At 35.9% G+C, this 72,089-nt stretch overlaps 2 protein-coding genes and 2 pseudogenes across 4 annotated transcripts; 2 read left to right on the forward strand and 2 right to left on the reverse strand.

Moving 5' to 3' along the window:
• Window positions 1-8,685: 8,685 nt before the first annotated feature.
• On the reverse strand, window positions 8,686-14,741 carry LOC142629891 (T-complex protein 1 subunit epsilon). The gene is made up of 9 exons (XM_075803942.1): window positions 14,394-14,741; window positions 12,872-13,190; window positions 11,575-11,923; window positions 11,089-11,221; window positions 10,902-10,954; window positions 10,047-10,149; window positions 9,406-9,572; window positions 9,217-9,330; window positions 8,686-9,095 (listed from the first exon to the last, which is right to left on the reverse strand). Exons 1-9 carry the CDS (start codon window positions 14,590-14,592, stop codon window positions 8,925-8,927), a joined length of 1,608 nt encoding a protein of 535 aa, XP_075660057.1. The 5' UTR covers window positions 14,593-14,741; the 3' UTR covers window positions 8,686-8,924.
• A 2,376-nt stretch (window positions 14,742-17,117) lies between these two features.
• Window positions 17,118-18,136, forward strand: LOC142627940 (L10-interacting MYB domain-containing protein-like; annotated as a pseudogene).
• Window positions 18,137-34,210: 16,074 nt separating this feature from the next.
• On the forward strand, window positions 34,211-35,891 carry LOC142627014 (putative pectate lyase 16; annotated as a pseudogene).
• Window positions 35,892-44,952: 9,061 nt separating this feature from the next.
• On the reverse strand, window positions 44,953-51,609 carry LOC142627339 (uncharacterized). Of its 3 annotated transcripts, none has more exons than XR_012842812.1 (2): window positions 48,348-51,163; window positions 44,953-45,814 (listed from the first exon to the last, which is right to left on the reverse strand). XR_012842812.1 is itself a non-coding variant. In XM_075801182.1 (2 exons), coding segments are annotated over exons 1-2 (1,968 nt in total). In that variant the 5' UTR covers window positions 51,445-51,609; the 3' UTR covers window positions 47,945-48,509. The 3 variants fall into 3 exon arrangements, 2 of the variants coding, with proteins under 2 accessions (XP_075657297.1, XP_075657296.1); XM_075801182.1 differs by lacking the exon at window positions 44,953-45,814 and adding an exon at window positions 51,444-51,609 and having other exon boundaries at window positions 47,945-50,476; XM_075801181.1 differs by lacking the exon at window positions 44,953-45,814 and adding an exon at window positions 51,444-51,587 and having other exon boundaries at window positions 47,945-50,996.
• Window positions 51,610-72,089: the final 20,480 nt, after the last annotated feature.

Here is a 72,089-nt window from a genome sequence, read left to right on the forward strand (position 1 = left end):
TCATTAAAGTGAATGACATCAACAACATTTGGTGTTTTAGCTTTCTTTTTACAAAACGATCTCATTTCAATTGCTTGCTTTGCTTTCTTTTCTAATGCCGCTTCAACATTCCCCCTCAAGTCCTAAACCTCAGGTTTTGGGACTTGAACTAATGAACAAGTCTTTGAAAGTTTTGGAATGAAGATATCTATCAAGCCAAATTCTCCAGAAAGTCTAGTAAAAGTTGAAATTCCCAGAGCCTTAGTGAATATATCTATCAATATTTTTTGTTCTTTCATGGAAAACATGGTTGGCTCAATATGTAATGCAGTCTGGTTATCATAAAACAACATATCAAGTTTGGGATGTTGTATCTTCAAATCTTTGAGCAACTGCAACACCCAAGTAATTTCACAACTACCCATGGCCTTGTATTCAACTTCCATTGATAGCCTGGATACAACACCCTACTTCTTTGATCTCTAAGAAACCAAAATTTCTCCCAAAAATACACCATAACCTGTTAAAGACCTCCTAGTGTCTAGACAATCAGTCTAGTCAGCATCACAGAAGGGCTTTATGTGCAAATCTAAATTAGTAGGAAAGAAAATTCGTTTTTCCAAGTGAAGTCTTGATATATTGAAGGACCCTATTAACAGCTAACATGTGAGACTCTCTTGGTTCTGATAGGAATTGGCTAAGACTATGTTCTGCATATGTAATATCTGGTCTAGTCAAGGCTAGATACAAAAGTCTCTCAATCAACCTTTTGTATGAGTAAGATCAGCAAGAATTTTCCCTCATGCTTTGACAACCTCAAGTTCTGGTCCATGGGAATCTTAACAGGCTTGGGTCCCAGAAATCACGTATCATTTAAAATTTTGAAGGCATACTTCCATTGATTTAAACCAATGTCTTCATCATTCCTTGCCACTTTAACACCTAAGAAGTAGATCCAAGGTCCTTCAAACCAAACATTTTATCAAGAAGCCTCTTCATACTGTTAACACAAGCAACATTGTTTCCAGTCAACAAGATATCATCCACATATACCAAAAGAATAGTGATGGAAGGTCCTTGTGTGTGAGTAAAGGGTGAATAATCAAATTTTTATTATATAAAACCCATCTCAAAAATGGTAGTGGAAAACTTTTCAAACCATTTCTTAGATGCTTGTTTTAGACCATACAAGCTTTTGAACACAGATTTGGCCACTTCATTTTGTGTATAACCTTTGGCTACAAGTCTAGCCTTATACCTCTCTATTGTCCCATCTGAATTATACTTAATTCGATAATACCCATTTGCAGCCTATGGGAAATTTACCAGTAGGTAAAGAAGTACTGTTCAACTATTGTTTAACTCCAAAGCAATTATCTCTTTATCCATGGTTGCCCTCCAATCAAAACATTTAACTGCTTGATGAAAGAAAGTAGATTCTAATGGAGTAGCAGTGACAACCATAACAAAGGAATGGAAAGTAGTCCCTAGATGAGAATAGCTCAAACCATCTGATATGTCATAAGGGAGACCAGAAGTAGGTTTAGTACTAATTGACTTATAAGAATATTCTATTAGATAGGTTGGAGAGTGATGAGGTCTAGAAGATTTTATTAGGATAGGAAGAGTAAAAGGAAGAGGTGGTGAAGAAATAGGAATAGCTGGAGAAGGAATAGAGATAATAGAAGAGCTAGTTTCTACATTACAATCTAATTTTGCAGTAGAATCTAATTATGCAGTGGAAGTGGAAATTATAGGATCTGGTAAAGAAGAATCAGGTGAGCAAATGGTAGGTGAATCAGAAGTAGGAAAAGAATCAGGTATGTCAAAAACACAACGTAGGAAAACAAACGTGTCAAGAGATATAGAGGGAGAAATCTTAGGAACATAGGGATGAGAAGATTTAACAAAAGAAAAGATATGCTCATAAAAGATTATATCTCTAGATACATGAATAGAGTTGGATTCAAGGTCTAAAACCTTATAATCTTTTATTCCATAAGGATAGCCTAGAAATGCACATTCCTAGCCCTTGGTTCAAACTTGTGTCTATTATGTGATAAGGTTGAAATGAAACATAAACAACCAAAACACCTTAAATGTGAATAAGATGGTAAATGATTGAAAATAAGTTCATATGGACTCTTATTACCTAAAGACTTAGAGGGAGTCCTATTGATGAGATACACAGTAGTGAGAATACAATCACCCCATAAGGATAAAGGTACTTGAGATTGAAATTTTAAAGCATTGGCGACATCGAGGCTGTGTTGATACTTTCTCTCAACAATAGGATTTTATTAAGGAGTATCAACATATGACAACTAATGTAAAATATCAGTAGCTTTAAAAAAAAATCTTTTAATAAAAATTATGTACCATTATCACTTCTTAGGCATTTAACTTTCATGTCAAATTGGGTTTCAACCATGCAAGTAAATTGTGGAATCAAATCTTGAGTTTCAGATTTATGTTTAAGCAAGTATACCCAAGTACACTTAGAGTAATCATCCACAAGAGTTAAAAAATATTTGGAACCTTCAATAATAGCTATAGAAAAGGGGCCCCAAAGGTCACAATGTACAAGTTCAAAAGGAGCCTTTGAAACACAAGTACTAGAAGAAGGAAAAAAAAGTCTTTTCTACTTTGAAAAATGACATACATCATAGCAATGTGATTTACTTGAAAGAGCATAAGGTACAATTTTAGTGAGTGAAACTAACTTGGAATAAGAAGGGTGACCTAAACAACAATGCCACAATTTCGAAGATGATGAGTGATCAGATTGAGTAGCTAAAGCAATGAAGGAAGATGAATCTTGCAACAGGTAAAGACCTTTGCATTCTTTACCCAGACCAATCTTGCTTCAATGATCAAGGTCCTAGATTAAAAAAAAATACCAAGGAATATGAGGCAACAAAAATAAGATTTGGTAAGTTAACTAATAGAGATGGGGCTAAAGCTAAAAGACGAAACACATAAAACACCAGTCAAGGTTAAACTTGAAGATATTTGAATAGTGCCTATGTGTGTCACTATAACTTGTTCCCCACTTGGCAAATACACACAAGAATGAACAACAAAAGTGATGGTTGAGCCACTGAATGAATCATATGATTAATAGCCCCAATGTCAATGATTTGATCCTCAAATTAATAAGCATACCTATCAACAACATGTGCAAAAAAAAAAAATTTGAATGAGACAAATTTGGTGGAATCCAATAAGGATTACCTAAAAAATTAGTAGGGAATTGATATGGAATAGCTGAATTGGATGCTTGTTGAAGGAAAGAAGTAGAAGTCATCACAAAAGTAGCTTGATGAGTAGGTTGTGTAACAGTACCTGAACCTGAAATCTCCTTAAGAAGAGAGGAATGAAAGCAATTGCTCACATTGAACTTGTGAGATGGGACATTGGGGCATAACAAGGGTAATAAAGGAAAGGAATTCTATGGTGAAAAGTTCATAGCTTCAAATTGAGAATCGTCATTTGAGATAGAAGTCAAATTCTAAGTAGAAAAATCCAAATTTCCCAAATTTCCTGATGGTAAGCCAAATGAGACTTGATTAGTTGTAGCCGTAATTCCTCTTCTTAGCTTGCAACCTAGGGAATTCCATGCAATTTATAGCATTCATCTGCTATATGGACTGATTCCACAATAAGTGCAAATTGACCTCTCCTTTTTAGAGTTTCCACCTTTCCCACCATGCTAACCTTGACCCTGACCTTGGTAGCCTTATCCTTGACCTTGATATCCCTTAGCATTGTAACCAATGTTAGCATCTGATGAGGGTGATTTTATAATTAGCTCCCAACACCTTAAGAAGTCGACGGGATTAACGAGCACGTCAGCTATGGTCATTGAACCACCTTCCTTCGACGTCCGCGACTCTGCTTCACATCTGACGGCATTAGGCTAAAAGGAGAAAGTTGACGAGATTAAGCTGAAGACTCTTAGCTGACGAGATTAAGCTGAAGACTCTTAGCTGACGACCTTTCCGAGAACAGCTCCGTAAGCTGACGACCTTAGGAAGGAGAAGCTGACGGAGGGAAAAGCTGAAGGGGATAAGCAAACCTTCGTCCACAACCTTGCTTGCCCCTCACGTGTGCATGTATAAGGAAAGTTCTTGCACCACACGTTTGACCTTAATTAAGAAGATTCCTATAAGGAAAAGAACTCTAGGTGATACGTAAAGTCCCCGAATTATTCTCCTAGAAGGAAAATACTTCCTCACCAAGGCGCTTATTTCGGCCCTACACTACTATATATACCCCAAAGCCCTCATAAACCAAGGTACACATAATTCACTTCAGCTCTAGCACTTTAGGGTTGCGAATAAGAAAGAAGCTCTAACTTGACCTTTGGAGGGTTTTTGGCTGGCACCACACCGATGCCCTTTTGTTTGGTCTTTTCTTTTGTTGTGCAGGTGTTGTTTCGAGTCAAGTGAGGGCCACGCGACAACTGGTGGATTTTTCTTCATCATCAGCATCCATAGCAGTAGCTTCAACTGGATAGATCACATTTACCCCATGACCTATACTTCTTCTCTTTTCTTCTTGCAGAATCAAAGAACATACCTTGTTAATAAGAGGAAGTGGCTTAGTCAACAAGATTTGACTAGTCACATTTCCATAGCTATCATTCAATCCCATAAGAAAGAACAAGCAGTAAAAGGCTAATAGTTGGTAAATTCATCCCAAAAAGTCTTGAATTTAGTGAAATAAGAACTCATAGAGAGTGATCCTTCTAAAAGATGAGAAATTTATTTCTGAAGTTCATACAATCTTGGAGAATTTTCTTAAGAAAACCTATCTCGAAGATCATTCCTAACAGTGTTTATGCACATCACACTTGCACCGATTTCTTTGTTGAGAGAATTGACCAACCATGACAAAACATGGTATTGCATCTACACCAAGAATTATACAAAGGTGAAGATAGGTCTGGTATGGGAATTGAACCATTCACAAACCTAAATTTTTTTCCTAGCACTCAAAGCCAAGAACGGAAATTTGGCCCAACTTGGTTAATTTTTTGTACCAATCAATGGTTGTGACGCAAGTATAATCCTTGGATTTTCAGCTATAGGAAGAAAACATGGATTATTTGCAAACTCATCTGTCATTGATGTGCTAGAAGAAAGTATAGTTTATGAAGGAGTAACAAAAGGCACAGTGAATGGATTGGTTGTATAGGTTACAAAATTGGAAGCCATAATTAATTTATTGAAACTCTGATACCATATTAAAATGCAAAACTCTCTAAATAGAAAGATATTTCTTATTAAAGTTCTTAGAGCAACCGCATAAGATGGTGTAAAATTTGTCTATTTTGCAAAAAAAAAAAACTTTTTTTTTCTATTTTACATATCAACTTTTATAAAACACCCATGTCAGTTTATCTATTTTAAACATTTATTTAATAAAATATTCATTCTTTTACATTTTTTTTTATTATTTCCTTTAATGATGCAAAAGAGAGAATGAGGCGAAGGAGAGAGAAACAAATAGTAAAATATTAAATGCAAAACTACAATAACTGTGCATATATGCACGGTTACTATATATATGCACAATTTTACAAGCACTGATATAGGAAGTTTTTTGGTTAAAATGCGTAAAATCAACCACTTTTTTCATTTTACACAATTTTGCAACCACATCAGTGGTTGCTCTTTACCATATTAAAATGCAAAACTCTCTAAATAAAAAGATATTTTCTTATTGAATCAAAATGAAAATGAGAGAGCGTGCCAAATAAATATCTACTGTGGTGTTTATTTACTACAACAGAGCAGTTACAAAACCAAAGAAAGAAACTAACAAAAAGAATTAACTAACTCCATTAACAATCCTGATTAACTCCACTAATTAAACATTTTAAGGCTTGTCTAATAGGAAACTGATAGCTGTCCTTCTTTGTAACAGATTTTGGTTTACAACTTCGCACATGTTGGTTTCGTGTCTTCATTAAACAAAACGCAGCCATTTCTTTTACTTCATCATTTCTTTTGGCAAAGCAATCCAGTGTCATTTTCATCTTCTTGTTACTGCTTTCATTAAAATGAATTACACCATTTGATGTTTTAGCTTTCTTCTTACAAAATTATCCGGTTTTAGCTGCTTGCTTTGCTTTCTTTTCTTTTCTAATATAGCTACAACAGTGCTTTGCTTTCTTTTCTTTTCTAATATAACTTCAACCGTGCATAATGAAAGTGATATTAATAGTAAACCCAAATAAAAGTTATGTTAATTCAATTACAACATACCACATCAACAATTATGAAAAAGCTTATAAAAATTTTATATCCGTAACCATAACATTACTCATTGATAAGAATGTCCTCTAATTCCTTATGTGGTCATTAATAAAAGAGAAATGCTTTGTTCACAGTATTTTCACAACAAATCTCAAGTGGTAAATTGTTAGTGGTTGTTACTGATGAACCAAATAGCAATTTCAATAGTAGGTTCAAATTATAACCAGCAACAACTTATCACCTATAATTTGTTGTGAAAATATTGTGGACAAAGCAGATATATTAATAAAACCATATATTTATATTAAATCACATGACTTATTAAATTATTTAAACAAATCACATGATTAAAAATGTCATATGACTGAAAGTACATATGAATAGATTTTTAAATCGCTAAGTAATGAGTTTGAGAAATTTCCTACAAACTAATTTGAAAGTAAAATTTATCCCACTCAATTGAATATCCACTTATACTTTTAGTCACTCTAACCTACTTAATAGTTAATAGTAGTGTGATATTTTTAAATGATTTAATAAATCAGGGTATGATTTTTGAATGGTTAAGTGGCATTAGCGTGTGTGTGTGAGACTAGAGCATCCTTTCCATGATATAAAAGGATACAAACATGTGAAAAGGCAGAGTATATTGAACATTCAATCCCACTATTCCAGTATGATTTTTTTTTTGGGTAGAATCCAATCCCAGAATATGGTTTAATACCCATGGATATACAGAGGAAAAAAGAAAAATACACCTAAAGTGTCGTATTTACCGTCAGGAATGGAATGAATAATTGCATTAAAATAGATTCTTCTTGGGAGGAAAACTTTGTCCATTTGGCTTTTTTTTCAACTATCACATATAGCATATGTACCTAACATTTAAAAAGCTTGTCTCCGACAACTACAGTCGCCATAAATGACAGTGCAAATCATCATAAACGCCAATGCCCCAACCGTACACCACTCCGTCCATAAATAGCAAATCTAGGGTCGGCAGGAAAAAAGACGAAGGAAAATACAATGACAGGAACGTTCTCATGGTACTGTCACTACTCACCAGCTCTCCATTTTTTTAATCAATCTTGCATTTGTCTTTGAAATCTGTAACACTATAAAGAAATCATGTACAAATATTTATATGCTTACGACCTTCGTATCCTTATGGCGTCCGGTCTATCATAGTATCATGATTGAACTTTACCAATTAAATAAACCTGAACACAAAATTTATAATCCTTGATCAGCATGTATGGGTTGTGGTGTGTTTTGGACGTCTTCGTGTAAAGTATATATGTTTTTAAAACACACTTGTAGCATATTGGCTTTCAAAAGATATTCCCTCTAGGGAGAGAGAATCCATGTAATGATTTTCTTACATTAAAATGTCTTATGTTTGTGAGATTCAAGTAACATAAGACAAAAATTACATGTTCATTACATCATATCTTTTTTTTCTCCCAGAATAAGGAGTATATGTCTCATACTTTATAGTCTCTGATTGAAAACTTTGAAAAACACGATAGAAACCCAAAAAAAAAAAGACTTTTGAGATTCAAGCCATATAAGAGAAACCTTACCATGTCCATTACACCATATCTTTTTTTCTCCCAGAATGATGAGGCATGTAATAACACACTTCAAGTAACATCTGTCTCATCCATAGGGTACTCTTTGATCACGGGCTCTCTAGTCTAGTTATTAAATGGCTTACCTACCTACATTGCTCCCTCTCCCTCCTCAAGTACTTCAAATCGTACTAAACAAGATACTGCAATAATGCCTTTCATCAAAGAAATGACTGGAACCAATTTCATATCCTAATTCTTGATCATATGAGCTACGATCCCCGTGACCGAAAAAACCAAATTCCAAGATCCATCCAAAATACAATACAGCTCAACCTCCCAACATTTGATGCAACGTTTACAGGGAAACCGGAGATAACATCAGAAGATGATCACCAAGTGAGAAATGGAAGGGCCCAACAATAATAATCATGATAAGAAATGAACCAGGAAGAGCAAAAGACAAACACTAGGTCTCAGCAAGCAATTGGAGCCTTGTCTCTCTCTCAGTAGACATGCTTAGTTATTAACAGTGAGGACCCATAAATAACAGGTTCCTCATTCCCAATGTGTCCCCCAATCTTTTAGAGCAAATGGGTCACTGATGGCCTTTGATGTGAAGGACGTGGGGCTCCTTGGATGATCACTGAACTCTCTCCACATGTAAGCCAAGAAAAGAACGCAAAATTTGTGGCTAGAACTAGGGCAGGAAATAATAGTAGTAAGTACTACATTATTGATGGACGAGCCGAACAATCACTTCTTTCAAGCAGCATTTCCACGTGAGTTTGAATTCATCAGATGCGTGGGCACAACAGAGATGTGGGTGAAGATACGTGGGCATGTTTGCAACTAAAAAAGTTTACCAAGCATTTTAAGTTACCCTAAAATCACAGGGTAAATAGCCATCATTTTCATTTCAAAGGATAACAACAAAATCAACAACATATTAAACACGAGAAATCATACTACAATATCAATCAAAGGCACTCCAAAATTTATAAGCCACAGTGCTCATATGGTCTCCGGAGTCACTCAATACACAAAATCAAGCTAACAAGATACTATGAGCCCAAGTGAAGCAGAACTACAGATCTCAGTCACGGACATATCAATATTCAGAAGGTGAGATGACATCGTCAATTTTCAATATCATCTTGACAACTTGAGTTGCCAGCAGGAGCTGCTGCTGCTTCCCAATCAGAGTCTCAAACACATTTTGCTCACGCATGTCGTTAGTGCCAACATCATTGCAATCTATCCCACAGTAGGGATTGTTCTCCTGCATATTAAATCCCGAACAATGATTAGAAATCAATTCCATTTTGCACTAGTGCACAAGATAAGAGAGCAAATTAGAACCATCAGGCCAGAATGAAAAATAATAAACGTGTCATGTATACCTTGATTTGCTGCGACTTCACAGCAGATAGCGTTTCAATGGGTTGGAGGCCACTATTCTCTGCAAGTGCCATGGGTACAGCATCCAAAGCATCCGCAAATGCTCTGATGGCATACTGCAGGTGAAAGAACAATATGTTCAGCAGTCTACAAATTAATTGCAAGGATAAGCATCAAAGAAACAGTCCTACCTGCTCAACTCCTGGGTATCTATCTGCAGCTGCCTCAACAGCAATTGAGCAAGAAATCTCAGCTGAGCCACCACCATACACAATTCTATTGTTGCGAATGAGATTCCTAGCAACACACAAGGCATCATGGATACTGCGCTTTGTCTCCTCTATCATCATTTTGTTACCTATTGCATCATCAAACACCAGAATTTGATATGAGATCATCAAATGCCTTGAAGTACATTCCTTTACAGTTTCCCTCAGCATTATATTTCCAAAATATTCTCAAATAATTAATTCAGAAATATCCTAACAAGTTGAATGGCACCAATGAGCCTTGGCTAAAATAGCTCTTCCTCCTCTCACAAGTGTAGGTGGAGGGTGAGGTATTGGGTTTAAAACCCATAAGGTGCATGGGCAAATTACCCATAAAAAGATTTTTTTTTTAAAAGGTAGCAAGCTTCAATCAAGATATTGCTCATAATTCAGATCTACACACAAGTTCACATCTAATGCTGCCAAAAACTGATAATAAACTGATCGCAGCTATATTTTAGAGCGTTTATCTTTATATGGATAGAATCAGAGCACAATCAATTAAGAAAACATAATAAGTAAAACAACTGATTGCAAAAGTCGTAACAGAAATATTGACATACCCCCACGAATAAATATGGTTACAGCCCTTGAGTTTGCACAATGTTCAATGTATAGCATCCGATCTTTTGTTGTACCAAACGCTTTTTCTCGAACCAAACCAGCCTTTAAATGCAAAACAAAGTTTCTTTTGTTATATAGTGACACTAAGTACAAAGATTAACTTACATAAAAGCAAGCAAAATGTAAGTGATATAAATTGCAAGTCGTGTTTGATAAGAAACACGCTTTTCTGACAAGAGTTACAATTTAGGAATAGTAGTGTTCAATATACAGCATTCAATCTTTTGTTGTGCCAAACAATTTTTCTCAAACCAAACCAGCCATCTAAAAAATGCAAACCAAATTTTCTTGTATTATGGAGATGCAAAGTAAGAAGATTAACTTACATAAAGCATGAAAAATGTAAGAAACATAAATTGCAAGTAGTTTTTTAATAAGAAACACACTATAATTTAAGAATAATTTTAGTTGTGCTCTAAATTTATTTAGGACAAAACTTAAGTACAATTTCTTAGGTTGTAGTACATTGGGTTCGCCATTTAAATTTTCACACATGGTTGCATTAACCAATACAGCACAAACAGTGTTACCTTTTCTTTTTTGATAGGTAAATTCAATGCAGCTATGTGTCCGAGTTTAATTGGGAACCTAATGTATTGCACCTAAGAAACTATACCTTAAGTTTCACCCATTTATTTATACTGAATCATCTCTCCAGAATTGTCACCATCTAACCTTAACTTTGTCTATGAACTTAGACTACGACATAAGTAAAACAAAAAACTATCTGGCTGTACATTATATTATCAGAGTAAGAGCAGTAGTAGCAACACCAATAAAGAAGCAACAAATACCTTTCCTAACTTTTCAGGAGTCAACTCTTGGAACCTTGGCACAATTCTTCCACCTACAAAAACATACCATCACTCCACTGAGACAGGCAGAAGGAAAAACAGCACAACTTCCGTAAAAAAATTCAAGTAATCAATCAAAAAAAAAAACACACGAAATCAAGACATGAAAAGCTAAAACAAGACAAACCCGTGGCTATTGCTATCAGTTCTAACTCCACACCACCAACCCATCTGACAGCAGGCAAGTTCCTGTGCATCAATAAATGATTCGCTTCATCATCAAAACCCCATTGGCAGATAACCAAGGTAGCACCAACATCCTGCAACTCAATAAATCACTCTTCCGTTAAATCTAGAAGGCATGGTGTCAAAAGAGAAAGAAGCAACACTTTGATTTGTATATTATTAAACCTAAGTAAGCTCAGAAGTCAGCCTAAGGAATATAACAGAGTTTTCAACAAAATGAAAGACGTTGCTAGAAAGCAGCCATAGAAGAAAGACTATGCAGCTGAAAGTTATAAACCCAAGAAGAGTAAATGTCAAAAAAAGAGGTATACCAGGTAACGTTACACAGGTATATGAAAGAAAACATAATTTCAGTCACAGATGTAAGAAAAAAAAATTTATAACAATAATGGTAAAGATTCTATTAAACAGTATATCACTATCCCACCTTGCATTGTTGAACCATATCATCAAAATACTTGTGTTCTTGCTGCCGTAAATTCTGGAACTTTTCTACCGTATCAATGTCAACCTTATGTTTAGTCTTTGGCTTTGGTGGCTCAAAGGGGCAAGTCAAGATAGCAATTTTTGCATCTTCTATTTGCTTTGGCATCTGTGGATGGCTCATATCCTTGTCAACCAAGATTCCGTAAATTAGCTCAGTATCCTCCAACTTCCCCCCTACTTTCCCCTCAACTTTTATCAAATCTAAGTTAACATCCTTCCTCTCTAAATCGGCCACAGCAAGAACTGCTTTGACAGCAATCTCAGCCAAATTGCGCTTGCATCGATTGACACTGCAATATAACAAAGAAGGTTTATTATGCACAGTACATAACACAGGGAAGATACACTTATTCAAAGGTTTCATTAATAAAGATCATTACTCTCCCTTCAAAGCCAAAGTGTCAGAAAGCTTTTTTTTTTGGATATGTAGAAAGCTTTTTTTTTCAAATAAATAAATTTTTTTAAAATAAATTTCCACAATCTAGAATGATAAGAGCTGGCAGAGCTCTTTCAATTGCTTTAATAGTCACCTACGCACCCACAAAGTTTCACTTAGCACCCTTCCATAATTAATAACAGAAGATAAACACAACCAAGTGTAGGTCTGGAACTCTTTGGGAATTACACAAAACATACCAGAGTCCATACTGCATTTATAGAACTACTTACAATACTTTAAAGGCAACAACTAGGTAACCACATTCTGGACTTCAGTTCAAGCTCATGGGCTTGTGCCCATTCAAACATGAATTAATTATAACTATAAAAATTACAGTCCTCAGTGGCACAATTTGCAGGCAACTGTAGAAGAATAATATAGTGAATTACAATAAATATAATTCACACACCACTACACCAGCGGCAGAACCGCAAGATATGACAACATTCAATGACATCATAGGTAATAGCAATGCTTTTATCGCATTTTGATTGGAAAACAATGAACCAGAGTCAAAATGACTCACAATATGCACATATGATTATTATTATTATTTTTTTTTTTTTAAAACAAACAAACAAAACTGGCAATACGTGATATTGTTTACATTTCACCATGAATAATTTTTACGTAATTGGAAAATGCCAACAATATAATGAAAATTTACCTCAATATCCATTTACATGTGCCACCACAGTGACATGAGCTATCAAATAGCCAAATGGTGATGAACTTACTCTAGTGATACCAATAAAGCGCGGAAATGAACCACAATAGAGAGAGAGAGAAGTGAACTTACATCTTCGAGGATAAAGTAGTCATGCAAGTTTGAACCAAAGGCTCAAAATTTGACACACCATAATCAAACTTCTGAGCTATCTTCTCCATATGCTCAAAAGCTATCCTAGAGGCCATTTCATAACCCTCTGCAATCCGAATGGGATGAATACCACGTTCTAAGAGCAGCTCAGCCTGCTCTAAAAGTGCACCGGCCATGACAACAACTCCAGTGGTGCCATCACCAATCTCATAATCCTGACTCCGGGACAACTCAACCATCAGCTTTGCAATTTGATTGTCAACATCCATCTGCTCCAAGATTGTTGCACCATCGTTGGCTAACAACATGAAAAATAAAAAGGTAAGAGACTCAAAACCAAAGGATTAACACAAATTTATTTTTTTTAAAAGCAACTAATATGAAATGACCTTTTGACAAGGCCTAGGATTCCTCTCTCTCTCTCTCAAAATTTGATTAATAACCCCGATTTGGTAACTCTAAAAAGTACACCCTCAGAAGTCTCACATCACGAGTATTACTGAACACTTCGTAATCATCATTCAGCAATTTCATTTACAAATGTGTTATTCCCATGCACTAGGGCAAAAGGTGCTAACAATGTAGGACTACTCAAACAGAATATTGTTAGAAAAAAAAATTTTCATTTCTACATCATTAAGTGCAACACAATAAAAAACCAAAAAAATATGAAACACCCATTTCACAACACCTAGGATCCAGACCTCTTTTCCTCCCAATTTGATTACTAAACCCGATTTAGTAACTGTAGAGAGTACACTCTCAGCAATCTCATTAGTGGATTAATTACATTTACAAAGTTTATTGTCCACAATTTTTCCTTTTTTTTTTTTCATTTCTACATCATTAAGTGCAACAAAATAAAATAAAAGTAACCATTACGAAATACCCATTTCACAAATCACAATGACCATGATCCTGCTCTTTTTAAACCCCATTTAGTAACTCCAGAGAGTACACTCTCAGCTTTCTCATCAGTGGATTAATAAACACTTATAACTGTCTTCATTCAACAATAACACTTACAAAGTTTTTTTTTAATTTTTATTATCCACAATTTTTCATTTCTTTTCATTTCTACATCCTATGATCCTGCTCTTCTTTTCCCTCTCAATTCCATTACTAAACCCGATTTAGTAACTCTAGAGGGTACACTCTCAGCAATCTCATAAAGTTGATTAATAAACATTTTATTATAACAGTCTTCATTCAACAATTACATTTACAAAGTTCAAAACCAATGTCAAAGAAGTGTCATTCAAATAAAATATTAAAGCAACCACTCAAACCCCGTTGCATCGAAATGAAATTTCTTCCTCCACAATTAACCTATTTAGACATAATAACTCCAAATTATTTACTACTACTAACTACTACACAGCACACAGATCCACACAGATCAACCAAAAAAAAACTAACATCCAATCAAAACTTCAAAACCCCTAATTTACCAAAATCAAAAACCACAAAGAAAGTTCATTTCAGAGAAAAAGAGACGTACTGATGGTGACGTCGCCGTCGGGGCTCTGGAGCATCTTGTCCATGCCTTTGGGACCAAGCGAGGTTTTGAGGATGCGAGCGATGGCTTTTCCGGCGGAAATGTTGGCCTTCTGAGCTTCGAGTCCTCTCAGCCTCGTCTTCTGCTCTTGCTCTTTGATGATTATGAATGGCCTCCCGAACTCGTCGAAAGCGAGCGCCATTTTTGGCCTTCACTTCACGGTTTTACCAGATCTCTCTCAAACCAAAAAATGCAAAGCAGCAAATGAGTGAAAGAGAGAGAGAGCGTAGAAGAAGCTCTGAGAAGAATCGAAGGGGTTTTTGAAAAAGCCCTAACCCTCTCTTTCTGTCACTTCACAGTGATGCCAAAACTCCTTATATTAGGGTTTGGATTTGGGCCGGGTGGTTTATTTATTTTGGCCCAGTAAGGGCCCGCTATTTAACAATACCATTGAAGACCGGCAACGAGAAAAATAAGTACAATAACTAAATGATGACTAGGGCTGAGCATGGACCTGGCCCATCCAACCACTCGACCCGACCCAACCAGACCCAAAAGGTCTTGGGCAGGTCTGATGGATGATCGGGTCGGGCTCAGGGCAAAGACTCGAGTTTGTTTCGAGTCTTGGGTCGAGTTCGGGTCAACATGAACCAATCGATTAATATTATAAAAAATAAAAAATAAAAACAACACCAACAACAACACAGTTTGTTGAATTCATTTTGGGATTTTCAACTTATGAATATAAAGCTCATAAAATTCTTACATGAACTATTAAAAAGAGAACAATTTACTATTTTCGTTTTGCAGCCATGCTTACCTCAGTGGCTCAGTTACTTGTGCTGGCTTTTGTAAGCTTTCTAAGAGCCCGTTTGTTTAGGCGTATTGAGAGACAAAAACGGGTGTTTCTGCTATCGTGAAAATCTTGATATGTTTGGCTGGGCGAAATTTGTGGGATTGCATTTTTCAATCAGCAGATTTTCGCGTTTTAGGAAAGGCAATTTTCCATTGCGATTTCGATATCGCACGATTTGCAAATCGTGATTCCGCCAATATTTTTTGCTGAAAACCAAAAATAACCTCCCTTTACCATTGTGTCTCCAGTCCTCTCCCATATATCCTCAGTCCTCTGCCTCAACGCATCAGTTTCACAAGGATTGGTTCACGATTTGCTGTTTTTGCTCTGCTCCATGTATCATCATTCTTCATCGCAATTCCAGGTAACTACCTCTGTTTTTGCTCTGCCATGAGGTAGATTTTCCTTTGCTTAAGATTGTGCATCTGTTTGATGATGTAGTATTTTCAATAATGTAAAAACCAGCAGATTCAACGCATCAGTTTCACAAGGATTGGTTCACGATTTGCTGTTTTTGCTCTGCTTCGTGTATCGTCGTTCTTCACCGCAATTCCAGGTAACTACCTCTGTTTTTGCTCTGCCATGAGGTAGATTTTTCTTTGTTTAAGATTGTGCATTTGTTTGCATGATGTAGTATTTTCAATAATGTAAAAACTAACAGAGTTTGTTCAATATATTTGGTTCCACGTATGTTGCTGTGATCTTTTTTGATTCTTTGATTGAATCTGTTTGATTCTTTGTGGTTGTAGAACTTACCTAGGAAACTTGGTATTAGTCTATTATATTATCCTCTTTATATTTATTTTAAGCCAAACATTGTGATCTATATTTCTTGTAACTGCATCAAAACAATCAAAAAACCAATCTCGGTATTTCACTTAACCAAAGGGGCCCAAAAAAAACAGAGGGTATTACTCAAAATTCGATTTTTATGTCTACGCAACAAGGAAAAAAAATCATCCATGGTCATTTTAGAAGGCTACCTTTTAACATGGGAAGGGATTGAATTAAAACTATAGAAAATAATCACACCTACCCACAACAGATACATAGAAATTATATAGTTCTAAACTATCCAAAAACACAAAAAGAAAAAGTTCTAAGCTAAGTGAATGCTGCAGAATTATTTTGAAAAAGGTTAGAGAGAGTACCAATGGATTACGGTGTGAAAAAAATGGTTGAATCAGGAACTGAATTGGGCTTCCACCAGCTATAGGCATACATGTGTTTTTACACCTGAAGCTATAAAAATTTGGAACTATTACCCAATTTGTAACAAATCTAGTTATTTACACCCTACTGTTCATCTTGATGATGTTAATTTTAGGGAGTTTTTGTTTAATAAACGTGAGAAAGTGCCCAGAAAATGTAGTGTAGGCTGCTACCTAGTCTTATTGACCATGTAGAATTTCAATTCTTCAATTTTTCCAAGAAAATCTGTGAAAGAGAGAAAGTACCAAGAAAATATGTGTGTATTGTATCATTCTATGGGTATTAATCCTTAATTTATGCTTGTATGATTTCCATAAGGTTATTGTATGATTGTATAATTGCCTAATCAAATCCACATGGTGTATCATAGTTGGCACATAAATGGAATTTTAGTTGCCTTGATGGAAGGAGTGGATATGACATTTCAAGTGTCTTCTTTTGTTTTTATTCATGCATATGTAGCATAATCATCATTCAGCTACACATTGTGCTACCAGAATGGGAGGGGCCCCCTTTCCAAATTCATTAAATTATGCTTTTGTTTTTTGTGGTAGAAATGTTATGAAATTACTCCTACTATTCAATTTTCTCATGAGTTTGGTTGTAGAACTTGATGTATTTGGCTGAACATTGATATTAACAAACTTATGTTTTTTTAGATGGGTAAGCCATCACAAAATAGCTCAAATGTTAGAGCTCAATGACCATCAATAGTAACAACTATCTTTTGTGAAGCTTGTGTGGATGAGGTATTTAAAGGTAATCGACTTAATACCCACTTTAGTAAGAAGGGTTGGGCAAATATTATAGCAACATTTGAAAAGAAAACTGGAAAGGAATATCCTAGGGCAAAGTATAAGCATAAATAGGATAGTTTGAACAAAGATTGGGTACTTTGGAATAAGTTGAAGGGAAGTGAAACTGGATTAGGATGAGATGCAGCCAAAGGAACAATAGTTGCAACTGATGAGTGGTAGGAGAGGAAACTAATGGTATGTTTTGTATAGCTCATTGTACATATTTTGTATTACTAGATAAACCATGCTATTTGAGTTATTAATGTCAATATTCAAAATTGTAGGAGGTTCTTGAAGCTGCAAAATTTCAAGAGAAAGGTTTGGAGAATGTTGACTTATTAGATATTATGTTTAAGGTCATTGCGGCCACAGGAGATTTAGCATGGGCCCCCACTTCAGGTGTGTTACCTGATGATCTTGAGACACTTAAGAAGGGGCTAGGTGATTCTTCTGCTAACTCATCTTCTCCAAATGATGATGATGACATTCATGAAGATGAGACTCCTAACCTCACACAACCACCTAACCCAACACAAAAGAAAGGAAAGAAGCGAATTTTACCATCATCCACACAGAGCAAAGGGAAGAAAGGAGGAACAACATTACAATTGACACAACAGCTTAGTCATATCTGTGACGTTGTGGAGTTAAGGAACTCGGCTTTTTCAATGGAGCCAAGTAGTACTATTCGTAATGTCATGGAATGCGTGTGCACCTTAGATGGCATTGAGAAGGGTTCCGAACTCTACCTCATGGCAGCACGTATTTTTCAGAAACGAGAGAAGAGAGAGATGTTTGTCGTGATGGAAGAACCACATTTACAACTTCAGTTTTTGCAAGAGGAGGCAAGATTGTTAGGAGGGCACTACTTTGGCACTTAGGGTGTTTTAAGTTTTATCCTAGGAATAATGTTTTATGGAAGAGAGATGTTTAATGTTTTATTGTTTTATCCTTTGAATAATGTGGTTGTTTGGGAGGTCACTACTTTGGCACTTAAGATGTTTTATGTTTTATCCTTTGAATAATGTTTTATGGAAGAGAGAGATGTGTTTAATATTTTAATGTTTTATCCTTTGAATAATGTGGTTGTTAGGGTGTTTTAACTTGTTGAGTTGTTAGGGTGTTAGAATCTTTGTAGACTGATTGAGTAGTGTAGTGGTTACTGTAATTAGTGAATTTGCTGCATTACTGCCGCAAAGAAGCATGAAGCTGTAGCCAATTACACGGTTTAATGTTAAGAAGCTAGCTCCATGAAGCTAGCTGCATCAGGTGCTGCATTGGGTCCGCATCAGGTGCTGCATCGGGGCTGCATTAGGTGGTGCATCAGGTTGATGCTGAGTTAATTGAACGAGCAAAGTGGTGTTAGTGGCTATATGTTCCTTTGTACAGTTTGATGCCCTGCTCTATGGAATGACTGTAGACAGCCTTTATTCGAAGGAACAACTTGTAGTGGATGATTTTTTCTAAAATTTTAGTCTAGTCCCATTGCAAATTTTTCACTAGTTACACTACCCTTCTCTGAATTCACTTTTGTTCACAGTTATCTGAAACGTTCTTAGTAAGTATCTAACTAGCCCATTTAGGAGAAAATGACCACAAGGATTTAAAAAAAAAATGCTTTGCAAAACTACATTGAAGTTGAAGTAAGGACACTAGTGTTGTTATAAGCAATATTAGGCCAAGGGTGTTCTACAAAGTGTCATTGGACTCCCAAGCTTCCAGGTGAAGCATCAACTAAACTTGAATAAGAATAAGAGTACTGTGAAATTAGCTGAGCAAACCTAAGATATAAGGATAAGAGTATTGTAATTTAGTAGCTGATCCACCTCCTTGTGGTTTGAGAACCCCCCTTCACTTCAATTTTATTTTTATTTGGTTTTGACAATTCACTTTCAGTAACTTCTCTTTTTCATTCATAAGCCTTTTCAGAAAATATGTGAACCTTATGATCTGAGAACCCCCACCACTTCAATTTTATATTTATTTTGGCTTTGATAATTCACTAAGAAGCATATTCAATATCATTTGATATAGTAGCTGATCCACCTCCTTGTGGTTTGAGAACCCCCCTTCACTTCAATTTTATTTTTATTTGGCTTTGACAATTCACTTTCAGTAACTTCTCTTTTCCATTCATAAGCATTTTCAGAAAATATGTGAACCTTGTGATATGAATTGTAGATATTATCTTATGTTACAAAATACATAGTTTAACTTGTCAAAGGAATATAAAATAAGGTTTGTCCAATGCAAAAACTAGGGATCCAGTGGATAACAAAGCTTATCCTAATGAGGTAATTGATGTGCCAATAATACTAATTTTCCTGATTCCTTAGTTTTATTGTTCTACACAATATTCAAATTTCTATATCCTTCCTTTAATTTATTTTATTTTCTCTTATACCCCTTGTTATCAGTACCTCTTTATAGCATGTCTCATCTGATGGTTGGGAAATTCTTATGTTCCTCTGTGTCCATTAATGTTTCTTGTGATTTGGTGGAATTATTATTGTTATTTATGGTGTCCTGTGTCTTTCTTAGCAACTAAGGATGTTATGTCAAAAAATATTTTGAGCCTACAATTCATCCTTGTCCAATGTAAAATGGCACCCATTTACTTAATAAAATAGAAATATACAATTCACTCGGCAAATATTTCTTTTCTTTAGTTTTGGTGTGCAAGCTAAAGTCAACAATTAATTGACAAGCTGAGAAATAATACACATCAAAAATGTACTAATCCAAGTAGCATATATTACAGAATTCCAGTTTTCCTTTTTCATCTCTCCAATGGGATGCTACATAATTACATCAAAAGGGTTGAGGTAAGCTATATCTTGAACAATGCGAGACCCACCTTGTTAATTTGAGATTGAGTAGCTTTGTAAAAAGGTTAGAGTGCTAGTTATTAACATAGATGAAGTAATGAAGTAGTTTTTTCACTTAATCTTAGATTGATACTATTTATGGTTTTCCATAGGTAGTATCAAACTAAGATACTTTTGTGGGTTTTTGTTATGTGATAGATACTTATTTTGATTTATCTAGTTATTATTTTTTAAATGTTTAATCATTTTCTTTATTGTGATTTATCTAATTTATTGTTATAATATTTTAGGTGTTATTCCTATGGATTACAATGATTATATTGATAATAGTGATGAAGATCATTCTTCTGATGTGGAAACCGATTAATATGATGATGAGGAATTATACAATCTTGCTATTGCTGGATGTCATGTTGCAGTGACATATTATATGAAATATATGGATAAAAAACCTTGTAGAGATTCTGACCAAACTAGCTATATGTGGTTGATGGATTGCTTGACGAGTAATGAAACGAAATGTTTAGAATGAAGCCACATGTTTTCCTTCAACTGTGTAATGTTTTACAACATACATATGGACTTCAACACACAAGGCATATTAGGCTTAAAGAGTCAGTAGGTATATGTTTAATGATACTTGGACAATGAGCTTGTTATAGGATGGTTCAAGAAAGATTCCAACATTCCGGTGAGACTATACACAGACATTTTCATAAAGTTTTGAATTAACATAATGTCAATGGATATCCTCAAGCCTTCTGACTCTACATTTAGTGTAGTTCCAAGACATATACAGAAGAATCCATTGTACATGCCACACTTTCAGATATTCATTTCATACCATCTAATTTGTTTCTAATATTTGTTAGGATTATTTCCTAAGTATCTAAAATTTATATTCTATTTTAGGACTGCATTGGTGCTATTGACGGTACATATATCAAAGTTGTTGTTGGAAACGACAAAAAAGCTTCATATTATAATAGAAAGGGCGTGACATCTTTTAATGTGATGGCAGCATGCGATTTTGATTTACTTTTCACATTTGTTATGGCTGGGTGGGAGGGTGCAGCACATGATACACGTATTTTCTTAGATGCTATCCGTCGAAAATCTGTCAACTTTCCAAAACCACCACCAGGCATATAAAATTTTTATATATTAAATATGTATGAAGGATATTATTTATGTAAATCTTACTTTTTTTTTCTTTTACTAGGAAAATATTATTTAGTTGATATTGGATACCCCTTAAGGAAAGGATATTTGCCACCTTATAAGGGACAAAGGTATCATCTTTCAGATTTTCGACGAGCTGGTCGAGGGAATCACATAGAAGAGAGGTTTAATTATGTTCACTCATCACTTAGAAGTGCAATTGAGCGAACTTTTGGAGTGTGGAAGAATAAATGAAAATTTTTGAAGCAAATGCCACCTTATGACATTAAGCACCAAAGAAACATTATAGTTGCTACTTGTGTTTTGCATAATTTTATTAGAAAACATGATAGGGAGGATGAGGGATTCAATTGGGATGAAAATGACTTGGACAGACCAAGAAGCAATAGTAGTGAAGAAGGTAGTAGCAGACAGGCAAACGTTGAAAATATACAAGATGAGGAGATGAAATTTGTTCGTGACAAAATAGCTTGATCCGTTTGCGGGTTGTAAACAAGATTTTTATTATTTCCGTTTTGGTGTTTAATTTTTGGGATAAGAACTTTTTTATTATTATAATGGATTGTCTAGTATTGATATTGTTGGCAATTAACATTTTAATATAATTATTTTCCTAATCATTTTAATATCTTTTCCTTGATGAGTTATTTTAATATTTTAAATTTGATAAACTTCTCTTCATGAATTTCAACAACGAAAACATCATTATTGTTGTTATTATTAATGTCATTGTTAAGCTTAATTACATATTTTCAATATTAAAAAAACACTGATCACAGGAAAAATGACAATATAACCTTCAAAAAATAGTTAAGTCATTTTTGGGAATTTACACTCAAAACAGCTATTTTTATAACAGCTTATTCAAACGCTTAATATGGTTTTAAAAATAGAAAATGCATATTTTCACATTTTTACCAAACACTTATATGTGAAATGGAGTTTAAAAAACGCACATTTTAAAAACGCTAGTTTTTAAAACGCACCTTTTAAAACAACTTATCCAAACAGGCCCTAAGCCTTGTTGAAAATTTTTCATACTTTTATTATTTCTTTAACGTCATAATTAAGTGGTTTTTACTCAATAATAATATTCTATCTTTTCTCTCAAAGAGAGAGAGAGAGAGAGAGAGAGAGAGAGAGAGAACAATTTAAAATAGAAATAAGTGAAATTTAAAAAGCTATTAACTAATTTAAAGTAGAAATTAGAAACCAAAGCCATTCATTTGGTTGAAAATACATTAAAGCGAAATTTTCTTTTATTAAAAATAGGAGATGAAACTAAATAAAATTGTTTAAATGGAAAGAAATTAATGTATTTAAAGATATATGATATTTGTTTCAATGTATAAAGTATTGTAATAAGTCAAAGAAGGGTAAAAAAGGCAGGAGCAAGTTAAGTAGTAATATTTCTCATTTATGGACATATGTATTTAAGAAAAAAAAATTATGATGTTATATTTCGAATATGGTGTTCTAAAATAATTATTTCTAATATATTTTATTTTCTATCGCGCACCCTTAGTGTGGTGGTCACTCTACAAGTATAAGTGCTTGTGGGGTGTGGGGGGTAAGGGCCAGGATTCAAGTATCTAGGAGGGAGCTTCATACACGTATACACTTAAATTAGGCTAGAATAGAATTTCTATCTTGTATATATATAAAAAAAAAAAAATTCTTCTTAACTTAGAATGTTTCATAAATTATTTGCCAATCATAACCATCTTTTGAAATTTTCCTAATGCAAACCTTTTGAAAATTAAAGTTACCTTTTGAGTCTTGTCTTCCTCAATTAAATCTTGATTCCAAATTTGAATCCTATTTTAAATTTGGTCATTCATGACAGATTAGGAATTTGGCTAAACTAGGCTGCTAACTTTTAAGTCAAACCTAAATTCATTAATTGATGAGAAAATCAAGTAATCTAGATGTATTCTAAAATTTTTAAATTATCCTAATAGGGATGTAGATATATATGCTAATTTCCTTTTTTTTGCTTTTACCAAAATTGAAGCTTTAATTAATTCAATTGCTTTTTCGGACGAGTAGGTTGCTAGGTTCATAATTTTATAAACTTATTTAGTAAATTAATTGGGAATAAATATTTTGTTGGGTGGAGTTGGTGAGATGGGGAAAGATGGTGTGTCATTCTTATAATGGGTTCTAGAACCTGAAATGGAAGAGAGTAAATTGGTATGTTTTGCTAAACCATGTTTTTTGCAATATGGAGATTATTGAAATACTATATTTTATTTATGTCAACTTGTACTTACGTTTTTTTGTGTGTGGATATTGTCATTTTGTCTGTTCAAGTGTAGAATCAAGCAGTAGAATTGCCGTTCCTTTGCATAAGGCGTTTTGATTCCTCAAGTAACACAGTTACTTGTAGGCTTTGTTGGGTTCTTTTTCGTGGGGACTGGGAAACACAGTGTAAGTCCCAATAGATTCCTATCTCAATTGTCATGGATAATCTGATGAAACATTAGGGAAACTTGTCACTGAATGATAGGGAAGGAGGAGACTTTCGACTGAACAATGATCGGCACACCTCAGACTTCTCCATTGTAGCAAAGTTTCTCACAAAACGGGCGCTAAATACTGAATCGGTTGTCAGAACTTTCAACTCCATATGGCGTTCGGTAAATGGCTTTAAGGTACGCAATGCTAGGGATCACATTATCCTATTCACTTTTGATAATGAAGAGGAGGTGGAAAATTTTTTTGAAGGTGAACCATGGAACTTTGACAAACACTTGGTGTTAATTCAAAGGTATGATCACAGTATTCCAATAAAGACGTGGTCTTTGATCAAGTGTCGCTATGGGTGCAAGTACACGATATTCCAATCTGCTATCTAAGTCGGGAAGTGGCTGAAGACTTATGTGCCGTAGTGGAGGTGGTGAACAAAACTCCATCAAATAAAGAAGTTGATAGGGGATGTGTTATGAGAGTTTGAGTTCGGGTGGATGTTTCTCTACCCCTCTGCCGAGGAAGAGTTTTCTCATTGGATGATGGATCAAAGGGTTGGGTCTCGTTTAAATATGAATGCCTCCCTAATATCTGTTACTAGTGTGGCAAATTAAATCACTTCGAAAAGGATTGCGAGTTATGGATAGAGAGCAATGGCACACTGAAGCAATCTGATCAACAATATGGTCCATGGATCCGAGCCTCACTGATTCCCATTCAAAAAAACGCGGTAATGGTGAACCCGGGATACTACGAAACTAAAAGGAAGGAACAAGCTGTTGGTAGTACCAATGGTGATAAACCACCACCATCTGAACCCAATCCCCTCCGAAACAAGGCAGAACCACTATTACAAGGTGGAGCTAATGGTGGCAACCCCCCTAAGTGTCAAATCAAAAATTAAATGCCCCAAGAGCTGTTACAGAGGGACCAACATTACCAGCATTTATTGGTATTAATTCTAATGCAAGCCCAATCAGGAAAGTTCGACAAATAAGGGAGACGACTCTATTACGGAGATAATGGATATGGAAGAGGAGTTATGTAAAGCTAAGTTACATCTAGGAGGAAATCTCGGATCAGATATGTTTAAGGAAATTCAAATCATGGCCAATTTTGTAATGGTAAAGAATGATAAGGGCATCTAGCTATCCTCCAGCCCAATAGTCACGCACGACAAGTCCATCGAGCATGCCACTCACGTGCCACTTAAAAATACAATCCCACGAGAACCAAACAACGATAATGTTGTAGTGTATGCTCCCAAATGGAAGAGATTGGAATGGAACAAAACCCTAAAAGAACAAGTGGTGCTTTCTTCAACCACATTGAAGTGGCCAAATCCCGAATTTGATGATCAAGGCTCATCCAAGAAATGCAGACAAGTCCCTCATGCTAACCAACAAAACACCGATGTATTGGTGGAGGCTAATGTTCAGCACCTCCAGAAGCAATGAGTCTCGTGTTGGAATTGTTGTGGGCTTGGGAACCCACAGACAGAACGAGAGCTTGGAGATTTGATCCAGGCACAAGTTTCCTCAGTCATGTTCCTAACCGAAACATGGCTGGATAAAATAAGGTTAGAAGATATTCGGGTTTGATATAAATTTGGAGGTTGGATAAAGGTTTCTAGAGAGAGTCGAGGAGGAGGGGTGGTTGTATTTTGGAGAGTTGATTGTGATTTTTCGGTAGACACTTATTCCCTCAACCACATTGATGCAATAGTTAATAAAGGGAAAGATGACGAATGAAGGTTTACCGGCTTCTATGGTGAGCCAAATACTAACAACCGCCATGAGTCATGGGCAAAGTTAAGTAGATTGAAAAACAAATACTCAATGTCGTGGCTGTATGCAGGGGACTTCAATGAAATCGTTCGAGCACATGAAAAATTGGGGGGGTTGTCTTAGACCAACTAGACAAATGGAGGAATTCAGAGCAGTACTTGATGAATGTGGGTTCTAAGACTTGGGTTATGTAGGAAACAAATTCACTTGGTGCAACGAACATGAGCAAGGGTACACAATTTGGGAAAGATTGGATAGAGCCGTCACCACTACCGATAGGATTGAAAAATTCCCAGCAACAAAAGTCCTACACTTGGAATGTGGGTCATCGGATCATAAGCCACTAATCATATTGCCCATAGGGATCCAAAAAAAAAAGACAGAAACCATGGCGGTTTGAACAAATGTGGTTGAAAGATGAACGCTGCAGATGGATAGTCGAATCAGCATGGAGTCAAGAATTCATAGGCAGACCGATTGACAAATTGGAAGGAAAAAATTAAACACTGCCAAGCACAATTGTCCAGATGGAGCCAGATTGCTTTTGGTAATACTACAAAGGCTTTGACTGAAAAGAAAAAACAATTGAAGCAAGTAAAGGAGGTGGCAATGAAGGGAGGGTCAATGGATAGGATTCATAGCCTAAAATGGGAGATTAATGGGCTTTTGATCAAGGAAGAGAAGATGTGGAAGCAAAGATCAAGGACCTTATGGCTGCATGAGGGTGATCAAAATACACGGTTCTTCCATAGCCGAGCTTCTCACAAATTTCGTTGAAATCAGATTGTATAATTACAAGACTTGGATGGTGTTGTTTGCTTGGGTGAGGATGAAATTTCTACTATCTTAATTGATTAATATCAGTCCTTGTTCACATCCACCACACCAACGAATTTGGAGGAAGCCTTAGCAACGGTACCAGAGTTGATTACAGAAGAGATAAACTCCATGCTCATGACAGAATATATGAGAGATGAAGTTGATAAGGCCTTGAACCAAATGGAACCTCTCAAAGCACTGGGTCCAGATCGGTTACCTCCCTTATTTTTCTAGAAATTTTGGCCTTACATTGGAAAGGAAGTCTCACAGGCAGTGCTAAGTTGTCTCAATCCAAGTTCTATCCCTTCATCTATTAATCGCACCTTCATTACTCTAATAGCCAAAGTAAAAAGCCCATCTAAGGTTACTAAATTTAGACTTATAGCACTATGTAATACTATTTACAAACTTGTGTCGAAAGTTATTGCTAACATGTTCAAAAAAGTTCTTCCTATCATCTTGGAATCCTAAAGTGCATTCCAATCCAACAAGGCAATATTAGAGAATATTCTAATAGCTTTCGAGATGCTCCATCATATGAAGACATAGAAGTCAAGGAAGGCAGATTTTATGTCCCTTAAACTAGACATGAGCAAGGCCTACGACCGGGTGGAATGGAGTTTTTTTATGGGTATCATGAGGAAGATAGGATTTTGTGAAGCTTGGATAAATTTGATTTTCAATTGTGCCAGCACAGTTTCATACTCAATTATGGTGAATAGCGAGTCTAAAGGAAACATACTCCCATCAAGAGGAATCCGCCAAGGAGATCATCTATCTCCATTCCTATTCTTATTGTGTTCGGAGGGGCTGAACAGAACGTTGCAATGGGCAGCCCAAGAAAATTCTATTCGAGGTTATTCACTATGCAAAAATGGTCCTAGAATTACCTACCTTTTCTTTGCAGACGATAGCTTGCTATTTTGTAGAGCAAGACTGATAGATTTGGTAGTAATCCAAGACATTTTGGCGGTGTATGATTATGCTTCAGGGCAGCAAATTAATAGAGACAAAACCACACTCTTCTTTAGCAAGGCTGTGATGAAGAGAAGGATGAGGGAATTCTGAATTTCCTAGGTATTTCGGAGATTAAAGAGTATGAAAAATACCTTCGTTTACCAGCGGTAGTGGGAAAAAACAAAAAGGCTAGTCTCAATTACATTAAGGAAAGGGTTTGGAGCAAGCTACAAGGATGAAAGGAAAAATTGTTATCCCAAGCAGGTAGGGAGGTTTTAATAAAAGTCGTAGTACAACCGATTCCAACATTTGCAATGGGTTGCTTTAAATTACCAGTGGGATTATGTCATGATATTGAGATGCTTATTCGGAAGTTTTGGTGGAGTGAGTATGGGGAGCGGAGGAAAATTCATTAGAGGAATTGGGAGACATTGTGCAAACATAAGCTAGAAGTTGGACTAGGCTTCAAAGATTTGGTTAAATTCAATGAAGCAATGCTCGCTAAATTGTTGGGGTTTATGCCCTAAAATTCAATTTATTAGCATGTCATAAATAATTAAATTGTTTAATTATATGAGACTATTTATAAATGAACTAATAAGACATTATCATAGTCCATGAGATGCATTGTATGTGATTTATGTGATTTAATCACAGAAGATGTAAATCACAAGTTCGATGTAAATCACAAGTTCCTTGTAAACTCAAAATGTAGTTCGTAGTCGGTGATGAAATTGAGCGTTTCGTCTGCGAAGACTATAACACATCAACTAAGATGATTTGTCTTGATCATGGAAGTGGAGACTTCTAATTGATGTGTTGATGTGTCTTAAGAGTTAAGACATATTGAACTGGACCGCTGTGAGATTAATTATTTAATTAACAACTGTAACCTGAATAATTAATCTCATGACTTCTAATTTCATAGACTCTCAATCCTAAGAAGGTAGTGAACTCAATCATGAAATGAAGGTTATTTTGATACATCAAGAGTGAAATCTAATATTTACGGTCAAAACTTCAGTATGTTGGGTAACCACACATAGTGTTGAGGGAACATATATTCTTAAGATGGAATCCATTATCTCTTTTGTAGAGACGCAAAATATCCCCTTGAGATAAGTTTAATGAGAATTGGTTATTCAAGTCGCCCACTTTAGTAAAGAGTTACTAAAACTTATATTTATTCTAATTGAATTTCAATAAATGTGAATAACTAAAAGATTAAACCGGTTACTCAATGATAAAATAGTTTTTTACAAAGTGACACTTTATCATGACTTTGTTCACTATGAATATTTCATGGAGGGGTCAAATGATATCATTAAAGTCTTAGGATATAATTTATTAATAAGGCCTAAAGTGTAATTATATTTATATAGTGGTATTAAATATAATTAATGGTAACTTTAGACTTGTCAAGAGTTGATAGAAAAGCCCAAGACCCATTGGAGCTAGAGTCTTATTTGTTCTCTTTAGCCACAAACTAAAGCCCAATTGGGTAGGCTCAAAAGGCTAACCCAATTATATAATCAGTTTTTATTTAATAAGAGTTATTAAATAAAGTAACTATCAAAGTTAATTAGTATGTACGTACGATGAAAAGAAAAGAAAACAGCTTTTCTCTACAATGAAAAGAAGGATTTTTCTTTGAGAATCAACGTACATAAAGACTGATTGAGAGACCACACTTCTTGGGCACTATATGGAATTGAGATGAAGATTAAAGATATTCTCAAGTCTTGGTTTTGAATTTCACTGCATCAAGGTATGCTTTCTATTCTTTTTTCTAATATTCAAGGTTACATGTCATCTCTCATGAATAAAGTAGATCTATGTTTGTTGCTTCCGTTGTGTGTTTTGTATGAAATGCAAAACTAGTTTTTCCAACGTAAACAAGTTTGGAGGTTGCTCACAGATAAGTCATCACTTTTCTTCAGAGTGTTCAGTGCCAAATACTTTCCAACAGGGTCGATCCTTGATGCAAAAAGTTCAAAGGGGTCTTTTGCATGGCAGAGCATACTCAAGGTAAGACATGTTTTAGAGAGAGGGATGCTGTGGAGAATAGGAGATGGAATGACAGTCTGTTTGTTTCATGACAATTGGATACCTAGGGACTTCCCATCAAAGGCAATACCTTGCAGTTGGATGCTTCAGACAAGGCCATAATATCTACCATGATCGATCCAGATACAAGGACTTCGAATGATGCGCTTCTGCAACAGTCCATTGCCCTTTTTTACTCTAGAAAATCAGGGCCATTCCAATCTGCAGACTTGAACAGGAAGATTGCATAGTTTGGCCGAGAAGCAAGTGGCTCATACATGGTGAGAACAGGGTATCAACTCCTATGTGAGTTGACAAATTTGGAAGGGGCCTCTAGCTCAAACACAGCAACACAAAAGGTTTTCTAGAAGCGTGTTTGGAAATTAAAACTTCCAAATAAAATGAAGATTTTTTGTTGGCATGCTTGCTCCAAATACCCTCCCAACTTTGAAGAACCTCCATTGAAGAAAAGTGCTTAATTCCTCTCTATGCAATGCCTGTGGACTGTATGAGGAATTGACTCTCCATGCTCTGTGGAATTACGAGTCAGTCAAGCCAATATGGGGACCAAGATTTAATGCTCTTTGAAACGATATTCCTGAGGTATCCTCCTTCTCGGACCTGGTGTACTTCATTGTACAACACCAAGAAAATTTGGTACTATTCACATGTGTGGCATGGTTTATTTGGTTTAGGAGGAACAAGAAGAGACTGAATGAACCGTGCCTTCATCCTAAGAAAATCCTTGAAGCAGTGCTGATGCTACTGAAGGAATTCCAGACAAAACCAGCACAACAATCACATACTACAATACCAAAAGTTGTGAAGTGGAAACCACTAGGATCGGAAACCACCAGGACCAGAGACCTACGAAGTCAACTATGATAGGGTGATGTTTACAGAGTTGGGTGAAGCTGGAATTGGTATTGTGGTCAGAAATGAAAAAGGCGAAGTGATGGCCTCCCTAGAAGAAAAAAGTATGAGTCCAGAAAGTGTTGAAATGCTTGAGGCTTTGGCGGCAAGGAGAGCTGCAATCTTCTCTGTGGAATTGGGTCTTCATCAGGTGGTCATTGAAGGCAATTCAGAAATTGTGTTTAAAGCCTTATCGGGTCGGTGTTTGGAGCGTTTTGGCATTGGTCATATTATCAAAGACTGTAAGTCTATTTCAAGTTTCCTACAAACCTGTTCATTCTCACATACTCGAAGGCAGGGCAACTGTGTGGTTCATGCCTTAGCTAAACGAGCAAGGATGTCTTCCCCTCTCTTAGTTTGGATGGAATTTGTTCCTCTAGACATTTCTTATTTAGTCTTCGTTAATGTAATTCCTTAATTCTACTTTAATAAAATAGATCATATTCCTCTAAAAAAAAGTGAAAAAATCTTCACTTGACCCGACAACCACATTTAAAATTTTTTTAAGAGAGAGAGAAAGACCCGACCCAATACCCAATAAACCAACCCAACCCGAGACCCGAATTTTCGGGTTGGATTGAGTTCTTACCTGGTAGACCTGATTTTCATCAGGTCGGGTTACAGGTGGCCATGAACCCAACCCGACCCGATCTTAGTCCTAATTTATACCATCACATTTTTTTTTCATCAAGTAACCCAGGGTCAAGGGTGCATGCTAAGGTTAACTCCAAACCACACAGCCCTAATGAAAGCCAATTTCACGATATTTTTAACCAACTCAATATCCCACTTTGTTACTAAGCTCGGTTGGTATAGTTTTATTGTTGAATTCATTAAATCATTCACTGGTAGGCCCTACATTTCCTTCTGTCTTGGATGTGAGTTCAATCTTGTAAATTGATTTTTTGTTTTTTGTTTTTATCTAATTTATCAAATTGAAATGCATAATTTCTGCTCAATCTACCATGTGGCCTTACCAATACAATGGAGAGGAAAAACTTGCAATGGTTTCAAATTGTTATATAAAGCACAATTTGGACTCATCCATGTGCTGTCAGACAACAAACTGGTAGGATTAGAGATCTAGATATTAATTTCTATTTAAATAGTGATACATTCAAGATTTACTCTGGTAGGATTAGAGATTTACATATTAAAAAAATTGTATAATTTTTTTTTATACAAGATAGAATTCTACTCTAACCAAATCTAAGTGTATGTATATGTGAAACTCCCTCCTGGAGACTTGAACCCTAGCCCTTACCCCCCACACCCTACAAACACTTATACTTATGGAGTGACCATCGCATCAAGAGTATGCGGTGGTGTATAAATTGTAATATATAGGCAAGATATGACTAAAATGTACTAAGTTTGATTTTTTTTTTTTTTTTCCAATTGGGGTATCTTGCTTATATAACTTTCAGTATTCTGAAAATTTTTAAAATCTTTTGAATTCTAAAATAGACTAAATCTGAGAATATTTATGCTATATTCAAATTTCGAATAGTTAGTTTATTGGACTGTTTTTGTTCATCATCATGAACACGAACATGAAGCGTTTTTATTTTTAAATAAATCTATTCTGCTTAATAATAAATAAAATTTTTTATTTAAAAAAAAAAGTCACAGAATAGTTTGTTGAAGCAAATATTATGTGACAACTTAGTTCATTCTTATTTCTTATGTTTCACTTGAGTTGCCCTGAAATACATGTCTCTACACTCTACAAAAGAAAAAAAAATGCATACATTTTTAAGGCTGTCTATTAATTAAAATTACATGTTTTTTATATTTTAATTTGATTAATTATACAGCTCACTAACAAGGCAGGCATTGGGGGAAAAAATTGGAGTTGTGGATGCAGGGATTATTTTAATTTTTGCATGCTCTATAATTTGTTAATGGATGTGATGGGAACTTTATGTAAGTGCACAATTGCACCTGGACCCCAAAGACAACTACGGGCTCAGGCCCAATGAGCCTTAAACAATCAAATTTGTAGAGTGTGGGTTTGAAATCTAGGTTAGAGGTACTGAGAACTTGATAACAAGCTGAGAGTTACAAACACTTCTAAATAACAAATGATAATTGCAAATAGGCCTCCTCGGACGTAAGCCGAGGTCCACTTCTATATTATTTTTCTTTCTTTCTTAAAAGTTTACAATTCTTAATTTCTTTCTTAGTTACCGACCCCTCTTCTTCTTTGGCGTTCATCCCCCTTAAATACTTCTTTTCCTAATGTTTTATCCACGTGTTACTCCAACCCCCTCCCCCCTAGATATTTCTTTTCTTAGTGCCTTTGAATAGTGACCAGAAGTTTGAGTTCTACTGTTCAGGAGTCACTTTCCCATTAATGCGACCAGGGAGGTAGGTGCAGGGTCTTTAATGTGGAGGTGGCAGCCTTTGCTTTTGGTATTTTTCTAACACCGGTGTACCTCGAAGGTTCAAGGTTTCCCCCCTTTAACCAACAGTCTTTCCGGAATATTGCCTTGACCTTCATAGTGAAGCTTCGAGTTCTCCTAGGTCTATCCGAGGAGAACTTTACCCTTGGATGTGTCCTCGGACCCTCGGCGTATGGGCCGATTCGCAGTACTAACAAATTCTTAGCTCAAGAGCAGGTCGGCCCTCCTTGCTACAGCCCAAAGGCCCATATGCCCACTTGGGTCCTTTTACTCAGCACACTTTATGAATGTGTTTTTTTTTTTTTTTTAAATCTTTTAGAAAGAAAAAGGATCTCTAAAAAAAATTTAAAACTTGTAAATGTCACTCGGTCAAAAAGACAATCTTGTTCTTCTTCTTTTTTTTTTTGTTGAGTTTTTATAATCTTTTTGAATCAATGATGAATTTAACTTTGCCATTAATAGGCAAAATTGAAGTTGACTTAGAATCAGCTTGATGAAATTTTTGAAGCTATATCATCAGTCAATGAAGGTAGAACTTATTACATATATTAACAATGCTCCGAAAGTTAAAGGAAGATTGTGACAATTTTTTGTCAACTTTTGGAGCGTTTTTATATTTTATTTTACAGTTAGAGAGGTCCATGAATTTTCTAATATATTATAAAATTAAAATTTCTTCTCCAAAAAAATTAAATTAATTTTATAATGTACTAGAAATAGTTATGATAGATTCTCAAAAAAAATTTGTGATAATTATAAGACTTTATATTCGACAATAAGCGACTATACCAATTGAACAAATTAGAACCCACTTAATACCTTCAATTCAAAAGATAGTTGTGTGCTAGATTATGTGAATCACATGTTCCAATTTTTTTATGAGTAAATTGATAATTAAAAAAAATGCATTTCTATAATAACAAAAAATCTAGTGGTATAACTTTTTCACTAACTTTTTTTTATTTTTTTATTTTACAATTGGTGAAGCCATTTACAATGATTGATGTATAATAATGGCAATATCCAGGATAAACACATGTATTAGTCTAATCATAATTTTAACTAACCAACTTAAAATTGTGAAATTTTTTGTCTCTGCCCACTTCTCACGTATGGTTCACATCTATTGTATCTCCTAGGCTCCTAGCACAAAAACCCCTACTTAAGAAAAGCCAATTGTAGCTACTATCTTTATACGAGGAAGTTTCAAATTTTACGTGTTCCTTATCCCAGCAATGACACAAAAACTCGCTTGCTCTGTCATTGTGGCTAATACACAAATATAGCTAGCTAATCTATTTCAAATTGGGGTGAGGAAGCAAAACCCATACCTATTAATAGCTTCTTTTGTGTCCTACACTCCTCAGCATCCACTTTAAAACCACCTAAACAAACTCATATGCACTACTAACCACTCCACCTATATATATCCCTCTCCACTCCAAGTATTTGCAAATCAGAACAGCCTGCCTCTTTTTATGTGTGAGTCTGCATTTTTGAGTTAGTACATTCACATGAATATGGCTTTGAAAGGCGTTATCATTGCCATTCTTTGGCACTTTGCTTTGGCTCTTGTCATTGTCATGCTCTCCACTCCTAATGTTAGGCTTGCTAAGAAAACAAAGATCACTGGCTTAAAAATGAATGCGATTGATAATTGCTGGAAATGGAACCCCGACTGGCGAAGGGACAGACACCAACTTGACACATGCTCAGTGGGTTATGCTGGGAAGATGACCAACAACATTGGAAGGGGCCTCACACAATATGTAGTCATTGATCCTAGTGACAACTCAATAAATCCCAAATCGGGGACCTTAAGATATGGAACAACCATGATCAAAGGGAAAAAATGGATCACATTCCTTAGAAGCATGCGCATTAGACTTCAGAAACCACTTCTCATTAGTAGTTTTACAACCATTGATGGTCGAGGGGCTAATGTTCACATTGCTGGTAATGCATGTTTGATGATCTATAAGGTATGTAATTTTTGCTTCAATTTTTTTTTTTTTTTGTAAAATATTTCACAATTGCTTAAGTACATGTTTTGATTATCTATTAGCACACTATAAAAATGGTATCATAGATAATTTCACAGAAAAGTGATGTACTAGTGACTAGTCACAATATGACAACTTAATAAGCTGTAAAATAAATTGTCATAGTTTTCTCCCTAAAATTGTTAATTACATTTAGCATTTTTGATCTAGCCAAGTACTAAAATGTACCTTATATATCAACAGCAAAGCAACATAATCATTCGTGGTCTTTGAGTCCACCATTGCCGATCCCAACCACCTAGCACAGTAATGGGTCCAGACTCAAAGATAGTTTCATGAAGTCAAGTTGATGGAGATGCAACTAGATTGGTTACTGCATCGAAGGTGTGGCTTGACCATAATACACTTTATGAGAGTGAGGATGGTCTACTTGATGTCACTCGGGGTTCTACAGATATCACCATCTCTAACAACTGGTTCAAAAATCAGGACAAGGTCATACTTCTTGGACATGATGATGGGTTCTTACGTGACAAGAACATGAAGGTGACGGTTATGTACAACCATTTTGGACCTAATTGCAATCAAAGGATGCCAAGGTACATAACTGAACATCCACATTCAAAGAATTCTAGACATGAACTAGTCAATTGTATATTTATGAAGCCACAACAATATAATATATTAAATCATCTATCTTATTATGCACACAAATAAACTTTGCAGAATTCGATTTGGATATGCACATGTGGTGAACAACCTTTACCAGGGATGGATGCAATATGCTATAGGGGGAAGCATGAATCCTAGTGTCAAGAGTCAAGCCAACTTGTTCATTGCACCAAAATTAGGGAACAAAGAGGTAAAATTTCAATACGTCCATTATCATTTAAGTAACAAAATGGATATACCCATACTAACACAAACACAATGCATAACATTAATATTAATAGGTGACGTGGAGAAATGGTGAAAAAGGGACATGGAAATTCTACTCTGTGAATGATGTATTTGAAAATGGAGCTAGATTCATTGAAACAGGTGCTGGTGGGGTAAAGCCAAACTATAACCATGAACAGGTTTTCCAAGTTGCAGATGCAAGAACAGTGAGGTCATTGACAAAATCAGCAGGTGCTTTACGATGCACCCCACGGTCTAGATGCTAAGGCAAAAAGTTTGAAGAGAAAAATGGAGCATCCACTTGATGGAGGCTGAATATAGAAAATATAAAATACGTAAAACTTATAAGAGTACATAGTTTTAGTACTGTTGGTCTTGAATGCCGTTGTTGACTTATTATGCTAATGGTTTTCCTTCTTTTGTATTTTTTTTGCTCCCATCAATGATCAATTGTTATGAAGTTCCCATAAATTTAAATTAAAAAAAAAAAAAACATGTTGTGCAGTTTTAAGACTGTCATATACTAATAATTTGAATATTTAGTGGACATTTTCCTTCTGAGGACATTCTTTTTAATTTCTTTTAATTTATATAATGACACAAAAAAAATTATATACTTGGAAGTTATCTAACAGGTAAGACCTCCAAAACATAGTGTCACTTGAGCGGTTAGGACTATGCACATTTGCTTTTTTTTTTTTTTTTTTGATAAGACACATTTGCTTTTTTTAATTAAAGGAAAAAACAATAGTGTTACTTGAGCTATTGGGTAAGCACATTTTTTTTAACTAAAAAAAAAATGTCCCTTGAGCTGTTGGTTATATATGCACACATATATTCAAATAATTCTAAGAAATTTGAGTGGAGTTTGTGGTGTAAGATGTCCCTTTGTGTTAAAACCTCAGCTCTTCTCTCTTGCGTATGTTTATTTTTTTAAAATAAAAAATAAATCTATGACATGGCTAAAATTAAAGCAATTAACATTTGTGGAGCCATTAGTTTAAAGAAAAACTTGTCCAAAAATAAGACTACTTGAAACAAGTTTGATCTAGCATGACTAAAAAATGTACAGCCTAAAAACAATGATTCATAGAACAATGAAAAAAATATATATCAAATTTCCTTCCTCAACTATATAGAAGAAACCAATGATGGAAAAAAATTATAGGGACTAAGAGCATCCACAACGAAGATGGCAAATGGCAAATGTAAGCTTATTATACAATTTAGAGCCAAAACATCAGCTCCATTGAAAAGTGTAAAATGCAACTATTGTAAAAAAAAATACAATTGAGCTACAGTGCGATTCTAAATGTAGAATCGCACTGTAACTCAATTGTAAAACCGAATATTATTATTTTATTAGTTTTACTGTTGCTTTATCTTATCACTCTCTCACCGGTACTCTCATCTCTTCTCTCTCTTTTTTTTTCTTTCTTCTTTTTCAGTTCTCTGATTCTCTCATTTAATCCTTCCCCCTCTCTCGTCCCTGTCTTCCCTTTCTTTTTCTTTTTTCCATTTTTTCTCTATTTTCCCTTAAATCAAGCCTCCGTGGGTCTCATATTGGGTGGAGCTCATGATTCGATGTGGTAGATCGGGGTGGTGCCGTGGTGGTGGATCGGGGTGGTGCTGTGCTCGCCGTGACTAAGCCGCCATGGGTCTCGTGGTGGTGGATCGGGGTGGAGCCGAGATCGCCGTGGATCGTGGGTTTCATGGGTTGGTGGCGCTCAGGTTTGATGTGGAGGCAGATGTGGCAGATCGGGGTGGTGCCGTGCTCACCGTGACTAAGCCGCCATGGGTCTCGGGGTGGTGCCGTGGTGGTGGATCGGGGTGGGTCTCGGGGTGGTGCCGTGCTGAGTTTGTTGTCAAGATTTGCAGGTGGATTGGTTTGCTGGGTATGTTTAATGGATTTGCTGGATATATTTGCTAGGTATGTTTAATGGATTTCTTGGCAATTTTTTGGCAATTTCCTCGATCGGTGGTGGTGGCTTTTGGAAATTTGTTGTGTTTCTTTCCCTCTTGGTAGTTGTTTCTTGTGGTTGTTGGTGGTGGTGAGTTTGGTTGTGGTGGTGGTTGCTGGCCGGTGGCGTGGTGGTGACAAGGTGGATTTCTGGGTTGTTCTTTTTTGGAACAGGGTTGCTCTGAGAAACATTTTGTTGGTTATATATTTTAATGTGAAAATATATTATTTTAATGAGTAGAATAGGAAAATAGAAGTTTGGATGTTGGATGTAGTGAAAAATGGTATTGTATAATTGATAAAGTGACTTTTTGAATGATAAAATAGGATAAAATTGAAAAAAATGAATGTGAATGCTCTAAGAAGGAAAAATTTTCGAGATCAATGGAAAATAAGACGTTAGGTTCGTACGTTGCATTGAAAGTAAGAAAAATAGGCTGCCATTATTATTGCTTTTGTCTTCATTTCAACTCTGTAGTCTTTACTTTCCTTAAAAAATGGAAAGGCATGGGACAACTTTCTTTACTTTCATACATAAATGCCTCTTTTTCATAGTGTTCAATCCATTTCCTAGCTACTACTTTTTCATTACGTATGTTTTGATTTGTTTAACTTAAAACTTAGTATTTGTGAGTTGTAACTTTTGTACTATGAACTTTGTTTATATACCTGTAATTTTGTATAACATATATGATCCTAATTATGATAATCTTGGTTAATATAACATATAGGAATACCATTAAAATACTTAAGTTGATGAGCTTAGGCTCAATTACAGTGGCAGCTCTACATGCAAGTCAGGGTGGTCACAGGACCACCATGAATTGCAAAAAAGTGTAAATATATACTTGCCAAAAAAATATTATATGCTAAACTAACTTATTGTAACCACTCTAATTAAAATTTTGAACACCCTGACTTGAGCATTACAAAAATTTGGGTTCAACAAAAATAAGAGTAGTGCTTTTACATTCACAACATTTTCACAATAATTTCACAACAAACTTAATGCAGTAAGCTGTTACTAATTCTAATTTAGGCCAAATACTAATATTATTTTTTTACCCACCAATAACAACTTTTTGCATAAGATTTATGGTAAAAATGTTGTGGATATAACATTATTCCAAAATTAATTTTGCCTCCAATCATAATTCTTAATCCTTGTTTTTTTTTAAGCTTAAATAAATACAATAAATATCCGCTCAAATAACAACAAACATATATAAACTAAACAAAAACAAGACAAGACCAAATAATAACAAGTGAAAAATTACTCAACAAAAAGCAAATTATAAAACAAAAAGATAAAATTTGTAGTTTGTCAAACTTATTCAATAAAAATAATTTCGAATTTCATTTTTCTTTAAAAAATGGCACCAAGAAAAATAGTGGTAATTTAAATTTTTTAGTGGCCACCCTAAAAAAACTTCATAAAGCCGCCACTGCCCAACTATGTCATATTAATTACTTTTTCTTATCATTCTTATACAATATGGGACTTCATTCATATATATATTAATTACTTTTAGGGTTTATAGCTGTGTTTTTCAAACGCGGCTATAGCCTTCGTTTTTTGTAGTGACATATGAGTCCTCATCTCTTTGTGTGCCACGAACAAGTTCTACTAGATACCTATAAGTTTCTTCCTTCACTAACGCATTATCCATGAGCCTCTTGTACACCATCCATGAGAAACATGTGTCAACCCCACACATCCTTGCCCATGAGAGCCTCACGACATGCACCATTAACAATACTCCTTTATTGGGCCTCTATTTAGGATCGTCTGCGTGGACTTTATGGACTTACCTTCTGTGATGCATAGTTATGTGAGCTCTAAGTAGTACATGAATCTCCCACCCTAGTCTCTGCTCCAATTATTAAAGGGACCCACATCCCCACTCTACCTAGAGCAAATGGGACTAACTTTGCCACCTTGCTACTTTGCCACACACCACCATGTTATGATACTACTTGTTAAAGATATAACAAATTGGGAAGGCTCCAATTAAGTAGTTAATCTAATATATAGATATACCACTTAACCTAAAATGCTTAATTGGGCTTAAACTCATAAGCTTAAAACCTTCTAAGCTAAATGGTATCTATATATGTTATATTTATTAACTACTCAATTGATTGGCTCCCTAAGGTACTATCTCCCCCAACAATAATATTATCCAATTCTCCCATAAAAAAAGAACTAAAGTTCAAATTATCTCTTTATTACCAAAAATAAATAATTGAATAATTGAACGGATTCCATTCTAAATATTTAGAGTTGATTAATTAATTCTTTGTTCTCTCCCTTTTGCCGAACTTTGGGGTAGATTCAATGGGAAAATCATCATGAAACCAAAGGACTTGATAAAATTAGAAAAAAAAAAAATTGATAGCATCACTGGAAGTCTAACAAGAACAGTATAGAACGAGTGGACGAAAAAAAAATATTTGAAAAACTATTAACAAACCACAAAATCTAGTGAACCAAAAATCACCAAATCCCGGCCCCCTCCTCCTACAAAGACTTCAAACAACCGAATTTAGCTAAAAATACCGTAAAACTTTAACTGAAATTAGCAATTAAGAAACTAATTGCCCAACACACACCCAATTTAATCTCATGGCTTTCCTCACACTCCGCAACAAACCCAAATAAACCGTTCACCAAAACTTTCCCTTCACAAAACCCAACTCCTATATCAACCCTTTACCTCTCATCCTTCTTAAACCTGCAGTGATTCTCTATATCCAAACCCTTTAGAGATTTGCTGCATAATTAAAAACATACAAAAAAAAAAAAAAAAACAAAAAAAAAAATGGCACGTCAAGCTTCTATTCTTCTCCTCCTCTTCGCCATTGTCGGGCTAGCAGTCACCAAGGTTGAGGTCCTGGCTGCTGACGCCCCCGTCCCCGTGTCCGGCCCCACCTCGGATGGCGGGGTCATTGCCGCGGGCCCTCCCAATGACGACATTGGAAACACCGGTGACTTATCGCCTACAAGTAGTGGGGGATCAGCATCATCACCTACAGTTGGCGGTGATGGTGGTGCTGTGGCTGCACCAGTTGGTGGCCCTGTCTCTGATGGAGTTTTCCCTCCTTCTCCAGGTACTGCTGAAGCCCCTGGAGCCAATGCTAGCGGTGCCAATGCCCTCAAGGCCTTTGGTGTTGCTGCTGCTTTGGCCGCTGCTGGTGCTGTTGGATTCTTCTCCTTCTAAAGCAAACAAACAAAAAAAAAAAAGTTTGCATGCATGCATGCATAACCATTGATGGTAGACTTATACGTAATTCTAATTGATTGATTGATATTGTTATCTGATCCATGTTTCTAATTGTAATTTTTTATTTTTATGTGCTATGTGAAATGAATTCCAAATTACTTAATGGCCTGTTTGGGAGTTTAGAGAGGGAGGAGAGTAGAGGGGAGTAGAGGGGAGGGGAGTAGTGGGGAGGAGAGTAGAGGAGAATGATTACCCTCCACCTTGTTTGGATGTTTTTATAATTAGTAAGGGGGAAGGGAGTAATTAGCCCTTCCCCTTGTTTTTAACATTGTAATTTTATAAATATAATAAGGGTAAATTAGGTAATTTACTTTATAAATAATTTTATGTGCTCTACTCTCCCTCCAAATCTCTCCAATTTGGGGGAATTAAAAATGAGGGGGTTGGAGGTAGTTGAAACCCCTCCAAACCCCTCCAAATCCCTCCCCCTCCTTCCTTAAAAAACTCCCAAACAAGGTAATTGAATTACTCCCCTTCCCTCTACTCTACTCTCCCTCCTTTTTTAAACATCCAAACATGCCATAAAGAAAAATAGTAGCGTGGAATTCATAGCATGCCATTTTTGATAGTATTTGGAAAATTGTACTAGGCCTGGTTCTATATATACACAAAATTTATACATTTGTTTATTTCTATTTTTCCTTGTTTATCATTTTTAATCTTTGATTTTTAGTCTACAAAACTTGAAGATTATATAGAAATGCAAAGCGCGTGTGCCCGCGCACCCACACACACACACAATATATATCTTTTGCGTTTAATCCAAAAATCTTATGATTATGAACCAGCCTGTAATAATTTTGGCCATTTGAAGAGTTTGATTCTTACTTCTTTTGGGGGGGGGGGGGGGGGGGGGGGTGGTTGTTGAATTCTGGATTGATTAATTAGAAATTAGTATTTTTTTTCAAGGAGATGTGAACTATATATTTTTCTTTGGATAAATTAATGTTGGTATTTAATTTAATTTTTTTTTTTTTTGCGAAAGAATTTTAGTATTTAATTTAATTGTTTACAAGATAATAAATCTTAGAAACTAAAATGTTAATTATATTCATACATACAAAATAAATATGTATGGTGCCAATCACATTAATTATTTTTATGAGTGCTTATAATTATCGTAGGCATGGCATGGGTGTAACAATGTTTGTCAATTTTCACTGATTATAGGATTTGTAAGAACATCATTCACATCCACTTTTGTAAATTTTAGCCAAATTTTGAAAGGACCAGTCACCCAAAAATGACCATTAAATTATCTACGTCTTTTGGATTAAACTTGTTGAGTCGCGGATTCATTGGCCCAGTCCAACGTCCAAGTCTCGGGCCAGCTCGATTGCCAAATTAATTGACCTGTACTAAGTGAGCTGTTTTACAATTTTTGGCCTTGGTAGTGGTGATATCTACAGGTGAGGAACGTTGATGTATTTCAATCTGAGACTAATTCTTAGTTATTTTCAGAGTACGGAGATAATGTTTCCTTCTCTCACATTAATGGTAGAGTTCACTAAATTTTCCTCCATATTTCTAGAGTACTTAAGAATTTTCCTCCAAGCAAATTTTTTTAATTCAAACATTTGAATCTGTATTCAATGGCCAGGAACTCAAGGACTTTGCCCGAGACCAAAGACTTGAGGAGAGTGAGGAGTGGGAGGATCTCATGTTTTCAAAATTATTGAGGGAAAGGCACTTATAAAGGCAACTATATTGACTTCATTGTAAAGACTAAACATTGCGATGTGAAAATTATCTTTGATAATGCCAAGTAAAATTGTGTAGCGAAAACATTTTATAGACAACATTATACTTAATAAAGGCAATATATCATATAATCATATTGACGTTTCAATAATCATCTTTAGCCATTCTCAAAAAAAATAAGAATCATCTTTAGCCTATATAAAAAATAATAATAATCATCTTTAGGAAAACCTTTCTAACCAACAAATTCGTGTATGCAGAAAATGAAAGTGACTTTTTTATTTTTTTACCCTTTTCCTTTTAAGTTTTAACATATGATGACAATTAATCCAATAGAAGGCTTTATCTATTATAGTGCAATGCTTTCATAACCTCATGAAACAACTGAATATGATCAAGATGGTTCATGAAACATGGCATAAACCTAATATTTGTGGGCTCATTTAGTACTTAGCAACAGATACTCTAAACTACTGATTAAGCTATTTTATTGCATGCATATTCATTACAAGAAATAACGAGTAACTATCTCTTCTTAAAAGGTCAAGAAATACTATTCTAGCTAAAAATGTCCACAAACCCGCTTGTCTCAACCCACTCAACCAACTCGACCCATTTCAAAAGTTAAAGAGTGCTTTTAAATAGACTGCGATGTTGACATCAATCTAACTAAGGATCATGCGGATATGGTTTTTTTTTTTTTTTTTTTTTTAAAAATAATCATAGTCTTTTTTTTTTTTTTTTTTTTTAGAATATTAAGTATTTTAACATATACACGCGGGGAGAAGGGAAAAAGTTTTTTTTTTTAAACTTATGGTAGTGTATATCCAAAAGAGCCTAAATCAAATATAGTCTTAAGTTCATTGGTTTGATCAACTAGGTTGATTCAGGTTTAATAACAATGATTCCAATGTTCTCACTAAACGGATGAACATAGCCACATAGGTATACTAAGTCATCTTCCTTGCATAATCATCATTCCATATGTACTTAAGTATAATGTTTCATTGTCTTTTATTGACACAAGGTGTGAGTTTTTCAAATTCATATTTACCCACAAACTCAATGGTCTAATTATATTTAGACAATGTTGTTGCAATGAACCATTTTGAGTAGAAAGAAGCCACCCGTGAGACTTATGAACATACAAGCGGAGGCCACAATCTCCACAAGAAATTGGCTTAATTTCACAAATACGGGAAAGGCTAAGTCTCCATTTCCTTAGGCTTAAGATTAGCCTTCACTAATATGGAAAGGCTAAATTTTTATAGGCTTAAGATTAGCTTTCACAAATGTGGAAAGGCTTCCATAGCCTTGGGTGATCACTTGGAGAAGGTATCTTTATACGCATACAACATATGCATCCTCTATTTTACAATATGTGGATCCTAAAATTTAGCCAAAAAGATATGTGAATCGCATAATCGTGTAGAAAAAAAACCCACTGATCATAAGAGCTTCAAAAGCAAATGCTTACGAATTTAGTCCAAAATTAAGAACTATTAATATTACCTACTATCAATCTACATTCTACCATTCTATCAAAAAAGAAAAATAAAAATTGAAAAACAAAAAACAAAAACTAGTAAACTACTTTCACGAGGAAAATGGACATACCAAGTAAACCAATAATCTTCAACCACAGTCACATTTCAAAAACCTTGAGGCCCTAAGACAATGCCCTATCACTTCGACTAACCAAGGACAATGATTTCACTCCACCAAACGTGTAAAGCCAGAATATACTTCCACTTCATTCGACCATGCATCTCATAAAAATTTGCACTTCAAGACCAAAAGATCATCGATTATCTTAATTCTTATCTATGATAGACGTAAAATAGAAAATCCATAAACAGACCAAACTCTTATGTTTTATGGTTCCAAGCACAGACCAAATCAAAACCTACACAAGATAAACCATAGAGGCAAACAACGATGTGAACCAAAACAACATAGTTAAGGATAATTAGTTCGAGATAACAAAAACAATTTTCCCTTTCCCATACAAAATTTCTTGTTCAACAAAACTAAATTAAAACAAATGGAAGTAATGATCAAATTCAAATCCCAACACCGACCACGAAAAACCAAAACAAACTTCTTAACCTTCCTTAGTACACTACCTGTGTAGATGCCTTGCTTCTTGTTCTTAAGTTTTTATCAATAAAGTTTCATTACTTATCAAAAAACATCAACCAAAACTATGACCAAGCTCAAAAAACAGCATTACCAAACGGATTAATCCTGTAACAAATTCTGGCCAAAAAAAAAAAAAAAAACAAATAAATGCAGTAACAAATAAATCGCTAAATAACACCACCAAAAAAAATGGGGATAGCAGGATAAGCTATATCAAAGCCTCCAACAAAGGAGTTGTGAACAAATTCCTTGTAAACTTCTTCATTGAGCAAGTAGTACCCATCAGGAAAAACAGTAAGGCAGGTCACTCAACAAATAACTTTTAACACAATCTCATTTACATTGTTGGGAATCCATACATTCCAAATTCCAAAGAAACAAACAGGACAATATGATTTACACATTCTAGACCCATTAGTACAAAAGAAACTGCTTCCCAGAAAAATAACATACTAAAAAGGTTAAAACAAAAAGTACATAAGGAGTAGATCAGGCTTCCATCAAGAGAGAAACGACCCCAAGTGAGCAAAATTCTTCTGGGTTCCAAGTCTATCATGCTGTAGCATCAATACATGACTCCTAAATCCTGACCCTAATTTACATTATGCACTTAAATAATAATAACTCTGAAATCCTTTCTGCTTTCTGGGAAGTTGCTTGAACAGAGAGAGTTGTACAATTTTTACAATAACCAATTACAATTGAAACAGGGACCCTATGGTTACAATGTACCAATAGTTGACTTGACTCTCCTAGAACAACATTATGAGTTACAACACATCAATGATGAACAGGTGTATCGGCTAAAACCAATACAGTCAAACAACAAGAGGCCGTTACATGTTGCAGACCTAATACATAAAACAATTTACACATGACAGTGGTGCTTTACATGTAGACTAACAGATACGGTAATCATATCCATAAACTAAATACCAAGATTTATTTATTGGAATATTTGTGATCTTGACTCTTTCTAGACATTTTCTTGCAGGAGCACAATTTACAGATTTTTAGGTGGTACAGGGTTACTTTTGCATACTTGGCAAACCAAGCCATCACCAGAGGAATCCAATGAAGGCATCCCATCTAACACATCTTCCTCCATGTAACCAAACACAGGCTGATTCAATCATGAAAACAAAAAGTTGCCTACTCCACTCCCTGGATATGATGATAAAAAGAAAACCCCCAAGTCAATAGATGATAAATAAAATAATCTGCCAAAGACTCCACCCATAGTCTATCTCTACCACTCAATATTAATGGGAAAATATAAGAAACAGAAATACATCAAAACATGAATGCAAACAAACTCAAGTATCCCCTAGTCCATTCTTTGATTACAAAGCCCTAAGGCATTGTACCTCTATTTGACACAACACATAAAAAATAACCCTTCACCTCCATACTTCTGGTTATATTTATAGTTGCGGACCAAATCTATAAGACGTGCATACTAATAAGAACGAGTGATTACCTCTCATTCTACTGGAGATTTGTGACAAAATGGCAATCAATATATCTATCATATAATATGATTTTGACAAATGATTCCATTATATCAAGATCTACCAAAATAACTAAACTTTCTCTATAGAGAAATTAAGAACAGTCATCATTGCCACTCCTCTCTCGCGTCTTATTGCTTTTACTTTAGGTAACACTAACATCCTAACTTTTAGAGTCAAGGAAACATTATACAACAAAGAGGTAGAAGAGGATTACTGTCAGTCAAGAATCAAGATTCAAATTCATATGATATTTGAGAATGATACTTCAAGGCCTCATCCACCAAAAACAGAAATCAAGGTGACAGTGTTATTTGATCAAGAACAATTCCACAACCGTTGTCCTGTGCAGGCATAACTACCAGTACACCATAGGTTGGCAACTACAACTAGAACCATCCTTCACCTGCTAGCCACATGGCCAACATCTTGCCCTTACAATTTCCTTTTTTTCAAAGGCAGAAACACCGCTGACAATCATCTCTAAGAAAGGCAATAGCACAAGATATTGACTAATGAGTAAAAATACTCCATAGGCAATTTGATGGGGAAAAGGGTACTTTATGAACTTTACCATTCAAACTCTAATAAGAGGACAATGGTCAACAACACTTAGTTTTTAAGACTATAAAATTTAAGTAAACTTGGGTATTTTAACATATATTGTTGCTATTAGGGGAAAGGAAGATTTGAATCTTTAAACCCTAACATCAGCCTATGGGATGCAGTGGAAGCTGAGGCTTCAAGCAACACTAACACCGTGTTTGGAAAAATGGAGGGGGAGACCGAAAGGGAAGGGAAGATTGTCTTCCCTTTAGTTGGTTGGTTGTCTAGACTCTAGAGGAAATAGGATGGTAAGGAAATTATATTAGAGGGTCCCAAAACATTAAAAAATTAAATACTCTTTCTCTCTCCTCATCCCTCCATTTCCCCCCAATTAGGAGGAAAAAAATGATGGCCAGAAGGAAAAGGGAATCCCTCCACTCCTTTTCCACCCAACTAAACAAAGGAAAGACACACTCTTCCCTGCCTTTGCCCTCCCCTTGTCCCCATCCAACCATAGTGTAAAGGTTTGATCTAAACCAAAGGAACAATATACTCCATTTTTATTATTCTTGGAATATTAATAACTACATTTACAAGAGTCACTACCATAAACAACTCTCGCAACTTCCTTTTCACCAACCACATACCTAAACCAAAAGGAAACCTGACACTTACTCAAACCAAAAGAATGTTAGCCACATCTTCAATCCTTGAATTAAACAAACTTTTCATACGTGTCAGAAAAACAACCATTTACATACGAGACGTAGCTATCACACTTGTAATATGAATTTCAAAATGAATGAATTATTTCACACATACAACACAATTAATTGGAAAACACAGCAAAGTAATAAGAGGTAGATTGAATTGGCATGACAAAAAGAACTTAATTGTACCCAAGAGTCTTGTCACTCAATGGCTCTACCCGATCTCCCCAAGGGGAGAACCTGGGTATGAACCCCCCCCTCCCCACTTGTTGTAAGCCAATATATACTAATAACAAATCTTCGGATGCTACAATCAAGCCAGACATCTAGCTAAATCATTTAACCGAAACAATGGACATACAGAGTAAAACTGCTCAGCTTCATGACAACACACAGCATGAACTATAAAGAAATAAGCACAAAAAAAAAAAACTCTCGCCACCAACTGTACAAGGAGTAGGAGCCAGTGACCAGCAAAGAAGATAGATGTTAGACACTTGTAAATTAAAAATACAACCAGCAAAATAAGTTAGAAAAGAAAAGATATCATATAAGAGGTATAAAAATCAACTAATACATGCATCTGGAAATGGTTAAAGGCTCCACTTGCGCCACAAAAATATTCTCTGAAAGCATATGGATAATTAACTCCCACAATCATATAAACAAACTAGAAGGTTCCAATTGTACCAATAGCACAAGTCAGTCTTGAAGATAGATAGCAGTATAAATATGATACCAATGGGATACCTGGTGAAGGATACCAGGAGTCCAAGCCACAGAAATATCCACATTGGTATGCTACTGAAAGTCATCAATCATTTTTCAGCACACAAATATTAAGCATTGCAGCTAGTGATGTTCAGTATTATGCAGTACGAAAGCAATGGAAATTAGTTCTTCCACCATACCAACACAAGTGGAACTTACTTCTTCCCTCAAATAAGCCACACTTTGAATGTGGGGCCACTGAGAACCAGAGAGAATGATGAAGATGAACTTCAGATGTCCAAAGGAGAAACTCTAAGAGTGAGAACATAGATTGTGAGGTCTCATAAAACCTGCCAAAGAAGGATGAACATCATGCTTGTGTCACTCTGATGGCATGCGTCTTCTCTTTCCATAATCCACATCCCTGGATCGAGACCTATGATCTTCTTCTGGCATTGCTCGGGACCTGCTCCGAGGTCTTGAAGAAGACTGCCCTCTATCCCAATCATCCTCATAACCCAAGTCACGTTCTCTTGGCCGATGTTCTCGGTAACTGTCTTTTTCTTCCCTGTAACGGGGCTCCCTGTGTTCCCTTTCAGACCTGTCCCAGTCTTGCTCCCTATCATCACGATGCCTCCTCTCAGAGTTTCCTGACCAGTCACGCTCAGATCCCCGCTCTTTTTCCCTAGAGGCAGCACTTGACCTTGCTCCTTTTTCATGATTTCCCTCTCCATACCCATATTCTGAAGCACCATCATCACCACCATAACTGGACTCCCTCGTCCTTCGACCATGTTCTTCTCCTCCCCATCCACCCATGCTTGTGTCATTCCACATATTTGCAGGATGACCATCCATTCCAGCAGAACCCATCATTCCCATTCCATTAGCTGCCATTCCCCGACCAAAGAAGGCTGGATTGACATGAGGTGCCACCCCAGCAAGCCCCATCGTATTAACAGCTGGAAATGAAGGAAGCATTCCAGGAAAAGCAGGACCTGGGAAACCCCCATAACCACCTCCTCGACCCATATATGTGGGATCAAACCCAGTACCCATCATGCCCTGTGGATTCATCATACCACCAGCAGGACCCCCAAATGCAGGACCTGCAAGGCCTTGTCCATAACCTCCTCCTCCAGCACCACTTACAACTCCAGCATTGTTCCCAACCATGTTCTTTGCACCCATAGCCCCTCCTCTTCCTCTCATTGGTCCACCCCCAGGACCTCGATTGAGTACACCCTGGCCGCCCCGTCCCCATCCACCCCGTCCGTAATTTCTTCCTCCATCTCCACTTTGATAATTCATATTGTTCCCTCTCCCACCACCTTCATTCATTGGCCTCCTTCCTTGAGGCTGAGACTGATTCTGAGCTTGGTTCTTGCTCATATAAGAAGCTCCCATCTGCTTCAATGTTTGTGCAGAAGCAAAGGCCACAACACAAGGTCGCCCATTGAAAACATGACCATTCATTCCCTCTTTGCAAGAAGCTGCAGCAACCGAATCATAGAATTCAACTTGACAATAGCCTTTGGATTTACCACTAGCTCTCTCATCGAAAAACTTAATTTCCTTGACCCTTCCGTATTGGGATAAAATACCTTCAAGCTCTGCATCAGTTGTCCACCAATGTAGTTCTCCCACAAACAGCATGGTTTGACCATTCTCTACAGGTGGCCGGATCTGACTTTCATTAATTATCGGATGATTGACATTTGCATTCACATTGATTTGATTAGAAGGCATCTGTTGAGTGCCTCGAGGACCACCAGTGGCAGAATTCAGCACAGGCATGGGCTCATTAGGAATTTTTCCAGGCATATCAGAAGGATCAACCCCAGAATTGGGGGGCACAGATGTGGATCCTTGAAATCCCATGTTTCTGAATTGGGGATCATGAGGCATTTCAACAACCCTCCCTCTGTGTGAGACCGAAGACCCGTCTGGGTAACTAGAAGATCCCATTTCTGGTGCCTTTATGGCAGATGGCCCCTCCTTCTGCTCAGGATAATGCACACCAGGATTAGAATACTTTCCTTCAACTGAAACCCCAGGAATGCCCATCTCTTGTGCACCCGCAGCTTCCACTCTTTGTTCAGGAACATCAGTTTTCTGAGTTTGAAGTCCTCCGTTGCCAACACCCCCAGGTGGGAGTGGAGCCTCAGACCGGTGCAACTGAAGGAAACCTTCTCCAACATTTACATCATTGTAGAGATCATCGTAGTCATCATCTTCTCCCATCAGTTCGTCATCTGCAAGGGCTGGTATGGCTCCACTTCCTTGATATTGCAGCTTCTGAGCCCCTCCATATTCCTCATCTTCATAATCTATTTGCTCTTCAGCCACTGGATCCATAAAGGTTGACCAAGATAAATTAAAAATAAATTACATCTATCTCCACCTAATATTATACATAAGCAGGAAAACCACTATTAAACTTATATCTCCTATTGCACATCAATAACAACATTAAGGAGAGAGACAGATCCATTTGGTATTGGATCTGGATGCTCTTATACAACCTAGAGAGGATTTCCCATAGCTTTAAATCATGTAGGACACTTGAGATTACATATGATTGTACATTCATAACAATAATCATTAACTCGAAAACATCAATACACCACGAATCTTTTACATCACTTTTCAGCCTCGAAATCTTAGGCATCTTGGACAAAAGAACTAGAAACACCTTACACACCTACTAGAAAAGTACATCAATATAAAGTAAACCCTCTGCAACCCATCAAATACAAAATTGAGAAGAACAAAAATTTCCCACACCCAGATCAACAAAAGTAAAAAAAAACACCCCAAAACAAAAAGGGTCTCAGCTACTGATGATGATAACAGCATTAATCGCCCCTGCCATGATGTCACAACAAACAGAAGAAGATAAATCTTCAAAACCCACTTGTAAAAATCATTGGAACCATAACAAATATCATGTATTACAGTTACTAATATACCATAATTAAATTTTTTAAAAAAAATTAAAGATGAATCATATAAACATAAACAGTAATATCTTTATCATAACTCAACAGGAAAAAAAAAAGCCAAAGATTCCCAATTTCCACCTAGTAAAACCGCAGGATTAATAATCTCAGACACCCATGTAGAAAAATCCCAAAAATCAAAGCCAAACTACAACTTTAAAATTTTGGGTTATTTCACAAAACAAACCCAAAATCAAAAAAAAAAAAAAAACCCACCCACCAAAAGATTTGAGATTAGAACATTGCAGAAAAACATCAAATCCTTAAACAAAAGTAAGAATCAAAAACATCAAATATGACAGTTTTTTCTTACTCTTCTCTTCTTGTTGTTGTTGTTGTTGTGGTTGTTGTTGTGCTTAATTTGTCTTCAGCTCTTTAGGTCAGACAAGCACCCAGGTTTATTAGCCTGCCCTTTTTCTCATCTGATCTCCCAAGTGGGTTTCTATTATTTTATTTTATTTTCACTTTTGAGTTTTTTCCTCTTGTGGTAAATTTTTATTTTCTTTTTGTTTATACGTGATGTCCTATATTGGCTATACAGTGATGCCCTTTGGCTTTGGGACCTTGTGGATCAAATCTCATCTGGGTCACTGCTTCTTTGGTAGGCCATACACTAATTACGTATTTTACTCTGCAGAAATTTCTTAACATAGAAAAAATAAATATATAAACTCAATTTCGTTATTTTTTAATAATTTCTCTATAAAAAAATTGTATTTATTGATAATTTGAAATTTGAGTTTTGAGCGTTAATCCTGTCATTGAATATTCTAATTTCTAAAAATTGTAATAAAATCATATTTTTTATAAAATAATATTACAGTCACAAATTATTTTATAATATTTTTATAAATTATTAATATATTAAATTTTTATTAATTTTTAGCTGATATTATTTTTTACTTATCAATAATCGTGTACATGTTTCCGGTCTATAAGAAAATTTGTCAAAAATATCGTGATTTTAGCATTTTTCTGTTGACAAGAGAAAACATATTACAGGTTAGACTCTGGTTTTCTCAGCCGCCCCAATAGTGTGCTAGTCACAGTAAATTTTACTAGTGTAGCTGCTTAAATGCTAGCTTTTTTATTGGGCGTTGAAAAACTTAAACCTAACACTTGCGCTTGTTTTGGTAAAGACTTTATTCTTATTGGTCCGTTGTTATTTGAATTAATGTGCCTTTTAATTAATAACATTATTTTGCAAGATTTGCGAAATCATATTTAATAATAACTATTACTCATCAAAATAATAATAATAATAATAATTATTATTATTATTATTATTATTATTAATTGATATTGTTTTAAATCTATTCAAGAATTTGGCCTCTTTCTTAAATTTAAGTGTTGAAATTCGGCTCAAATCTTCTTCTTTTTTTAATAAAAAGGGACAAAATCCTCATATAATTTCAAAACAATGTCAATTTTAATAATTAATATTAAGATATTATTTTGTAAATTTTACTTACATTTTCTTTAACACGACCCATGCTTTCATGCAATGTGCATGTGACATGCTACATTTGTTGCTATGTTGCGCTTATGAAATGAACCAATAGTTCGCCAAAAAAAAAAGTGTGAAATGGAGAAAGTATAATTTTAATTAACTTAAAGTTACCATAATATATATTTATATATATACATATTAATTAGATGTATGTATGTATGTATAGTTACTTTTTTTTTCAGTTTTAATTGATTTTCTTTTTATACAAAATATAAATTTTATTTTAACATAATCAAATCTAAGAGTTATAAGGTTCAATTCCTACCTAAACAAAATACTAATTAGTGTCTTAGTTTGATGATAAAAAGTTATTATCGGGAACGGACGTCATAGGTTGAAACTCTCTCAAAAAAAATTATTTATAATCTAAGTGTATATGTGTATGAAACTATTTCTTGGAGAATTGAACTCCGGCCCTTATCCCCTCCAACTTCATGAGAATTTTGTACTTATGCAGTAACCATTATGCCAAGAAGCGGATAGTTAGTTGACTTTTTCTTATATTGCTACCGACAAAGTTTTGCAAACAATGACATGTGTCAAATTATGCTTATAGCCCAACCCAAAACTTGATATCAACCTTTAAAAATTGGCCAGCGACTGCTAGGCGTTTTCTGACTTGTTAAAGAAAGAATCAACCCAAAACTCAGATGATAGAGAAATTACACACGACAAGTTCTTTAGAGGTGACTTTAATATAGGCCAAATAATCGCCCTCTGTAAAGAGTAAGTCATCATCTACAAACCCAACAATAAGTTAACACACATTATTTATCCAACTGTTAGTCAATACAAGAGAAATCCAACAGTAAACAATTCAAAAATAAAATTCTATGAGCAAGTCCATTTCATCTTCTAACAAGAAATCAATAAATTAGATAACATGTCATATCAGTCAATAGTAAAATTATAGTAGAAATACAATGTCTTTTTTCATTATAATTATTAGCTAGCAACCCCATACATATGCATTGATATACTTAAATATATACAATAAGATGCATAATATAATTCATATATATATAATTTAAATACTATTGATAGTCATTTTTATATTATGTTAACTCTTCAAAAAAATTTGTAAGGATATTATTAAGTATAAAATGTAAATTGTCTATGTTTTTTTTTTTTATTATTGTGAAACACTTTTTTTATTAAAAAAAATTACGATTCATTTATTCTAGACTCTTTGGTTTTTGTACTTAATAACTCACTTGGATGACTATTTATGATGTGGTCCCACATTTGATTCTAAAATTAAGAAATAAAACTCTTTAAGAATAAATAATTTAGGACACATAGTGCAAAATTAGAACTCTAATTATGTATTCTAATTTGAGTTTCTCTCAGTTTCACTTATTATTATTATTATTATTATTATTATTATTATTATTATTATTATTATTATTATTATTATTATTACTGTATAGATAGATAGATAAGGCAAAAGATTGCAAAATTTGATGTAGCTGAAAGGAGAGAATGAGTCCATCGTGTGTAGCAAAGCTTCAAACAAGCTTCCTTACTCAAAAGCATGAATAGGTGATGATTCTCATACGGGAGGTTATCAATGTGTTGTGGTGAGAAGATAGTGAGAAGAGTTTAGTGAAGCTTAGAGAAATATGTTTTAGAGAGAATCAAGTGTATGAAAACTAAGATTTTAACTCAAGGATGTTGTGAATATTATGATTATTGCACTCAATTGATGGTAGAGTTTTTAGGGGTGAAAGGATAATGGATAGTAAAGATAGAAAAAGGATGATCAAATAGACAAAAAGTTTTGACCATTCTTCTTGTTCTTAGCCAAGAATGACAAGTTTGCTTTTCTCAAGCCACTTAGCCCTCTCTCCTAATTGGTGTAAGACATTCAAATGATTAGACGATGAAAGTCTTGTCATCATTTAGGCATTTAATTATTGTTCAATTGGTAGGTTATGAGTAAGAAAAATCTCATCAACCAAAGCAATTTCAATGGTGAAAAATGTATGTGATTGCTTGCTTAGTTGCACACAAATTCATTAGAGACCTAAGGGGTAAGAAAAAACATGCCAAACACTATGGTTCCCAGTCAAATTGGAGCTTGTAAGGTTGAATTTATTCAATCATATGTTGGTTTTATTCCATATCAAATTTGCTTGTATTTTAGCAATTAGATACCCTGTATTTAGGTGGAAATTATGTAAGTGTTGTGTGTGAAAGAGTGTGAAGAAAACTCAAGATGTGTGCACTCAAAGGAGTCTCGCAACTGGATCTCGTGACTGGTAAGTCGCCAAAGTGACACACGTGTGAAGCATGCAGGGAGCTAAAGGGTCACGACAACTGGAGCACTACAGGACAAAAAGTACAGTCTGGTCAGGCAGTTATCTCACAACTTAGACTCGCGACTAGTTCCATTCGCGAGGCCAAATCGCCAGAATGCCCTATTTGGATGAAATTTGTCATTTCACATTCCTCACGTACCCTACTATAAATACTCTTATACCCACGAAATGTAAAGAGCTTCTAGAGAGAATTTTAAGAGAGAAATCTTAGAGAAAACCAAGATTGACTCATTTACAATCTTATTCTTTTGATTCTCCAAATTCCTCTACTCTCTCCCTCTCCATTGACATACCCTTGAGAAGTTCATTTACCAAATCCTTATCTCACCATACCCATATCAGTGAGAAGGTATTTTGGTGCTTGGGAAACAATTCAGAAAGGACCAATTCTTTTGGTTGATGCAATGGGCTTATCACGGGATTCGGTAAGCTAGAGAAGATAAGGTTCGACGTAACCCTGTTGGAGCAAGAAGCTTGGAAGGCTTAGATGCACTGGGAAGATTAGGATTTAAGGGTCTATTATTATTCATGTATCCCAACTTCATTCTCTAGTGGATTATTTGACCATGTGGAGGGTGGCGAAGAGATTTTTCGCTGAGTACTTCGGTTTCCTCCTCGATAACACATCGTCGTGTTATCTTTGTGTTTGCATCTCTCTTCCCTTACTTTTACATATTAAGTGTTGTGATTAATTATGGTTTAGAGTTGTTTATTGTTTTAGGTATTGCTTGTACTTATCATTCCACACATCTATTGTTTGAGTATAAGCTTGTATCGGTTAAGTTTAAATTGGGGGTCTAAACGTTCATTGGTGTTTTATACGCTAATTGAACCTTTCAAAGCTACTAGACCTTTACTAGACATTTACTAGACATAATCTTGTACCCTTTAAACCACAATTTCTCAAGTTCCTTCTATTATGATTCATTAATCAAGTAGTGTTTTTTTTTGTGATGAAATTTGGCCTAGAGATGAAGAAATATAGAAGAGTTTTTTTTCTCTTAAGGAGGTTTAGTCTGGGCTTCTCAAGCCATGGTGGAGCCTTCAAGAAATGGAAACTCTCTCTCTCTCTCTCTCTCTCTCTCTCTCTCTCTCTCTCTCTCATAATGGACAATGAGAAGAGTTTAGCAAAGCTTGGAGAATTATGTTTAGAATGAGATGTTTAGAGAGAATTGGGTGTATGAAAACTAAGATTTTAACTAAAGGATGTTGTGAATATTATGATTATTGCATTCAACTGATGGTTAGAGTTTTTAGGAGTGAAAGGATGATGGATAGTAAAGATAGAAAACGGATGATTAAATAGACAAAAAGTTTTGACTATTCTTCTTGGTTCTTAGCCAAGAATGACGAGTTTGCTTTTCTCAAGCCACTTAGTCCTCTTTCCCAATTGGTGTAAGACATTGAAATAATTAGACAATAAAAGTTTTGTCCTCATTTAGGCAATTAATTATGAATAAAGTTTAACTACAAAATTGGTTGTAGCCTAAGGTTACAACCTTACTCAATATCTTTCTATTGGAGGTGAATTTGACAAATCCACTGTTGAATTACATTTTTTTCTTATATCCTCCATGCTTGCAAAATTTCTAAAAAATTAAAGATTAATAACTGTATAATTAATAAATTGTTTAAATTGTAAGTTTTTGTAGTTTAAAATTATGCATAAAATATAAGTTTATAGATCATATAGCAAATAATATCCAATTGACACAAAATTTGATATGCATATTAAGAGCATAAAGAACATACAATTCAACGGTTAGATTTTCAAAATATGTAGTAATGTGAATGATATTGAGTAAGGTTGTAATATTAGGATACAACCAATTTTGTTGTTAAAATTTTTCCTTTAATTATTGGTCAATTTTGAGGTTATGAGTAAGGAAAATCTCATCAATCAAAGCAATTTCAATGGTGAAAAATGTATGTTGATGTTTGCTTAGTTGCACACAAATTCATCAGAAACCTAAAACATAAGAGAAGACATGCCAAGCTCCATGGTTCCTAGTCAACCTTAAGCTACTTGACATTTACTAGACATAATATTGTACCCTTTAAACCACAATTTCTCAAGTTCCCCCTATTGTGATTCATTAATCAAGCAGTGTCTTTTTTCGTGATGAAATTTGGCTTAGGGATGAAGAAATATAGAGGATTTTTTTTTTCTCTTAAATTGGTTTTGATGATGTCAAAAATCGTTAGTGAGGGAGATAGTTCAGGAAGCCCAGATGACGGCCATACCCGTCCTTTTATCCTGCCTAAGATATGGACCGTCAACGATTTTAGGTCGACGATGACACTTAATATCTTTAAGGACTTAAGGGACCGTTATCAAATCCCTAAAAATATCCCAATCCGTCTTCCTGAGAAGTTTGAAAGTGTTATTCGAGGAGAACTACAAACGTCGGCATGTATGATGCCATGTTTGCTGACGGGCTGAGGCTATCGCTGACATTGTTACACCATTAGTTGGCCAATTTTTTGGGAATATCCGTCAGCCAAATTGCTCCCAATGCTTGGAGGATATTCATTAGGGCTGAAATCCTTTGGGGTCGTCTCAGTAGCGAAAACCGTCAGCTTACATTGGACGAGTTCTTCTGGTGCTACCAACCTTAGCACATCGTCTCGTCCCAAGGAATATTTCATTTTGTAGCAACGAAGAAAACACTAAAGCTGGTGTCAGATATGCCTGACTCCAATAGGAAGTGGAAGAATATATATATATATATATTTTTTTTTTTTTTTTGTACAAGGGAAGAATTGGGTATGTCGTCCAGAAGAATGGGTTACCATGCCTCATGGTTTTGACAACACTTGGGGCATTGTTAAGGATTCAGGTTTAGCGTCGTCTACTTTTACTCTATTTTTTGTCTTTTAAATTTAATGTCGTCTACTCTTTTAATCTGATGATGCCGTCTGCTTCCTTTTTAAGTGAGCGTTCGTCCACGCATAATTGACGATTAATAGAAATTCATCCATCAGGTCCTTGAAGTTCCATTTGAAGAACAGAAATGCAGGGACTTAATTACTCTTGATACATTGCACGCCTATTGCGGTGGTCCAGAGCCAACGCCAGCAGCACGTAGATTTAACAATTACTCTCGTCAACGTAAGTATTTTAATCCCTTTTTTGCTCGTCACCATTTGTATGTCGTCTATGCATCATCCTCTGCAGAAATGGAGGCAGCTAGAATAAGAGCCTTAGTGAGGGCAGCTGCTGCCCGCAAGAGAGAAGAGAAGGAAAAGGAGAAGCGTAAGGAGATGGCATCCTCGTTAGCTCTCAAAGTCGTTGGGAAGGGGGTGCCTAAACTCTAGACTGAAGGGAAGGAGGACCGTCCTCCTAAGAAAGGCAAGGTTACCCTTACAGTTGACAAGGGGTTGAAGAAGTCGTCACCTCCCAAACAAGGTCACGGGGTTGGCAAAGGCCTAATGACGGCGACAGGCCCCATCAGCCAAGAAACCCGTCACCTCTTTACCCATAAGGATTACATCATCGAAATGGTTGAGTCAATCATCAAGGAGACGAGCCTAGATCCTTGCGGTAATCAAGAGACCGAGGACCTAGGGTCGTCAGGTCTTTTTGACCTTTCTAGGGTTCGTCTTCTCCCTTTGATACATACATTTTATGACTCTTCGTTTTCTAGCTGACGATTGTCTTGCTTTGCAGGCGATAGTGTGTATGAAGGCCCTCCAAGAAAGGTGCGTTGTCGAGGAAGGTGTGATTGATCGTCTTAGAAAACATAATGAGACCCTAACCGACGAGCAAGCACAGTACAAGGAGGCCCTTGGCATTCTAAACAAGAAGGTGGAGGATTTGAAGAAAAAGGTGACGGAGGAAGCCACTCTTAGAGAAAAGGCTGAGAAGGCGAAGGCAAATGTAGAGAAGGAACTAACGGCTCTCTATGAGCAGGTGGAGATGGCCAAATTTGATGTCATGATGGAGTTCAAGGCGTCGCAGGATTTCATTGACGCTAGCACCGTCTATTATGGTGACGAGTTTGAGGATTGCCTGAAGCAGGTCCAGTCTGTCTACCCAGACTTGGATTTATACAAGGTCACCATGGACGACCCTATGCCAATGACCCCTATTGCTGGCGACACCACTGACGATGTGACCGACGAGTCTACTCTCGCAGAGCAAGGTGTGCAGGATGACGTCGTGGTGCTTGCTTAACCTGCCCAGGAGAAGCCCGTCACTCCTATAATCCTGTCATCTGAAGATCCTTCTCTTGATGTTGAGAACCCTTCAGCTCCAAGTGCCCAAGACTTCCCTCCAAAGGATGACGAGAATGTTCCCGTGCATGACGTCGAGGACCTCATATTTAATTTTTTACATATATATATATATATATATATTATGTATTTTGTCTTATTGTCAGACACATTTAAGTGCCCTTTTATTTTTGGGCTTTCGTTGTAAACATGCTTTAAGATGTCTTGTTTTACACCCGTCACTTTGTGTTCGTATCTTATTTTGACATATATGCTTATTGATGCTTGAACCGTCCACTCCACTTCGTCATTTTGCGGACTGTAGTAAAACCTGTCCATTTCTGGACGTGTTCTTAAAGTCGTCAGTTTATGGTTTTATATTTGCACGCGTCCCTAAGGCGGACTTGCATATTTTGGGCTTGGTTGCGTTGACTTTGGAATAAACTCGTCCATTTTTTGGTTTTATTGGTTGACTCATCCACTTGCGGACTTGAACGACTTTTAAAGTATCCTTATGGGATTTTAATAATTTTCAAGGTGCCCTCATATACTTGATAATAGTAAGGAACTCCTTGGGATGACCTCGTCAGCCCTGTGGACTTACTAATAAATTGTCCACTTGTGGACTTTGTAGTGATAAATTCGTCCACTTTGTGGACTCAGTAAACTCATCCACTATATGAACTTAGTAATAAACTTGTCCACTTTGTAGACTTAGTAATAAACTCGTCCACTTGTGGACTTAGTAATAAACTTGCCCACTTTGTGGACTTTATAAAGGCGTCCACTTTGTGGACTTAGTAATAAACTCGTCCACTTATAGACTTTATAAACTCGTCTACTTTGTGGACTTAGTAATAAACGCGTCCACTGTGTGGACTTAGTAACAAACTCGTCCACTTGTGGACTTTGTAGTGATAAATTCGTCCACTTTGTGGACTCAGTAAACTTGTGCACTATGTGTACTAAGTAATAAACTCGTCCACTGTGTGTACTTAGTAATAAACTCGTCCACTTGTGGACTTAGTAATAAACTCGCCTACTTGTGGACTTAGTAATAAACTCGTCCACTTGTGGACTTAGTAATAAAGTTGCCCACTTTGTGGATTTTATAAACTAGTCCACTTTGTGGACTTAGTAATACACTTGTCAAACATGCACATAGGTTATATCTGAATAACTCCTCTTATTGTGATGAATGCATATATAAGTAGAAAATTGTTCCAAAAAGAATAAAACTCAGCCCTTTGGGCTTAAAAAGTATTGTAGATTTGACTAAAAGAAAAAAACTGGAAATGAGGAATAGCGTCCTTCATGCTGTCTTCTACTGGTAGTACTTCCTGAGATGCTCAGCGTTCCACGGATGGCGCAGTTTCTGCCCATCAAGCGTCTCCAAGTAGTAAGTGTCTTTTTCTCTACCACGACGTGACTCTGTAAGGTCCTTCCAAGTTGGCTCCAAGCTTTCCTTGGGATGGATCTTTCGTGGCCCCAGTGACCTTCAACACGAGATCTCCAACTTGGAAGTCCCTATGCTTGACCTTTGTGTTATAGTGCTTGGCCATAAAGTCCTGATATCGTGTTAGCCTTTGTTCAACTGTCGCCCTAACTTAATCCACTAGGTCAAGCTATAGACGTATGACCTCATCGTTCCTCTTCTCATCGTGATTATCCACCTTGTAGCTCGTGAGCCCGACCTCAGCTGGGATGACTGCCTCACTTCCGTATGCTAGTCGGAACGGTGTCTCTCTTGTGGGAGTTCTGGCTATCATCCTGTACACCCATAGTACGCTTGGCAACTCTTCTACCCATACACCCTTTGCCCCCTTGAGCCGAGTCTTGATGATTCAAAGTAAGGATCGGTTCGTGACTTCAACTTTTCTGTTAGCCTTAGGGTGGGCAGGGGAGGAGTAGTGGTTATTAATCCCTAATTGTGAGCAAAAATCCCTGAAGAAGTCATTGTCGAACTGCATCTCGTTGTCTGACACCAAGACCCTAGGGATTCCGTACCTACAAATGATGTTCCTCCAAACGAAGCTATGTACGTTCTTTTCTGTGATGGTGGCCAAGGCTTTAGCTTCCACCCCTTTGGTGAAGTAGTTTATACTAACTATTAGGAACTTCAGCTGTCTCATTACTATTGGGAATGGGCCTATGATGTCCAGTCCCCATTAAGCAAAAGGTCATAGGGCCGCCATAGGGGTGAGTTCTTCTGCCGGCTACCTGATGTCGTTGCTAAACCTTTGGCACTTGTCGCAGGCTTTAACATAGGCCTGTGCGTCCTTCTGCATGGTAGGCCAGTAGTACCTGGCCCCCGAATCATTTTGTGTACTAAGGACCGTGATCCTGAGTGGTTCCCACAGATGCCTTCATGGACTTCTCTCATGACATAGTCTGCTTCTTCTGGGCTCAAGCATCTTAGATATGGGAGGGAGAAACCCCTCTTGTAAAGGATGTCCTTTATCAGAACGAATCGCGCTGCCTGGACCTTCAATTTTCTCGTAGCCTCCTTACCGTCGAGTAGCGTGGCATCTTTCAAATAAGAAACTATTGGTGTAGTCCAGTTGCTTCTAGAGTTTATTTCCTATACACTGACATCATCGATCAAAGGAGAAAGTTGTACAAAAGAAAGTACCTTACTGGAGATAAGCATAGGTTCTGTTGATGTGGCTTTAGATAGGCGATCAGCTTGTTCGTTCTCCTCCCTTAGGATTTGGATGAACTTGGCAGGCAACTCGCTTGCTCATTTCTACACTTACTCTAGGTGCTTCTTCATTCTTTCCCCTTTGCACTCGTAGTCGCCGTTTATCTGACTGATGATCACTTGAGAGTTGCTGTGTACGATCACACTTATTGTTCCCATAGCTTTAGCAAGGTCTAGTCTTGCCACCAATGCTTCGTACTCGGCCTCATTGTTTGTTATTAGGAAGCCGAGACGAATCATGCACTCAACCTCATCTCCTTCAAGGGAATGGAGCACTATACCAGTTCCTCCAGCCTGCCTGTTAGATGACCCATCCGTGTAAATGCTCAATTGATGATGTTCTTTTTCCCCCTGGCCTTCCATATTAGTGAACTCCACGACGAAGTCGGCAATTACTTGCCCCTTTATAGCGGTGCGTAGGCAGTATTGTACGTTGAACTCACTCAATTCTATTTCCCATGGCATCATTCGTCCAGTGGCTTCGGGACTACTCATCCCTCGATGTAAAGGCTTGTCAGTCAGGATGACGATAGTGTGGGCCTAAAAATATGGCTTTAGCTTTCGTGCTGTGATAATTAGAGCGAAGGCAAGCTTCTCCATCGATGGGTATTTTTCCTCCGCGCCTCGAAGTGCTCGACTGGTGTAGTACACAGGAATTTGCGCCTTATTTTCCTCCCTAACCAAGGCTGCATTAACGATAGCTGAGGATACCGCCAAATAGAGGAACAACTCTTCCCCAAGCTTAAAGGGACTTAGCAATGATGGGGAAGAGAGGTAGGCTTTCAAATCCTCAAACGCCTGCTGACACTCGGCGGTCCACTCAAAAGACTTCTTCAACGTGCAAAAGAAAGGTAGGCACTTGTCCGTCGCTAGCGATACAAACCTATTCAGCACCGCTACTTTGCCGTTGAGGCTTTGGACTTCCTTCACGTTCCTTGGTGGCGTTATTTCCATAATGGCCCAGACCTTGTCGAGGTTGACTTCGATACCTCTCTGAGACACCATGAATACCATGAATTTTTCAGCCGTCACCCCGAACGCACACTTGCTCGGATTGAGCTTCATGTTGTAGGAGCGGGTGTCAAAGGTTTCCCTGAGGTCGCTCAAATGATCGTCCTCCCTTCGAATTTTTACCAACATGTTGTTACATAGACTTTGACATTCCTTCCGATCTGATGTGTAAACATCTTGTTCATTAGCCTTTAATACGTTTCGCCCGCGTTTTTGAGTCCGAATGGCATCACTTTGTAGCAAAATAGCCCTTGGCTTGTGACAAACGAAGTCTTCTCTTGATCAACTTCGTTCAGCTTGATTTGGTTGTAGCCAGAGAAGGTGTCCATGTAGCTTAGCAACTGGTGGCGAGCTATAGAGTCAACGTGAATGTCAATCCGTAGTAGCGTGAGTCTACGCACATTCTCCACTTCCCATTGGCTTTCTTGACCATCAGCATATTGGCCAGCCAGTCAAGGTAATACACTTACTTGATAAAGTTTGCGTCGTGCAATTTGCGGACTTCTTCTGCTATAGCCCGGTCCCGGTCTTGGTCTTGGACAAATACTCTCTTCTTCTGTCGGATAGGTGGAAAAGTAGGCAATACATTCAACCTGTGCTCTATAACTAAGGGTCGATTCCTGGCATGTCTTCATGACTCTAGGCCAAGACATCCTGATTCTCCTAGAGAAAAGTTGTGAGTGTTTGGTGGACTAGCAAGGGTGCCAATTCTAGTCGTCCAGTTGGGTTTGGAATTGGCAAGATGTATCTCCTCAAGTCTTTCAACGGGCTCCGCCACCGCTCGATGTTCTTCTATACTCATGGCTTGAAGATGGTTGTCCATCTCCAACATAGCTATGTAACACTCGCAAGCAGCCACCTAATCTCCACGTAATTCTCCCACTCCGTACTCGGTAGGGAATTTGATCATTAAATGGTAAATTGAAGTTGCCGCTTTCCACGAGTTGAGGGTAGGCCGTCCTAAGTGTTGGAAAAAACATGTTTGTATCGCATACAAAACATAGCAGCGGAAAAAATAACGGATCTACTTCATTCATAAATGTTAATATGTACTATGTAAGTTTCAGAATTTAAGAACAAGAAAATGTATCTTGGTGCGGTGAATTTCAAAAACGAAGATCAGAATCACTTGGGAACACTTTTAATCTTCACTCCAATTCCACTAACGCCCAAGAAGTGTGGTCTCTTAATCAGTTTTCCAAGGGAGAATGTCAAAGTGTCTAACACTTCTTACACACCTTTTCATAATAGTATTATTTTCACACACAAAAAATTATGTATGTTTCTCCCTTTATATCTAACTGATTATCTAATTGAGCTAGCCTTTTGGGCATTTCCAATTGGGCTTAAGTGTGTGGCTTGGAGTGGGACCAAGAGGGTTCAATAAGACATTAGCTCCAGTGGGTCTTGGGCTTTTCTGTCAACTTTTGACAAGTCCAAAGTTACTATTAACTATATTTAATACCACTATATAAATATAGCTGCAATCTAGGACTTATTTATAAATTATATCCCAAGACTTTATTGTACATGCAACCCCTTTATAAAATATTTGTAGTAATACAAAGTCATGAATATAGACTGCCACTTTGAAGATTACTACATCTTAATTCCTTGAGTACCCGATTTAATTCTTTAAATTATTCATCATATATTTATGAAATCCAATTTCATAAATATATACTTTAATAATTTCTTACCAAAGTGGTTAGGCCTAACTTTTTGAATAACTAAACCCATTAAACTTATTTCAAAGAAATATTTTGCATCTCCGCTAAGAGATTATAAATTCCATCTTGAGAATATATGTTCCATCAACACTAAATGTGATTGCCCAACATATTGAGGTTTTGATAGTTTATTTAGACCTCACTCCTGATATATCAAAGCAACCTACACTTCATGATTAGGTCCATCATCCTCTCAGAATTAAGAGTTCATGTAAATAGAAGTCATGAGTTTATTATTCATTTGACAGTCGTTAGGAGAATAATGAATCTTACACCGATCCAATTCAATATGTTTTAACTCTTAAAACATATCAACATACCAACTAGAAATTTTCATTTCCATGATCAAAACAAATCATCTTAGTTGATATGTTATAATGTTCGTAGATGAAATACCCAATTTCATCACCGACTATGAACTAAAATTCTAAGTTTACAAAAAACTTGTGATTTATATCTTCTGTGACTAAATCACATAAATCACATACTATGCATCTCATGGACTATATGATAATGTCCTAATATTCATATTACCATTATTTTTAAATAATAATAAAACAACTTTATTAACCACAACATTAAGTCATACATAATGTCATGCATAGCATCATACAATAGGATTTAAGGGCACACATCCTAACAATCTCCCACTTTCCTTAAAGACTATTGTGCACTAATCTAACTCCTATTTCCTCCAAATGTAACTCAAAAGTCCTTTGGGGCAACACTTTGGTAAAGGGATCAGCTAGATTCTTTGCACCATCAATCTTTGCGACTACTACATCTCCACGAGCAACAATGTCTTGAATGATGTGGTGCTTTCTTTCTATGTGTTTTCATTTCTTGTGATTTCTTGGATCCTTGGATTGTGCAACCACTCCACTATTGTTGCAGAACAATGTAATAGGAACTTGCTCAATTCTCATAACACCAAGATCAGAAAGGAATTTCTTGAGCCAAATAGCCTCCTTTACTGCTTTATAAGCAGCAACATATTCAGCTTCCATGGTGGAGTTAGCAATACAAAATTGTTTAGCACTCCTCCAACTTATAGCTCCACCTCCGAAGGTGAACACACAACTTGAAGTGGACTTTCTGAAATCAAGATCTGATTGAAAATATGAATCTGTATAGTCAATGGGAATCAAATCCTCACACCGATAAACAAGCATATAATCTCTCGTTCTCCTTAGATACTTGAGCATATGCTTTACAGCTTGCCAATATTTTGGTCCTGGATTTGATTGATATCGGCTGACCATGCCAACTGAATAACAGATATCTAGTCTAGTACAAAGCATGGCATACATGAAACTTCCTACCACAGAAGCATAAGAAACTTGTCTCATCATATTTTCTTCCTCTTGAGTCTTAGGCCTTTGGTCGTCAGACAGAGGAACTCTATGTCTAAAAGGAAGTAATCATTTCTTGGAGTTTTGCATGCTAAACCGTTCTAGAACCTTATTTATATATCCAGCTTGTGACAAACCTAACATCCTATTCTTTCAATCTTGCCAAAGCTTGATCCCTAGAATATAGTTAGCTTCGCTCAAGTCCTTCATATCAAATTGGCTTGACAATTAAACTTTAACCGATGACATTATCCCTACGTCATTTCTAATGAGTAGAATATCATCAACATAAAGGACTAGGAACATTACTACTTTGTCTTAGTGTCTTTTGTACACACATGGTTCATCAAGATTTTGTTCAAAATCAAATGACTTGATTGCTTGATCAAATCTGATATTCCATGTCTTAAATGCTTGCTTAAGTCCATAAATGGACCTTTTCAACTTGCATACCATATGCTTTTGGTTCTTTGTTATGAAACCTTCCGGTTGCATCATATAGATTTCCTCTTTAAGATTGCCATTGAGAAATGCAGTCTTGACATCCATTTGCCAAATCTCATTGTCATAATGAGCAGCAATGGATAAGAGAATTCTGATAGATTTAAGCATTGCTACTGGTGAAAAGGTTTCTTCATAATCAATATCTTCTTTTTGTGTATACCCTTTCGCCACTAGCCTTACTTTAAAGATTTCAACATTTCCATCTATCCCTCTTTTCCTCATGTAACCCATTTGCAACCAACAGGTTTAATGCCGTTAGGCGCCTTTACAAGATCCCAAACTTGATTGGAATACATGGAATCTAATTCAGATTTCATAGCTTTGATCCAATGATGAGTATCTATATCATTTATTGCTTCTTTATAAGTGTAGCATCTTCTGAGATAGCTTCATAGGTTTCTCCCAAACTTATAAATCTTATAGGAGGCCAAACAATTTTTCCACTACGACGAGACACCTATGTACTAGACATCTCATGAGTAATATCTTATGGTGTATCCGATACAACCACATCTTCCCTAGTTTCATCCATTGGTTGTTCAACTACAGGTTCTTTCATTTTAGCCAATACAACTCTACTTCTAGGAGTAAAATTATTCATGTAGTCATTTTTCAAGAATTTGGTATTTGTGTTAACAAACAATTTATTATCCTTATGACTATAGAATAAACCTCCAACAGTTCCTTTTGGATACCCTAAAAAAAATACCACTTCTGTTTTAGATTGTAACTTGTCAGACTTTCCTTTTAACACATGTGCTGGACACCCCAAATATGGAGATGTCTCATACTAGGCTTATGCCCATTCCACAACTCTATAAGTGCTTTAGGAACAGACTTCGAATGTACCAAATTCAAAAGATACATTGCAGTATTTAAGGCATATCCCCAAAAAGAAATTAGTAGAGTCGAATAACTCATCATGGATATAACCATATCTAAAAGAGTCTTATTTCTTCTTTCTGCTACACCATTTTGTTGAGGAATTCTAAGTGCAGTCAACTGGGATACAATCCTATTTTGAATTAGGTAATCCTTGAAATCCCCAAGAAGGTATTCGCCACTTTGATTAGATTGAATGGCCTTTATGCGTCTACCTAATTGATTCTCAACTTCAGCCCTAAACTCTTCGAACTTGTCAAAGGCTTCGGACTTCCGTCTCATTAGGTACACATAACCATATCTTGAGTAGTCATCCCTAAAAGTGATGAAGTACTCATAACCTCCTTTTGCTTGGGTTGACATAGGACCACATACATCCGTATGAACTAATTCAAGCAACTTTTGGGATCTTCTACCTTTTGCATTAAAAGGTCGTTTGGTCATTTTACCCCCCAAACAAGATTTACAAACTGGAAATTCATCAAAGTCCATGGGCTTTAAGAGTCCATCTTTGATTAATCTTTGAATTCTATTTGAATTAATATGACCTAAACACAAGTGCCAAAGATATGCATTACTAAAATGAAACTTTCTCTTTAATGATTTTACATGAGAGTTATTATCTAATTTAAAATTGTATAATTCATGCTTATCAAGAGTTAAAATATAAAGACCATCCACAATATTGTCAAAACAGATAAACACTTTATCATTCTTTATTACAACATTGTCTTTCAGGATAACACAATACCCATGTTTACCTAAATAAATTGCAGAAATTAAATTTCTACAAACATTAGGTACATACAGATAGTCTTCCAATATTAAAACTCTAGAATTAAAATATAAATTAAACACTCCAACAACTACAACTAGAATCCTGCTCCCATCGGCTAAGGTAAGAAACAATTCCCCTTCATTCAACTTTCTAGTCTCCTAAAACCCCTACAAAGAATTGCAGATATGATTAGTACAACTTGAATCCACACACCAGGAATCAGTGGGATTCTATACTAAACATATTTCAAGAAGGAATGTATATATCATACCTTTATTCTTGGCAGCCATGAATTTTGGACAATTCCTCTTCCAATGCCCTTTCTTACCACAATGGAAACACTTTCCTTTGGTGTACTCCTTCTTCTTTCCCTTATTGGCAACTCCCAAGGCAATTTGTTTACCATCCTGCTTGGTGAAGTCCTTCTTCTTCTTCTTACATTTGTCTTTCGACTTAGGTTGAGAAGTAAAAGTTTCACTAATATTGGCTTCAACACTAGAAGTACCAAGAATGCCTTCCGTCGTCATTAACTCATTCATTAATTTAGACAAAGAATAAATTTTTTTGTTCATGTTATAATTTATTCTGAATTTCTTGAATGATTCTGGTAGTGACTGGAGTATCATATTCACTTGAGATTCTCCATCAATGTCGGCGCCTAAAATTTCCAATGTATTCAAATTAGCAATCATCCGAAGACAATGCTCCCTCATTGAACTTCCTTAAGCCATTTTGGTATTATGAATTTGCCTTATAGTTTCTTGCCTTGCAGAACAACCTTGCTCACCAAATATCTCCTTCAGATTTAGAATTATGTCTGAAGCTAGTTCTACATCCTACATTTGATGCTGTAGAAAATTTGAGTTAGATACTAGGAGGTAGCACTTGGCTATCTCATTAGATTTTTGCCAACGATCATATCGCTGTTTTTCCTCAAGAGGAGCATCTAATGAAGGAAAGCTAGGACATGGTTGAGTAAGCACAAATTAGTGTTCTTCAGCAATTAAAACAGTGTCCAAATTTCTTTTCTAGTCAACATAGTTAGATCCAGTTAGTTTGTTTTGATTATGAATAGCAACAAGTGGGCTAAATGATGCCATGATAAAATCTGAAAACAATAAACATGAATATAATAAGTGAACTGGACATTATTAATTTAGCATATAAGTATATAATATGGAACCTTAATAAAACCATAATATAATATATGCAACGACAACCCAATCCCATGTTTATAATTCCTTGGTAGCAAATTTATTATAAACACTATGATTGATTGAGAACTATTCTCATTATTAGTGCTATCATGATAACTCTTATCAAACACTAATAATATGCCGTTTTACATTTAGCCTCTAAGTAATAATAGTAAGAACTCAGCATAGAGGATACTATAATACTTAGTCTAGTGTATACCATTGTCTAGAATCATGTGTACCCACATTTCATCCCTTTAACAAGCTTATTTTGTAGTACCATGATACAAAACACCCTCCGCATAGAATGCAAAACTCAAGGCTAAGACAAGATGTTTGATCAAACCACTATAAACCAAGAAAGTCAATCTTGTAGGACCATGAAATAAATACTTTCCGCATGGAATGCTAAGCTCAAAGCAAAGACAAAGTATATATTTTACACTACTATGAACCAACAATAGAGGCCGTGAGATCCAACCCTTGTATCTCTTTCCCACTAGATGTTTTAAAAGAAAGGTTTTTATTTTGTGTACATGTGTAATTCAATCATACACAGCATTGCTCATTATATATATATATAAAAAACACTTAGAGAAAATTTTGAATCTTGAGTCCTCGATCAATCAAGGATGTACCTCGATCGATCGAGAAAAATTCTGCCAGCTCCATCGATGATCTACAGATGCTCGATCGATTGAGAAAAATTCTGTAAAGCTCGATCGATACTCGACAGATCCTCGATCGGTTGAGAAAACTTCTACCAGCTCGATCGATGCTCGACAAATTCTCGATCGATCGAGCTTCGCGAATTTTAAATTTTTCAGAATTTTTTAAAGACAGTTTTTTAACGTTTTTTATGAACAAACAACCATCATGTGAACATAATGGAAAGAGATTAATATCTAAACTGAATATCATTGATGCTATAGCCTTAAAATTCAATTTAACATACTTAAACTCAAATTTAAACAACATTATAACATGAATATCAGTTTTCATCAAACAATAATTTCAATAACCATGCAGAAAACTAATTCCAAAACTCAAAACATGTTAAGCAGATACGAAAATGAAGACCGCTCTGATACCAATTGTTGGAAAAAACATGTTTGTATCGCATACAAAACATATGCAGCGGAAAAAATAACGGATCTACTTCATTCATAAATGTTAACATGTACTACGTAAGTTTCAGAATTTAAGAACAAGAGAGTGTACCTTAGTGTGGTAAATTTCAAAAACGAAGATCAGAATCACTTGGGAACACTTTTAATCTTCACTCCAATTCTACTAACGTCCAAGAAGTGTAGTCTCTCAATTAGTTTTCCAAGAGAGAATGTCAAAGTGTCTAACACTTCTTACACACCTTTTCATAATAGTATTATTTTCACACACAAATAATTCTGTATATTTCTCCCTTTTGTATCTAACTGATTATCTATTTGGGTTAACCTTTTGGGCATTTTCAATTGGGCTTAAGTGTGTGGCTTGGAGTTGGACCAAAATGGGCCAATAAGACACTAACTCCAATAGGCCTTGGGCTTTTTTGTCAACTTTTGACAAGTTCAAAATTACCATTAACTATATTTAATACCACTATATAAATATAGTTGCACTCTAGGACTTATTTATAAATTATACCCAAGACTTTATTGTATATGCAACTCCTTCATAAAATATTCATAGTAATACAAAGTCATGAATATAGACTGCCACTTTGAAGATTACTACATCTTAATTCCTTAAGTACCTGGTTTAATCTTTTAAATTATTCATCATATATTTATAAAATCTAATTTCATAAATATATACTTTAGTAACTTATTACCAAAGTGGTTAGACATAACTCTCTAAATAACCAAACTCATTAAACTTATCTAAAGAGAATATTTTATATTTCCGCTAAGAGATTATGAATTACATCTTGAAAATATATGTTCCATCAACACTAAATGTAATTGCCCAACATACTGAGGTTTTAATCGTTTCTTTAGACCCCACTTTTGATATATCAAAGCAACTTACACTCTATGATCAAGTCCATTATCTTCTCAAGATTAAGAGTTCATGTAAATAGAAGTCGTGAGTTTATTATTCATTTAATAGTCGTTAGGAGAATAATAAATCTCACATCGGTCCAGTTCAATATGCTTTAACTCTTAAAACATATCAACATACCAACTAAAAATCTCCATTTCCATGATTAAGACAAATCATCTTAGTTGATATGTTATAGTCTTCGCAGATGAAATGCTCAATTTCATCACCAACTACGAACTAAAATTTTAAGTTTACAAAGAACTTGTGATTTATATCTTCTGTGACTAAATCACATACTATGCATCTTATGGACTATATGATAATGTCCTAATATTCATGTTACCATTATTTTTAGATAATAATAAAACAACTTTATCAACCATAACATTAAGTCATACATAATATCATGCATAGCATCATACAATAGGATTTAAGGGCACACATCCTAACACTAAGATGGTGTTGTAAGCAGACGAGCAATTGACCACGAGGAATGTCACGTCCTTAGTGATCTGCTGGGGGTAATCACCAACTATGACAGGTAACGTGATTGCACCGAGGGGGAATACCCTTGTTCCTCCAAAATCAACGAGCGGAGCATTAGTTAGAACCAGCCGTTCTCTATTAATCCTTATCTGCTAGAATGCTGGTAGTAAATGATGTCAGCAGAGCTGCCATTATCAATCAAGACCCGGTGTGTGTTGTAATCTCCCATT

The sequence above is a fragment of the Castanea sativa genome, chromosome 3, assembly GCF_040712315.1.
Source record: "Castanea sativa cultivar Marrone di Chiusa Pesio chromosome 3, ASM4071231v1".
Taxonomy (NCBI): domain Eukaryota; kingdom Viridiplantae; phylum Streptophyta; class Magnoliopsida; order Fagales; family Fagaceae; genus Castanea; species Castanea sativa.

Bases quoted from the DNA above. Each gene is read 5' to 3' on its own strand.
- LOC142629891 (XM_075803942.1), bottom strand. From the start codon at position 14,592: ATGGCGCTCGCTTTCGACGAGTTCGGGAGGCCATTCATAATCATCAAA. The intron at 13,191-14,393 runs GTACGTCTCTTT...TCATGTTGTTAG, and splicing joins CGACGGCGACGTCACCATCA to CCAACGATGGTGCAACAATC. The intron at 9,573-10,046 runs GTATGTCAATAT...ATGATGCAATAG, and splicing joins AACCATATTTATTCGTGGGG to GTAACAAAATGATGATAGAG.
- LOC142627339 (XM_075801181.1), bottom strand. From the start codon at position 50,486: ATGGATCCAGTGGCTGAAGAGCAAATAGATTATGAAGATGAGGAATAT.